Source organism: Haemaphysalis longicornis, unplaced genomic scaffold (assembly GCF_048455015.1).
Source record: "Haemaphysalis longicornis isolate Haplotype H1 unplaced genomic scaffold, Haemaphysalis longicornis Haplotype H1 scaffold_9, whole genome shotgun sequence".
NCBI classification, from domain to species: domain Eukaryota; kingdom Metazoa; phylum Arthropoda; class Arachnida; order Ixodida; family Ixodidae; genus Haemaphysalis; species Haemaphysalis longicornis.
The window spans coordinates 80,511,281-80,583,369 of NW_027526460.1; the positions used below are offsets into that span (position 1 = coordinate 80,511,281).

General features: G+C 43.5%; 1 protein-coding gene across 1 annotated transcript; it reads left to right on the plus strand.

Moving 5' to 3' along the window:
* The first annotated feature begins 6,282 nt into the window (after nt 1-6,282).
* LOC144151523 (sodium-coupled monocarboxylate transporter 2-like) lies at nt 6,283-44,282 on the plus strand. The gene is made up of 16 exons (XM_077682605.1): nt 6,283-6,446; nt 7,258-7,668; nt 10,378-10,443; nt 11,752-11,803; nt 12,406-12,473; nt 13,816-13,973; nt 19,236-19,376; nt 22,638-22,767; nt 28,647-28,735; nt 32,377-32,486; nt 33,192-33,259; nt 36,488-36,574; nt 37,723-37,895; nt 38,589-38,692; nt 43,783-43,883; nt 43,951-44,282. The coding sequence occupies exons 2-16, from the start codon at nt 7,327-7,329 to the stop codon at nt 44,041-44,043; spliced, it is 1,782 nt and encodes a 593-aa protein (XP_077538731.1). The 5' UTR covers nt 6,283-6,446; nt 7,258-7,326; the 3' UTR covers nt 44,044-44,282.
* The last annotated feature ends 27,807 nt before the right edge of the window (nt 44,283-72,089 follow it).

Consider the following 72,089-nt stretch of genomic DNA (forward strand, 5'->3'; position numbering starts at 1 on the left):
CGAGTACTAACCAGCAAGGGATTTTTGCACATACTTTGGCTGACCACAAAGAAATGCGTTGTACGGAACTATAGGCAGTATTTATTGAAAAGTTTAGCTGTCAATTTTTTTGCTTGGCAACACTGGAAACGGCCACGGACATGGCCGATGCGCCAGTGACATGGCGCCGTTTGTGCCACTGCGCCCGCATGCCGAAGAAGAAAAAACGCCGGCGTGCGTCGTCTGCTCCGTTTAAATCCGATTCTCAACGGTGGTGTCAACAGAGATGATATGAAACCGGCAACGGCGAGCGAGGATCCTCGCAGAGCACCCGCCATGACGACGATGTAGGCCACGTCCAAAGCGCGCGTGCGCGCTTTACTTCAGGCACAATAACGTTTTTTCAATCCAATATCATTCGCAGTCACATTAGACTTGAGGCATTACTTTGCGTTCGGTGGGGTAGAGTTTGGAACGTCCTACACAAATCATGTGCTTAGCAAGTACCGCCATCCCGCGGAGGCCGACGTGACCGGTGACGGCGCACGCACATGGTTGCCCGCATGCGAGCCTCGCCAATGAATGCAAGGCGCAACCGCTTGCGAGATTTAAAAATGGTATCCCTCACTCTACACTATGATATATATTTTAGCCCCCCTCACTACTTCAGGAAGACCCGTTGAGCGAATGCGTTGAGGGCCTGTTGAGTTCACCAATAAAGGAAAACGTTTTCTTTCCTTCATGCCTCCAGCCTTGCGAAAATTGATGGCACTCATCAGTTGTCTTAGTGTCCCGTCTCTCTTTGGAATATTTTTGGGGACGTTGCGCTGCTCTACGGTGTTCCGTCGCGAATTTTTTCGAGCTTGCTGTGTGAAAGTTTTGAATCCTAGAATACCGGTACGATGCCCCTACCGGCTGTGTTGCCTAAAAGGCTGGAAGTGGATGCTTTGTTTAGTGTGAACGTTTTTTTATGGCAGTTTACGACTGTGAGGGCAAACAAAAAGTCACGTGGTGCACGGATTTCCGGCGGTTATGGTCCATGTCGCAGGTTCTGAAGAAGGAGAAACAAAATCGCATGTGTTCGGGTTTGGAAAGTCCTACTAACGCCCGAACGCCTGGTCGAGTCGTTTGCTTTTTACGCGATATTTTGCCAACATTTTTGGTGGTCTTTGTCAACTCATTATCTTTGTGACTTATCTTCTTTAGATTGCTAGTGAAGGTAGGCGCTTTTGAGCCGAATGGCGACTAACTCTCCAGACCGGGGGGTCTTCCCCTGGTCGACCAGTCTTTCACTTAGTGGACTTTGGAAGAATAACGGCTGATGATGATGATGGTTGGTGTTTATTGGCGCAAGGCCAACGAGGGAAAAGAGCGCCAGAGAAGTTATTTAATGGTTGAAGAGAAGCGATTACCACAACAAGGCAGGTATAAAAACGTGATAACTGGACACACTAAAATCAATTGAAGATAATCGCGATGGCTGGTGTATAGAGCCAGATTTGATTACACGTGATAGGAAATGAGGCTTTAAAACTTTATATCTGACAAATACTTAAAAACGCCTTTGATAGGAACCATGGCATTGTCACCGAAAAACAACGATGGGTGGAGCGGAACGTGTTCTCCGTGAAGTTGGGGAAGGTGTTTGCGTCGTGTTGTGTCAAGTGCCTTGCATTGAATGAGTACGTGGACTACGGAGAGGGCCTCTCCGCACCTGCTGCACGGGGGTCTTGAAGATCCCGTGAGCAGATACGAGTGCGTTGCATGGGTGTGCCTTATCCGTAGCCTAGCCCAGGCGACTTCCATGTGTCTGTTGTGGGAGTCAGCTATATACTGTCCAAAGTGAGGCTTTATTACATGTAGTTTGTCTGTCTGTTCATTCTAGTGTGTTTGCCATGTTCTGCGCAAGTGTTGTCTTACCGTTGTAGGTCTCAAGTTCCCGAGTGAAGCTGCAGCAGCCCTCTCGTCTGCCAACTCATTGCCAGTGATCCCAGAGTGTCCTGGGACCCAGAAGAGGAGCACTTCATGCTTTTGCACATGACTGACATAATGATGTTGAACACGAGATTAAATATGTGGTTTTTGATGGGCTTGTGCGATGATAGTGCACGAACAATACTCAAGGAATCTGTATAGATGACAGAATTGGGAGTCATATTTTCAAGAGTATGTCGTACAATGAGTAAAATTTCTTACGCTTCTGCTGGAAAGATGGATTTGTGTACGCTCAGGGTTCTTGCTGCATTGAAATTTGGACCATGAGTAGCGGAGGACACCAAAGTAGAAGTAGTAGAAGTGTCACTGTAAAATTCTGCACATGGGTATTTAAACTGCACAGACAGAAAGTGCTGCAGTATTGCAGCTCGTGGTACCAGATTTTCGTCAAGTTTCATAAAAGAAAGGTCACAGGACAAAGGGCGAACTTCCCAAGGCGGTAAACTGCCTGAAAAGGATGATCTGGACACATCTAAAACAGAGCTGCTTAGATCTAAAGCTCGCTCTGTCACTCTAATTGAAAAGGGCAGAGGAACAGATGGGCGATTTACAAACAGCCGAGATGTGGATGTATCGTTAAAGACAGGATAAAAAGGATGGTTACTCAGCGATGAAATTTTAAAAGCATAAAGCAAGTCCATGTACGTCCGTTGGTTCTCAAGGCACCACTTGCTATACCTGACATACAGACTTGGGACCGGGCTAGTGCGGAAAGCACCCGATGCAAGGCGAAGCCCCAAGTATAGCACTAGGTCAAGCATTCGCAATGCAGTTTTTGTCGCCGACCCATACGTCGCAGTGCCATAGTCCAAAGGAGACCCAACCAAATCAGTATACAGGCGTAGCAGGAGTTCTTTGTCGGCACCATACGATTGGTGTGAAAGGACCTTAAAGATATTCATTGTTTTGAGACATTTATGCTTCAGTCTTGATTTGAGGAATGAATGGGAGTTTGTGGTCAAACATAATACCTGAAAACTTGTGCTCGTTGTTAACAGGAAGCGACACGCCATTAAGGGTAATGTCTGGGTCCGGATAGACCCCACGCTTCCTGGAGAACACAGCGCAAGAGCTTTTTTCAGGATTCAATTTAAAACCATTCTTGTCCGCCCACGCAGGAAGGTTCTTGACCACAAGCTTACTTGACGTTCGCAGATTACATGTTACATGATTTAAAAGATATCTGGACGTCGTCTACATACACGAAATAAGAAATTGTAGTTGGGAATGCCTTCCCAAGAGAGTTCATCTTTACTCTGAAGAGAGTGCAGCTCGACACTCCACCTTGAGGGACGCCGTTTTCATGCACGTGAACCCTTGAGAGTGCACTATTTACTTTCACACGAAACGTCCTCTCCGACAAGTAACTAACAAGGGTGTTTAAAATGTTACCCGAGACAGCAAATGACTTCAGGTCACTAAGAATGCGTAACGCCAAGCGGTGTCATAGGCCTTCTCGATGTCGAAAAACACTGTAAGACAGAACTGTTTATGAACGAAGGCATCCTTTATATATGATTCAAGTGCCACGAGTTGGTCGTTCATGGATCGCCCTGCCCTGAAGCCTGCCTGGCAGCTCATGCGAAGATCATTGTACTCAAGAAAGTACGTCAGTCTCCTGTTTACCATCTTCTCGAAGAGCTTGCACAGGCAGCATGTTAGGGCGTTGGGACGGTAACTTGGGGGGGACGAAGGGTCCTTCCCTTCTTTAAGGAGAGCCACTAGAATGGCCTCCCTCCAATTCTTTGGAAGCTGCCCCGAAAGCCAGACTTTGTTGTATAAATGAAAGAGTGCTTCAAATGTGTGTGCGTGTGCGTGTTGTATCTCGGCTTCAGAAAGATCTTTGTCAATAAATCATCTTGCACTGTATACACATTTACGTGTGCCCACACACACAGTTTAAAACTTCGCAAAACAAGCTTTAGCTCTGAAATTACGCCAAGATGCATTTAAGTGTTTCCCTTAAATGAGGATTTTGGTAAAGTAGTTCTGACTTTACTGCAAGTACGTAGTAAATAAAGTTCAGGTGTTACTAATTAACCTTGCTCATTGTTTACTCAGGTGTTTAATGTTAGAGACAAAATTCGAATTAAAAGTCAGGAATTATTTCCGGGGTTCATCCCTGCCAAAAATTTATTGGTGTATAGCCACGCGGCCCTTTACAAAGTTTTAGCCGTAATCACAGGAAATTCTTGCCCGCTTCGCTTTTACCAAAGTGGCATCATATTAAGTTGTAGCTAAAGAACACAACAGGAGCACACGCGTTTCATTGTAGGTGCTGCGGGCGTAAAACTCAGCTATAGATTTTGTGGGAGAACGCTTGCTCTGCCGATTTCCCCCATGACTAGTTATCAGTCGAACTACTTTCTGGTCTTGTGGTGGCTTTCTCTGTTGGAATGAAATTATCCACTTCTGGCTGCAAGTGAGATCCCAAAATGTCACGTGCTTAACCGCGACGTTTCAAAATAAAGATTTTTTTTTGGGGTGGGATTTCAAATATTTTTTTCGGGAATTTAGGGCGCCCAAGAACATATTCCCTGCCGCTAGTTTTTGAATCGATTACCATAGAGATCAATGGGAGCATTTATCCGCGTAAGGTGTTCGTACAGCTACTGTGGCTAGAATAGGAAAGTGTGATTAGCGGCATGCAGCGCCTATGAGGCGCTTTGAAGCCGCCGATAGGGATCCGCGAGGGGGCGCGCGCGATCGTTTACACGTCCCCTGCTGAGGCGCGCGCGGATCGTCTGCAATGCGATTGCTGCTTTGCCCAGAGAGAAGCAGCGCTTGTTTCGTGTACCGTAGCAAGTTTAAGGGTGCATTAGTGTCGCAAAAGTAGATCCACAGTTTGTGCCGGGACGCTCTACGGTGTACAGGTCCTGCAAAAAGAAACTGTCGTTGTTTGGCGTTCCGAAGGACGTGCGTCTGTATTGGCGCAGTGGCGACGAGAAATACCACGTACTGAGAAGCGGCTCAAGGAAAACACCGCTATGTGCGAGCTACACTTCGACGTAAGATACATCTCCCGGCACATTGAACATACCGTGAACGGAAAAGTTGTCTCAATCTACAGGGGCAGGCCTCGGAATTGCCCCCGCAAAATCTGCCCACGCAATTTCCAAGTCATCCGAAGTGCCAGCCGAAACAACTTCCCCGAGCAGGAAGTGTCAAGCGAGAAGTGCACCCGCGGCCCAACCCAGCAATAAAAAAAGCTAAGGATGGTGACTCCCCTGTGCGTGCAGAGTTTGAAGAACCCCATGCTTCTTTTCTGTCAAGAACTTGACCCTACCTTCGGAAACATGGGGGAAACGACACGCATGAGTGTTTCGCCCTTCACAATGGTTTACAGCGTGTGTCGCACTGCGCAGGATAAAGCCAAAGCCCGTAGACGTACCCTTGCAGACATTGGAAGCATTTACGAAACATCTGACATACTGTAGAAGCCTGCCACTCTCCCCGTCCATGACTATCAAATTCGTTTTGGTCCTCTATAGCTGCTTTACACGAAGGCATTGAAAAAGGAGAAGGCATGCCTTTTCGTGAAAGGAAAAAGCATTTAAAGCTCTATTGCCTCACGTTACAGTAGAATCGAACGTCGAAATTGCTTTTCCGAAGACAATTCGAGAAAAAATGCTTGAACTCCTTCACACACACATACACACAAAGAAATAGCAGCAAAAGGCAAGGCCCATTGAGCAAAGAAAGTTGATGGCTTCGAGCCTTTGCAATTATGAACGAATCATGAGAAATTCACCAAAAGTGAGTAGTTTTTTGTCTGTTTGTAACGAGCACGTCGAAAATAAAATGCGTGTTTACCAGTTACCAGTCCACAATTCTCTGATTCGCTTCACAAGTGTCCGAGCCAGCCGGCTATAATCGGCTGTCAAAGTGCGTCCAGTCGGTTGCAAACTTCGATTGTAGTACTTTAAAATACGACATTCATTGCATCTCGGTTTGCGCCACCACGTAGAATAGCTATGAAAGAAAATATATTCGTACTCCATATTCCGCCGCCGTCGCAGCGAACGTGTAATCGTGCGACAGCGCCACCTGGATTTTCCTCCTACAGCGTCACGCGGGAGAGGGCCCGGTCATCACACTTTCCTATTCTAGCCACTGTAGTACAGCCGTGATTGTCCACGCGTGCTTTGATTCATGGGAAAAAGCAGGTGCAGCTGCCATTGCACCGGATTTCCCTGCGTGCGAGGTTTTCGGGTTGGTTGTTCAATGCACGTGTGCAGTTGAAGCTGCATATGGATTGGTTTTTTTTTACTTTTGAGAATTCTGATCCTGACATGACACGTTGCAATAGCAACGTACGCTAAAAATGAATTGAGGCCACAGTTTAGAGAATAGAGTAAGAGCGAAAAGTAAAGCTGAACGCGGTACCGACAACTCCAAGCTGTGTGTCCTTTTATTTCGTCCGGACGCCATTCCGCTCTGCTGGTGGATTACAAGAGCACATAATATTTCATGTGAGAGCTTACTTTTTTCTTTTGTTGCTATAACAGATAGAATATGATGGCGTTTTTTTGAAGAGGCGACTTAATTACTTGCCACTCAGATGGTGTTGTAAGCAATCGGACCCTCTTAAAACGCGTGATGGATTCGCCTCACTACGCAGACTTCACTTATAAGCCGCTTTTTGCAGTCATGGTCGGTACAAAGTAAAAGTGATCATGAATGCGATGTAACTAAAAGATTGGAGTTACTATAAATCTGGCAGGATTTCCAGAGTAATGTTCATTTTTAAATATCGGCTTATCTTTCGAGTCATTTTTGTAGCCTAGGTTATTGAGAAGCTTACCATCGTAAAAAAAGTTTTTTGTAGCAGCAGTAAATACCTACTAACCCAGTGTTCCTCTGACGCATAGTATGGAATGTTTGAAACTTGTTTCTATACACAGGCTTTGAACAAGTTTTGTCGCTCTGTTTTCTACATTTTGTGGATGGCCTTGGGTGGCAATGGTAAAATTTTGGTATTTCATTCTTTGGGCATCTAACCAGGAGGTGCGCAAAAATCCTCGGTTCCTTTTGCGGGGAAGTGATGTTTTAATACACACTGCAGATATAAATTCTAGTACAAAGCGTTTTGATTTACTGACAAGTTTCATAGTTTGCACAACTTCATGTAGGACAGAGCTTTATCCCCTGACCTGCGTTAGCCTAATGAGAAATGAGCGAGATTGAGAGTGCCTTAAAGTTAAAGTCGAGAGCAACGGGTTTAAAGCCATTTAATTATGTGCTTTGGTGACACCGGGATTTCTCTACATATATTTCTTTCAGGAGGAAGGAGTTATTTCCGCGTGAAAATAGAATTGGAGGAGCCCGTGTGGTTAAGGCCTGCCGTTCAGGATGGTGCACATGGTGGAGTACGTGCTCTTTGGAATCGTGGTTGCTGCAAATCTCGCTCTGGGTCTGTACTTCTCCTTCCGTAAAGCTCGTCGAGGCATTGCAAACAAGGCAACGACAACAGAAGTGTTTCTAGGCAACCGAGCACTGCATGTGATCCGGTTAGCCGCTTCGGCGGTGGCCTCAGTGTTGTCTTCGACGGGACTGGTTGCTTTTCCGGCCCACTTCTATGCTTACGGAGTGCACATATATTGGTGCAGTATATCGTCTGTGTTTTACCTACCCTTGGCTACACAAGTTGTGGTGCCAGTCATATACAAGCTGGGCGTAACGTCAGTATTTGAGGTGAGTGCATGAGACCGTCTTAGATATATTTTAACACCGGGGGACTTACCCTTGTCACAAAAATTGTACGATTTCTAAACTTCTTTCCGTAAAAAACGGAGCCCACTACAACGTTATTCAGGGACTTCGGGGAGATTTTGAAAAAAGGACTTTTTCACAGCGAAATTTATTTTGAATAGAACTCAAGGGATTTCTGGCTGTCTGAATTCACTCTGACAGCTAATGCTTTGCTACATTACAATAAGCGCCGCTTTACATTGTGTACTACACTCCAAAAACAAGATCGAATCTAGAAGGTGGAGCAGTATGTAAGGGAGACGCACGACTTAAATTTATTGAGACCCCAAAAATATTTAACGAGCTTTAACCGTGAAAAAAAAACTAAAATAAAACAATGCACGTAAAATAAAATATCAAAGAATGAAAAGGAAAACCTGAGAAATGGTACTGTTTTTGTAAGTCATCCTTGAGTTCACCATGTTTCAAAGACAAAGCCCTTATATGGAAGTACCGCCCTTCTAGGTTGCTTTCAAGCAAAAAAATATGACTAGGTAAACAGTATAAATACCAATAACAAAAACTGTGCAGCTTAAATCGATTTTACGTTGTTTTTCTTGCGTAGCTCAAGTGACGAGGGAAGCTACCATTATTTGTAAATATTGACAGGGTTGAATGAAAATGCATAGTTTTAGCATTCTTTGTTCAATGCTGTTATATACGAAAATATTTGAGGAAGCATTTCTGCTTTTTACTTTAAGCTGTGTTGCGTCGTAGAACTTGGCCTGTTTGAGCCCATATCTCTATGTAGTGCTCAAGGGACCCTGCAACGCTTTTCTAAACTTTTTAACGAAATCTTGAATGCTTGCAGAAAGTAGTCAAGCAACACATCTAGTACCTAGATTAAGACGCCGTGAAGTACCCCGCCAAAAAATATTGCTCTATGCCCATGAGAAGACTTAGAAACTTGCTCAAAAAATGTTTCCTTCTTTCCCGGTCTTGAGGCTATTCGACCGCTGGGATTACGTCATTACAGCGGTGTAACGGCTATTGGTCGGCTTTTCTTTAGTTGCAGCAATGAACGCATTCGATAGCCAGTGAATAAAAAAAACCACAAAAGACAGCAGAAACAGAAGGCGGGTAGTTCTGCTGTGACGAGAAAATCGCGCAGTGCGGTTCCGGCCTGGCGATAACTGCGGCGTTCGCAGTGCTTCCAGACGCAAAGTAAAGAGTGAAAGCGTGTATCGGAATTGTAGCAGAGGCCCTCTAACCACGAATGGATGACCCCAAGAAATAAACAATCCTTGCCGCGGATTCAAGTACTCAAGCATCTGTTAAAGACTTCACAGTTTGTAATGGTGAGCCTTTGGTAGAATTGATACAGGAAATGGCTACAAGTATGCGATCTTCCGCAGTTGGTTGAGGTGCCAGTAAACGGATGTGTCCTTACTAGAGGGTACACCCGTGAAATGCCACAACACTGTAGGGTTAAATACCTGTCAGTTATAAGCTCCAATTAAAAATGTCTACATTGTTTTGCTGTTTCAACTTACCAATATATTTCTCGTCTGGTGTACTTGCCTTTCTAGTAAAATGAGTTTCTTTCAGCCAGGACAAATTCCCAAAATATCTGCATGCCTGCGACATTTGTACTTCAATATTTTTATTTAATCGCAGGAGACTTGTTTTAGTAAACAAGTACTTGGAGTGTCAGAGGGAAAAGAAATTGATGGGCTGTGAAGCTTAGCACTAGGTCCCATTCCCACATCATTCGTCTACCGTACACCTAGTTGAAAATAACTCCGTTCAGCACTTTCTTGTTTTTCTTTATTTGAAACTGTCTTGGTGAATTTCACTGGGCTGCGCTATTGTTTTCTTTTGACGCGAACGCTTACGGCAAGCAACCGTCACAGTCTTTTCATCGACTGTGAGTTCCTTCAGAGTTTCTATGCAATTTTTCTTGCGAACCTTAAGCCTCCTTTTAGATATGATCTTTGATCTGATACGAAAATGCTGTTCAAGCTTTTGCGTTATTTAGAAGATTTGGTTCCAGTTATTGATAAGAAAAAAATTTAAAAATTAATTTGACAGCGCCGCTTTTATGTTACTGAAGGAAATTCGACAACCATATGGCCTCTTCAGCCCAATTCAAAACCATTCGGGACGCGTGCTTTCATACGTTTATATGTTAGGACCTTAATATTTGATCAGTCTTCTCCTGATAGATGTAGGTTTCAGTAGAGGCGCATCGTACAGTCATTCTGCATTAACTATACCAAAGAGACGCATGAACGGAAATGTTTATCTGTAAGATGTTCGGCAAGCAGACGTTTAGTGAATATGTAGGCACGCATGGATAGGTAAGCCTGCGGGGCAGGGTCTAAAGATAGTGTGTAAAATCAGCATGTAGTGGCAAAAAATGTTTTGCATTCTTTTACGAAAAGAAGCTTGGTATGCTATCAAACCAGCTCCACGTGCAACTCCCATTCCATAGGAAATACGAAGGAATAGCATGCAAGAAAGTCCACATACCGTACGAGACTTTCGCGAAGAAGGTTGCGCGGAGGGAGACAGGCGGGCACAGTTTATCACACAATATATTTACTTTGTAATGCGCTTCTTGCCGGCTTCCTAATTCGGGCTAGCTAGCGCTATCTAAGTTAGAGGTTGATATGTCGGCGTAAAATTATCTTTGCTTGTTTTTGTTTGCAGTACCTTCGACTGCGCTTCAACACCACTATCTCCTTAACGGCTTGTGTTATCTACATTTTTTTAACTGTAAGTAAACATATCGATGGATTTTTTTGCTACTTTGTTTTTTGTGTTAGTAGCAGTAGTAGTAGTAAGTATTGCCTAATGAGGCGGACTTAGCCTTGCATAGCTGCCGGCGATTGTATTTCATAATACAAAAAGTAGCTTAGTGTGCGTTCTCAGGCTTTTTTTCCTCGAGGGCGAACATGTTCAGTATGACGACAATAAGTACCACTTCATGAAGGAAAGAGAACTCTGAATAACTGTGATTTTTACAAAGGGCTAACTTATTCTGTGTGTTACGAATCGTAGCTTTTATTCAGGCTTTGTGATCATGTCAAGTGACGTTTGTTTTTTTAAAGGCAATGGTCTCTGGTCTTTTTTGGGCTCCTTAAACCTGAATATTTTAGTCTGTCTGTCTGTCTGTCTGTCTGTCTGTCTGTCTGTCTGTCTGTCTGTCTGTCTGTCTGTCTCCTCAGCCACGCGGCCAAAAGATAAGGGAATTCTGAAGCGCGAGAATTCTGAAGCAAAACTCTTCCAGTCCACTAAATCTAAAGCAATACTCGTCAACATTGCCGAGCAAAAAGAAAACATTCGGCAGATTTGAAGCAAAATACCAATACATAACGTTCAATAAGCAGTGCTCTTTTATTAAAAATAGATGTGCACCAGATGTTCAAGATAGAAAACCAAAAAATGAGCAGTGTAAATAACTATTTAACCCAAAAATGCAAAGGGGCGTGTTCCTGATCCTAGACCTCTTGACGGCATCCCAGTAACGAAAGGTTCCAATTGATGGCGCGCGAACAGTGAAACGTGGGAAAATTGAATTGGCTTCAGCGAAGCTCCACCGTGTTAATCGTGAGATGAGCGAAACATGAGGGGAAGGACGTGGAAGGTGAGCGGAAAAAAGCAGAGAGGCATTTGCGTGGCAGGAACGGCAGACGACCATCGTTTTTCGACTACATTTGAAGCGAAGCCAGCAGGTACGCGGGCAATGTTTTTCTAGAGCTTTTTGCAGAGCAAGATAAATATTTTCAAACGTCTTTTAAAGGTTCAAGCCTGTTTAAGGTTGTGTTCTTTGACGCCGGCGTCAGTCTAGGCACCAAAGAAAAAGCGAAACGGGCACTATACATGCATTCCTATCGTGCGCCGTGCTCGCAAGTTGGTCATCTTTTATGCTTACATAAAGCAATGTGTTTTTATAACATCCGGCGGAAACTGATGCTCTATTTGGCAAAAATACAAAAGCGCAACGCCGCAGTAGGCCTGTGTACGAACATTTTATCTCTTCTGGTGTTTGTAACGCTTCTTAATTTTCATATTCTTTTACAGCAAAGTATTGGGGCCATCGCGATCTTTGCAGCGTCGCTGACACTCGTCACAGGTAGGGAAATCAGCGGTGTGACCACGTCACTGTGAAGAACAATCGTAGCGAAATATATGTAATCAAGCAAACTTGCCGCTTATTGCACAGGCCAACCATAGTGATCATGGGCTACGGGTAAAGACTTTCCAAATTAATAATGGTTTCTAACCAACTAAACTCCGTGGGTGATTGTGGCCCAACATTTTTAGATGGTAGACCTAATGAAACAATTAAATTTGACCGTAATCTTTTCAAGTCTGCCAGTGTGATAGCATTAGTAAGCATGGTATACCGCGGTAATAAATTGTGTTGACCGGAAAGTGCTAGGTGAAAGCAAAACGACTTTACAAGAAGGATGCCTGCCTTTTCGTCCCCCGTTCGCCCATTACTCCTTTAAATAAAGAAGCAATCAACGTGATTATGGAAACATTGAAAGCTTGATTAACACAGAGAGCTTCATTACCTGGCTATAAAAATGTCTCATTAAACAGTTGGAGCCAATGTTGTAGTCTCCGTGCAATACGACTTGTCATTTGAACATATTCACAAACACTCCGTTTTTTCTGGAACGTGTTAGGTAATCTGCAAAATTCATGTTCTTTTGTGTGCATTTATTACAGTTTTTAAAGCGCCCTTGCTTTGGTGTAACATCGGCATTGGATTATGCGGGACCTTTTACACCGCACTGGTGCGTATTTCTGGGGCGACGCTCTGGCCAAAATGACCAAATTGAAAGCACATTTTTTGAATGAATAGTTTTGTTTTCCCGCGGTTCTGTTAAAAAAGATGTCTGCCATTCATGTGAGCTTTCTTAAATAAAAATTGATAATTTTATTTTTAAGGCTGATACTAGGAACTCCACATTAGCCGTTAGCATGTCTGTTGGCCATAAAATGTAGCAGAGCACTGAAAAAAAAGCAACAATTCAGAGGGCATCATTCTTGTATCAAGTTGCTCGTTGCCGTGGTATGATAAGAAAGGCGCTATGCATACGAACCCGCAGTGGAGAATTACCATATACTAACCACGTCTAGTTGTTTTACGATGAAAGCGAGGAACAACAATGCTTGTGGCACAAGAATTCGGAGCACGTTAAGCAACTTCACCATGTATAAAAAGTGCGTTGTTTCTCAGTATGGCGTGTCTCCTTGGCTCGGCATTCTACATACATAACAAACCAGAATGATAACCTTTAAATTGCCAGTTAGGTACGGCGTTCTACCTTTGCGATTTTGTACAAAGCACTTGTGACCGGGCAAAAGCATTTTGGTGCGAGGTTATAGCTTTGTGAATATCACTTCACGTTCGCGCTTCCTGCATTGTCGGAGCTTTCTTTTATAACTTCACTATTTGGCAAATTCTGGATGAGCTTGATCACATAAAACTTGAAGAACTATTGTTTTCACTTGCTTGTTTTTGAAAAAAAAGGTGTGTATTACAAAGAAAAGGGTATTACTGGGTATGAACATGTGTATGTGTGCAGTGATGGTCGCTGTGAGCCTTTAACGATTCTGAAACAAAAACAACGCGTGAATTGCAATGCTTTTTAGAAAGTGAACAGTTAGTACTGTCTCTATGCCAAAAGAATGCAGTTAATTTGCTTGTTCGTACTCGTGTGCTCTTGCCCAAAAATGTGTGGTACCACTGTGGTCAGGGAGGGGGGGGGGTGATTGATCTGTGTGAAAATGTCTCACACACCATGAACCTTCTGACTTTGCGTATGTTGCCTCGACATTTTGCAAGTATTCTCTATACTGAGAACGACGGATCCCTCATCTTATGGCTATGCCCAAGCAGCCTTGTTTGCAAGATGGCTGCAGTCAACAGGGTGATTTTTTGCAATGTTGGAGGACTTCGTACTTTTCATACGAAAAATTAGTGTCTCTCTTAGCGGTAACATTGCCAGATTTAAAATGAAATATTTCCAGGTAGTAGAAAATTTTTAGCCCACTGAGAATAGCCATGTTCTATTGTGTAAGAACGAATGCTTTTTTGTATTGATACCATTAAGTTAATTTGTTTCTTTCAAGGGTGGACTGCGAGGTGTTGTCTGGACGGACTGCATGCAGCTTGTCGTTATGTTAATTGCACCACTTACAATTATTATAAGAATTGCCATCGAGTCTTCATCGAGTACCTCGACAATTCAGCCATTAACAGACTTCAATTTCAAGCAGTATTTTGCAAAGTAAGTGTTCCCAGTGTGTCACCCCAGTTTATTTGTTCTGGGGCTTTTTGTGAAGAGTTCAGTCGCGCGAAGTCAACGTTTTTACGAATACGACTGTGTGCTTTACGCACTTCTACAACTGTCCTATTTGTAAATGAGTTAAAAATACGAAAAATACATAACGTGCTCCCTATGCTAAAGCTGCCCTAATGACATGCAGAAGCTTGGGAGGGTCATGCAGGCGACCATGCGAGAAATTGAAAAAAAAATTACATGGGCACATTAAAATATACACAGCTGCGAAAAAGGCGAGTGAGAAGTTTCCGTGTTGCCGAGAATTTTAGCATGAGTCGGCTTTCATAACGAACACTAACTGCGTGTTAAGGCGCTAAGGTTGGTCGGTTGGTTGCTCCCGACATGAAAAGCCGTAAGCAGGGTGTTAAAGGGAGGTATACACGGAAAAGCACATTGTACCAGGACTTTGCCTGTGTACTTTTTTTCTGCCTCCAATCTTTTGACGGGCTGGTCGTGGTTTTGGTAATTGCGTGTTTTGTAGTCAGCTCTACGAAATAAAAAGTAAAAATTTACCTTGCCAGCAGCTAGATTTAAATGAAACTGGAAGTAGGAACAGAAGAACGCGTGGCGTTGTCGACGCAGACTCTTTCCCTCGCATACATGACGTTCACCCAAACAGGGTAGGGACAAAAATAACAGCGCCAATGCCTTACCCGTATTTTACCTGCGCCATCGGCTTTACGACAATACCCAGATGTTCCCACATGGCATGCTCACACAGATATTTTTTATTGTTTCAAAGCGCCAATGTTCTATTTTCTGCATGTAATATTATAATCGGAAAATATTACATTAACCTACTGCGCGTCAACTGCTACAGCTGTTGGTCGTATCGCGTTGGGGATGGTCGTGTTTAAATTTTCTGTTTAGCGCTTTTGTTGAATGCTTTGAGTACAGCAGATGTTGGAGGTACTTATCAAAAAGGGGGAACGGCCAAATAGGCTTGTCTGTTAAGCTCGTGTTAGTGTTTTCTGGTGAAAGTGAAAAAGGTAAAGCACCTCACGTCGAGTTTTATGCAGACATTGAAGGTATCCTTTAGTTTTAATTTTTCTGCACCGCTTCGCTGTGGCGCGCCTCATTGATTCAGCATTGCTTGGGCGTGTAAACTCCTGTTTCTAAGTTGTTTAAAATAATTCAATGACTGTGATTACAGGAGGCAACACTATCCCTTGAGGTAGTAGAGTGCTAAAATGTAAAATTTAGTAAATTCTACCAGAACGACAATTCTCGAGCAGTTTTCAGCTGCGGTAACCCGAAAGGTCAGAAAGAAGTGGTGTAGGAAAGAAACTTGACTAGTTGAAAATAATTCGTGCGTAAAAATCAAACATGTTGGATCAGGACTGCCAATTGAGGTGACGGCTGTTTGCGCACTTTGCTCTTGCGAAATACTCTTGAGATTTTGAGAATTGTAGCAATTGAAATAAATAGCTGGTAAGCGCAGCCTGTTTGCACAGTGCTGTCCGTTTTCTTCTAGATACTTATCACTCGCTTTTCGACAGGAAGGCCCAGAGATGGCAAGCAGTAACGTACAGAAAATGCGCTTAAAGTTAGCTCATCACGAGAGAAAAAAGTTACACTTGATTCAATAGGCATGGTGCAGAAAGTACTGCGCGGTTCTGAAAATATTGCGAAATAATCGTTTCACAATACCGAAACGAAGCCGAAGAGCAAAAAAGAATCCACTACTGACACTGGGTTTGAATAGTCTTACAAAGGGGCCACACATGCCGAGCGTCACAAAAAAATTGAACGTGACACACACGGAAGACCGTAATGAATAACTAGAAATTTTAATTACAAATATACATTAGCAGTAATTATGTTTATTTTAAGAAATGACACACGACAAATCATGGCCCCGCATGTGTCAATTGGCCCTTTAAGTGGTCGATTGATTTTTGTGATTTATTTATTTTTATGGATCACGAGAAGACCTCAGAAAATTGCCCTTTTAGCATTTGGGGCCAAACTGCATAGACCGCATGTGTCGCGGATTACGGGGGTATGCATAGGCCTCGGCGGAAATTGTGAGACAAACGGGACGCACCAACTTCAATTCTGACTGACCCGTCTGCCCTACACGTATATCGTCTCCCACGAGCCATGGTTTTCCATTAGGACACATGATTGAGTCGATGACTCATGTGCTGCTGCAAGACTTGTTCTTTTTCTCTTCGTCACTATAAATCTAGCGCAGCTGTCATGGAGGCCGGATGCCACATAAGCAGGTTCGCTTTACGCGCATTTTTTTCGTAGCAGCACAGCGCAGTCTGCGTTTGCTTGACATGCGCGTTTCGCAGAGCTCAGGTATCATATCGCTGCAGTTGTTAGAATTTAAAGAAAAATAAACCCCGGGAATAACTATTATCACGCTACATCCGGCCTCCACAACTCATGTTTCATCTCGCTTTTGATTGAGGTGTCGAAAAAAAAAACAACAACGACTAAGCATATATTTTAGCTAACATCAGCTACCTTTGTAAAAAGGGTATACTATAACATCTGCACACGTTGCCTCATGTTTGGAATAAATAGTTGTAGGCATAGGACACTGCGGCATATGTCGCAGTCTTTTTTTATTTTGAATTTTTGCCAAGGGAGTCTTCGCAGTTCTGATACGGTGAAAATCAACGATGCAGCGTGCTACAGGCCATTAGTCAAACGTTTTAACCTGAGAAACAACGTTTATAATAGGATTACCATGCACGTCGCAAAAACATTTCGAGGAAGCAAGAGAGCACAAATTAATAAGCCGAAATCAATGCATAGCTGCTGCCAGGAGAAGCGTTGCTTTGTTTATACTCTTTTATGAGTTCTTCCTTACATTTTGTAAATACTTACAAGGGTGTAGAAGTACCTACAAGTTGATTTATCACATATACCGTGTGTCACCGCTCATTGGAGTTTTTACTGCTAAATACACTTTTTTTTTCAACACGCTATCTTTGTACACTATAATAAGGCATAAATATCTAGGGTGCCGCACCAGTGTTTCATTTAAGAAATTTTGAATTTGAATGTGCTCTTTTTAATTCACAGGATACATTCAGCGTTTCCTAATCAACAATCCTTTAATCAAACATGCCTGAATATAAGAGTTGAGGCGGAGCTATGAGATAGTCTTATTAGCTTTCCTGAAGGCACCGACAAATTTCTTTCTCCCTTTCATTCCATCTTGAAGAACACTGCAATCCGAGGTGTATGAAACTTGAACCTCAGAATAAATATAATGTTGTCAGCTCGCCTTTAGGCCGCTTACTGCCTGGATAACGGCTGACTTTTCAAGCTTTCAAAGTTCTAATACGAATCAGCTCCGGAACCTTCCGAGCTTCGTTCATATTTTGCCATTAGATAAGTATCTACAACTGTATGCCTGTTAAGGGTCCAAATAGAGAGAGAGAAACAACTTTCGCTGAGCCCATTTCAGGTGAAAATAGCTGTCAACTATTTTTAGCCGAACGTTTTCTTTCGGCTACTTTTGTGGATGTGATGGAATAAGGAAGACATAGCAGAGCGAGTGTATTTATGAGTCCTACACTCAAATAAACAAAACCTCCTTGTATTGATACCAAACACAGGATAAGATTATGAGCCCAATGCCCAAATAAAGAAACCCTCCTCCTATTGATACCAAACACAGTATAAGGTCGAACCTTCATTTCTTCCCTGCAACATAGATAACCACTTCAATGAGTGCGTTTAAGCAGCATATTTAATCAGAGTCTGGACATGACAAGGATATCCTTGCTGTAACAAGGGTGTATATACTGTGTACTTTTACAAATTAATGAAAGATAAGTTGTACCATTCGGGAGTAAACGATGGCATGGTCAAGCTACAACACGTGCGACGAACTTACAATTGCGGGTAGAAAGGATGGGTCAACCTTGATCCTAGGGTCATTCTCCTGTCAATTGCTTCTTTTATCCATGTCCAAAAAAGCCAACAGTAAAAGTCGTTGGGCTTGAATTTACAGGAAAGTTACAACTGTAATCGGTATAATAACGTAAATGGAGGCAATCGATCAGATGAAATTTTGAAAAAAACTAAAATATAGGAAAAATATTAAAAAATTGGGGAAATGGCCAAATGTATAACGCATGGCATTTCTGTAATAGAGTATGGCAGATTTCGGGAAAGTCCCAAATGTAATCATTGTAATAACGTAATTAGAGATAATTGGTCGAACAATGTTTTGAAGTATAAAAATTATAAAAATATAAAATAGTTACGGAAAAGGGCGAACCGTGTAACGCCCGGTATTTCCACAATAATGCATATTTCGCAAAAAGTCCCACTCCTAATCATTCTAATAGCGTAAATGGAGACAATTTGTCGGACAGGACTTAAAAAAAACAGAAAAATTTGGCTAGAAAATCTCGCACTCAAAACAAGCGGCATAAGAATTATACGCATTAGTAGATAATTCTCTGAATTTCTGGAGAATTTTTTTTCTTGTGTTGCCGTTTAATAAAAGGTTTTTTGACTACTAACCCGAAATGAGTGTTATGGACAAGTGAATGTGCATTGCGTCGCTGTGTACGTTTATTACACAGCTGTGTATTTCCTCGAAGTGTGTGCAGCGCAGTGTAGGTCCTTATTATCCGTCCAGTTGGTTTGTAGTGCTGTTTGCTTCGCAATTCACAATTGATACGTCGTTTTAAGCTCGGTCAATCTGTAGCTTCCTTGGTTGAGTCACCTACCTGTCCATATCTGGCCTACCTGCCAGAGGCCAGTTTGGTCATTGCGCTTATTGAGGTGACACAGTGTGTGAAGTCTGACCTGTGTAAATACTATGAGACAGGTTATTACGAAACTGCCGAGCTTAGTAATGCCTCCGTTTTTATCAAATGATATAATGAAGACGCGCTCAGAGAACTTAGCCGTGCACGAAAACTTCCCTGAACCGTTGCACCTAGCGGAATGCTGTGGCCTGCGTACGAACTACCGAGACCTCGCAACAAGCAGAGTTGCACCTGTACGAAGTACGGAGATTCATTTCGCCTGACCATATAACTTTGCACTCATAACATGCCATGCTCCAGTGCCAACCTGGTTGGTGTACATATGTAAAAGGTGTAATGTCAAGCAACATTGTGTTTTACGGGGGCGTTCTTGTGTTTTTTGTAAATTTTCTGATCACGTACTTGCAAATATGATTACAGCAATATGATTATTGACGAAATTGTATTTCTTATCTCCAAACAGCTTCAAATTAGATTTAACCAGCGATGAAGATGTTTGGTCCTGCTTGTTCGGCGGTTCAGCAATAGCAATATACCGACTGTGCTTCGACCAAGTGGTGGTTCAGAGGCAGCTGGCATGCCGAACACTGAAGGAAGCAAAGAGGTATGGTGAATAGTTTTACTCTTCAAAGGGGTGCCCAGGAGTTTTGATGAGGAGGCTTAGTTTTATGAAAGCAGCTGTCCCGTCAGGACTAAACACTTTCGTGGCTAAGAATTTTAGCTGCGGCGTAAGAAATGTCCAAATCACGCACAAAATGGGGATGCCTGCGCCACTCCATAGGCAACAAAGCTGGGCAATGCAGGTATATTACACAAGGTTTTTGGCACGAAATTAAAGAAGTGTTTTAGGGCTAACGACCATGACGCCGCACTCATACGGGGTGAGGGGGCACACGGGTTCAAATGAGCGTTTCACTGAAATAGTAAGTGGATTGCTTTGGAGCAGTGAGAACGACGAATATAGAAGGGGTACTTGGCGTTCAGCCCAGTTTTGGGCCTTTTCAATTTTAGTTTGCGTGCTGAATGAGGCTACACCATTCTTTTTATTAGCATTTGTAAAGAGGCCCAGGATGACGCCATATAACTGCACTCTTATCAGAAGTTGGCATCGTCGGAATATTTCCAACATGAGCGGCAAAGAAATGCGGTACATATTCCGAAAATTATAAGAAAGGGTCGGGACAAAGCCGGCGTTTCTTTTTGACAAAATGTATCTCTCTTATTCTATTTTCTTAGTGCGGCCAAATGCACTGCCTAAAGAAAATTTTTTAATATTATTTAGGCTCGACCTGATTCAAACCCAAAATGCAGCTATTTTTGAAATCTATGTGGCTATAACATATGGTACAGACAAATTACGTAAGGGAGAGCAAAATGAATAGCCACCGCACTCTACCAACAGCTATACGAGCTTAAAGCATGGACACAGAGTCATTGGTGACGCTTTACGGAGAGAAAAATGTAGCCTCAGACGCGAGGACCGGTACGTATTGGCAAAGTTGCGGTTCCGTAAGGATGGTCAACCTGGCCCGTTGTCTTAGAAAGCCTGCTACGGACTGCATACGCGCACAGCACACGGAGGGCGAAGTGCCATTAGGAGCGTTCGTTTCCATCTAGCATTGACACAGGATAACGCGGAGTAAGATGTACTAGCACCTATAGCCGTAACTTCCGAAAATGGGCATAGCACAACGGAGGTGAGTTGCTGTGATGTATTCTGTGCTATTTGAGAGCTTGCTTCGCTTCCAGCAAATTCAGTGTTCTGAAGGCATTACATCGTGTAGTTGGCTGCTGCAGGTGTTGTGATTAGGCCAAGGTGCTAAGACGGGCAGTTGGTTACTGGTATGAAATACCGCACGCGGCGCGTTTAGGAAACGGACACGAAAGAAGAGTGCGCAGAACAAGCGCTGTGAATCAACGGCTATTTAAGCTAAAAGGATACCCAGAACATGCGCAACTAAGGAGGAAACGAAGGCATAGTACAAAGGAAGAATTTCTAAGCAGACACCTCACAAACGCATGTTTGCACAAGGCAGGCGCATAATCAGACACGCGGTGAGCTTCGTGCAAAATGCAGCTCCGGAGAACATAAGGCCCTCCCCTCACCCGGCGGGTACCCCAACGTCTGCGCTTGCTCTATATAAAAATTCAATCTCTCTCTCTCTCTCTCTCTTTACATGTACTTATTCAGATATGTTTGGGTTACTGAATAAGTGCATGTTTCGCGGGAAGACACAATTGTGAGGCTGGTTCGCAGGAATTTGATCTCCATAATATTTTTCTTTGCCTCTCTCTGTGGCGTCGCTACCACGCCTGTTCTTCGTGGTAGTTTGTTTGATCTCCGTAATAGTTTTCTTTGATTCCACCTACGGCGCCGTTACCATGCCTGCGCATTGTGCTAGTTTGTGATTACGTCATTGGAAGGAACAGTAGAGAAATGTGTCGAAGCTCTTTCAGCGCCGACACTAAGCAGACATCTACGGGCTTTGAACCTAGCTCACTACGCCACAAGAGGTTATGATATTCATCGAAGAACTCTGGAATTGAAAGTGCCCTGACCGGAACTCAAGGATTAATTCTGTATCCTCGACTTTCCATTTTAGAATTGCAACACCTGGAAAAAATTTCCACTTTGTGCTCGTGGTGGGATAAGTGTATACCTAAAGAAAGAAGAAAACGTGGCGCAAACTAGACGTGGACGAAGAAAGCAAGGTAAAAGAGATACAGGCGCCAACTTGCAACAGTTTATTCAAAGGAAACCACACGAATTCATACATGACTTATCTAAACAAAAACAAAAAAAAAACACAACAAAAATATAAACCAAGGTATAATCATGCTAACAAGTGTAGAAGGTGGTGAAAATGGCTAGAATGAAGAAGTACAACACTGCTGAAAGTATGATAACATATCTACTCCAGCCTCAAGAGCAATCAAGAGGTCCTAAAGCGCGTGAGTGAATTTCAGGCACAGACCAAACCGAAAAGAGGCAAGGACAACTGCGCGTGCTAAACTACACGCTGTGATTTAAGAATGGCACTTCTTTGTCAGTTAACGGTAGTGACGGCGTGCTGACGCACTTGTCGCCTGCTGTTTTGGTAAAAACCACCTCAATCACCTCCCTTTCCGTTTTTTTTCTTGCTACCAGAGCACCTCCATTTCCGTTTTGTTTCTTGCTACTAGAGCAAGAAAAAAACGGAAAGGGAGGTGATTGAGGCGGTTTTTATCAAAAGAGCAGGTGACAAGTGCGTCAGCACTCCGCCACTAGCGTTAAGTGACAATGAAGTGTCATTCTTAAATCACAGCGTGTAGTTTAGAATGCGCAGTTGTCCTTCCCTCTTTTCGGTTTGTTCTGCGCCCGTGCTTTAGGACCATCTTGATTGCTCTTGAGGCTGGAGTAGATATGTTCTCCTACTTTCAGCGCTGTTGTACTTATTCATTCTAGCCATTGCCACCACCTTTTGCACTTCTTGGCATAATTATACCTTGGTTGATATTTTTTGTTGTGTTTTTTTGTTGTCGTTTCTGCTTAGATAAGTAAAGTATAAATTCGTGTGGTTTCCTTTGAACAAACAGTTGCAAGTTGGCGCCTGTATCTGTCTTATCTTGTTTTCTTCCTCCACGTCTAGGTTGCGCTTTTTCTTCCTTTTCTAAGTATGTACCAACTAACTCAGCAATAAGTTTGTTAAAGGTTATCTAGCCCGCGAATTCTACTCGTATGTCTGATGTCTTGCGGTAGGAGCGGTGAATATATTTTTTTATGCGTCCGAAATTGTAATACAGATGTTTGTGCGCTCTGACAACACTTAACAGGTGTATAATAACGCTGCTGCTCATGGCCGTTTGTTTCAACATTTTCGTGCAGGACCACCCTGACAGGAACGCTCGGCATTTGTGGCATGCAAGTGCTGACAGCTCTCATGGGGTTTGCCCTCATTGTATGGTTTCGTGGCTGTGACCCTGGGCTACTTGGGGACATAAAGAGCATCGACCAAGTAAGGCATGAACTATTGTTCGGGATCAAATTCTGGTTTGATGTAGACGTTGCGAAGGTGGAAAAAAAAGTTTCGCAACCAAAACAGCGTTTTTGCAGCATATTGAACATATGCAACCGCGACAAGCAACGTCTCCAATTCTAACGGGACATATAAGAACAGATTCAATATAAAAACATGCGCGCAACGTATCTGTCTTCGTTTTTCCTCTGCCTGCCAGAACATCCCAGGTATGGAGTGCTGCCTGGTCCGGAAGTAACCACCATCCCGGGTACCTACGAGGCTAAACTAGATAGGCGTAACCATGCTAGGAAGGTTCTTATGGACACAAACAGCCCTCTCTCATCAGATAAGGATGTGGCCACCCTGGTGCAGTAGTGGGCACCCGTCTCCCATGATTGACCAACGCAACTCCTTGGTACCCAGTCTCCAGCAGCTGTGGAACGCCTGAGCACTGCGGCGGTCATGCCAGCGACACAGCCGAGGTTGCTAGGAATATCGGTCCTGACATGCAGTATATAAAACTAGAACTTGGCAACATCCAACGCGTGAACTCTGTCTCGTGAGAGAAGCTTAGCTGTACTACTAGAGGAGCTCTCGGACATTAGGTGAGCTATCATAAAGCTAAGTGAGGTTAAAAGAGCAGGAGGAGGCCTCATAGAGTTTAGTAGCGGGCCTATTCTATGCTACCGAGGACGTCACGAAACGAAAGCGCACGGGTTGCATTTTTAATCAACAGAGTAATAGCAGGAAACGCTGAGGAATTCTTCAGTATTAACAAGGAGGTTAGTGGTTTTGATCAAGTTGAACAAGCGATAGAGGATAAAGATAGCAGAACATTGTGCACCGATAGTTATCTACGATGGCTAGGCGGTAGACAGTCTCTACGAAGACGTCGAATCAACAATAACATGACACTAACACAATTCACATTTCGCAATTCACATGGGAGACTGACGCAAAAGTAGCTGAAAGAGAGTAGGACAAAGGTCAGTGGAAAACTTTGTAATCGGCATTCATGAGAGTCGAGGGGATACCCTTTTGGATTAGCGGAAATAAATAACCTGAGGCTAACGAATGCAGCCTTACTCGAACCAAAGAATAGAAAATGGACATAGAAAACTCCTAGCGGAAGAGCAAAAGACGAAATCGAGTTCATTTTAAGTGACTACCCAGGTATTGTGCTGGACGTCGATGTGCAAAGCAAGATTCGGAGCAGCGGCCATAAAACGGTTAGATGCCAAATGAGGCTAAATTTCAAAAGAGAAAAAGGGAAACTAGCGGAACGTAGGAATCCCACCGTGAAGTCAGTCGTAGCCAAAATGCAGGAGTTAAATTACCACTACTGAATAAACTCGCGCTTTTAACCGATGGGAAAGAGGACAGCGTTGCCACGCTAAATTAGAACCTAACAACGGCAATCACAGACTCGGCAGCACCTGTGGGAGCAGCAGAATGTGGGAAACATAATTACAAGCTTACTCACGAAGAGAGAAACATCTTTAATGTGCAGCCAGGCTAGGCGCCTGACTTGCTACACCAAATGAGGGTGATGGTGTGTTGAGATTATGTAAAAAAAAACTGTCACTTACTCATGAATACTTAAACACACAGATGCACACGAAAAGCACACACGCAATCAGGCGATATACCTGTTCAGTTCTCCAATAGTTCATAGCTCACTGTCAAGTCCAGTGCTCCGGAGGAACGTTAAGAGCGACTTTGTTGCGCGAGTTGCCATGCCTGTTGTAAGCCAGTACCCAAGGAGATGCTTCGAAGAGAAAACAATGAACGTTATTGCGAAATGTAGGAATAGGAAATGGTGGAGTACGATGGATCAAATTGAATTAGCGGAGGTGCCACAATTGATAAATAAGAGTTAAACGAACGACATTTGTGCGTACAACATACCAGTGATCGAGATAATGCTGGAGACAGGAGGACGCCCGAAGGCAACAGACACCAAGCCGGCTGTTGGCAGAGGGAGAATGTTCGCACTCAGTGATGAACATGACAGCATTGCGCAGCACATGGAAGAAATAAAAGTAGCATAACGATTCTGCACAAGACTCTACGCCAGCGACGTTGGCCCAAGGGAAAATACTGAAACCATAAGCATTTTCTGCGTTGTACCGTTAGTAACTAAAGGAAGAACAGAAAGCGCTCTAGGGTATGAAAAGAGGAAAAGCTGCAGGCAAGGAAGGCTAGACCCTGGACCTTCTAATAGAGGTTGGAGATATTATGTGTTGTAAAAGCTTGCTAAACTATTCTTATAGTGCTTAATGACTTTAAAAGTAGCAATAGCCTGGAAAAACGGCCACATAATTCTGCTGTACAAGAATGGACATATAACAAAGATCTTCAGAATTACAGACCCATCAGCCTATTTACAAGCTGTTTACCGAGGTAATAGCCGCATCAGCGACAGCCTAGACTTATAACAACCAAGGGAGCCGGCATGATTTAGAAAAGGAAACTCTTCAATGGATCACATCCATGTCATCAATCAAGTAATACAAAAACCTGGAGAGTATAATAAACCTCTATACATGACATCTCGTCATCATCACCAACGGCCTATTTAAGGTCCACTACAGGGCGAATGTCTCGCCCGTTTATTTACAACAGCTCTAGTCCTGCGTCACTCGAGTCCACTGTTGTCCATCGAATATCCGTAGTTCATCCCTCTATCGTGTTGTTGGGCTTCCCCTTCTTCTAAACTCATCTCTTGGTATCCACCATGTGACCTAATTGTCTACCGGTTGTCGGTTCGTCTCACTACATGGCCAGCCCAAGTCCATCTCCTTTTGTTCACTTGAAATATGATATTATCTAATCGAGTTGGTTCCCTTGCCCAGAAAGCTTGTTTTCCGCCGTCAGTCTTACTCCTATCATTATTTATACCATGGCCAGTTGAGCCTATGTAAGTTTGCTTTCCAGTCGTTTAGTAAGGAGCCAAGTCTCAGCTCCGTATGTCATCCCCAGTAGTATGCACTGGTGATGCATTTTTCTTTTGAGTGATAGAAGTAGCTTACATTTTTTTATTTGGGAGTGCTTGCCGAATGCTCCTCAGCGCATACTTATTCTTCGCTGGATTTCTCTCTCGTGGTTGGGGTCAGCACGAACGATCGGTCCGAGGTAGTTATATTCTTTTACTTTTTATAGCTCTTCGGTTTATGAGCTGAAGAAGGCGCTTTGGCGTGCTTATTCCTCATTACTTTAGATCTATTCATGTTTTGTCTTAGCCGCACGGCCATGTTTTCTGATTGTAGTTCCTCAAGCATTTTTTGCTGATGTTCTGCAGTCTCACGCACCAATACTATGTCGTCTGCAAACCTCAAATGACCCAAGTATTCTCCGTTTATCCTTAATCCTGAGTTTTACTAGTCAAGCTTTCTGAATGCCCCCTCCAGACATGCTGTGAACAGTTTTGGCGAGATGCTGTCCCCCTGTTTTTCTCCCTTTTCGGATCGGGAATATATCGCTTTGCTTACACAGTGTTATCCTTCTGGTACGTCCCTTGTATAGGTCGTTTGGAGGCCTTATTCAGGTCCCTTCTATTTCCTGGTCCTTCATTCGTTTTAGCATGGCTGGGTTTGTACTCAGCCATACGTTTTCTTATAGTCTATAAATGCCATGAAAATGGGTTTATAGTATTCTGCAGTTTTTTCTATCACTTGATCGACAACATGGATGATATCCATTGTTAAGTACCCTTTCCTAATCCCAACCTGCTCTCTGGGTTGTTGGGACTCCAGGCTGTCACCAAAGTGATTAATTATAACTTTGGTAAATAGCTTGTAAGCAACGGAGAGTAGGCTGATGAGTCTATAATGTTTAAGGTATTTGGTATCTGCCTTTTTATGAATCAAAAATATGCCAGCGTTTTTTCAGGCTATGGGCACTTTTTGATACCTTAAAGGGGCCATGCAGATAATCCACAAGTTTGTATTATTCGAAACATTTCGTGTTTTATAGTGCCCCAGCGCTTGTCCGCCAGCAAACGATGCTTTAGACACTGAGAAATTAATCGATTTAAGTTAAGATTTTGATTCTCCCGCTAAATATTGTTTTGATTACGTCTGCAATTAAATCGCAACAACAGGTCTTCAAGTTTTACCTTGTGGGCTGTTGTGCGTTGTTTACCGTTAGCCAGCATAGATGGCGCCACCATACCGCGGCGGGCCGTTTTGTTCCTTTGCTTTGTTTTTGACTGTATTTGTACCTGGCTTGGTTGTGTTCAGGTAGAAAATATTCGTTTTGTAAAACATTGTGTTCGCTAAACAAATATGGTGACGTAAGACCCCGTCACGTGGCTAATCCGCTAGTGTCGTTTGAGATAACCCGAAAGCGCCGCAGTGCTGTGTAGCTGGAACAAGAGTAGTGCGCGCAGTACCAACAACAGGACGCATCGGTACTTGTATGTTTACGTATATTTTCGTAACTTCCACTGCTTACATCACAATTCTTATTGGTATCAAAAGAATGCGCCCTAAATTTAAGTGCAAATAGCCCGTTCGGCAAGCCGATAAGCACTGCCTAGTTGCGTTTGCTTTTGTAGGCCTTAGCTAATCGCAGAGCTGGCACATGTGACATCATAGGTTCCGTTGCAGCAAATGAGCTAGTAGGTCACATTGCCATTCCATTTTCCCCTAATTATAAAGCTGATGTGAGCGAAGTTTGCAGTAAACGTTTTGTGAGTACGATTCTAGAGGCAATATTTCGAATGAACCAAACTTGTGTTTTGTCTGCAGGGCCCCTTTAAGCATTCCGAAAGTAATGCAGAAAGTGTTTCCAGTACCATATCTCCTCCCTCCTTCAAAAGATCCACGGTTACGCCGTCTTCGCCAGCAGATTTTCTTCTTTTCATGTACTTGAGAGCCTTTCCTAGTTCCTCTTTAGTAACCAGTGGGACATCGCTCGTTAAACTTGTACTTTCATTAGTTTCTTCTGATGTAACGTCGGTGGCATACAGTCCGGTGTGGAATCGTACTGCTACCTTTATTATCTCGTCCATGTTGTATGTATGTTACCCTGCTCATCTCTGAGTGTGTACATTCTGTGTTTGCCGATGGCGAGCTTCCTCTTAGTTGCTTTCAAACTTCCTCCTATTTCCAGCGTTTCCTCGATCACTGCCATGTTATACGCACCAATGTCGTCTGTTTTACTACTCTTAATCAATTTAAACAGCTCTGCTAACTGAATTAGATCCACCGTACTTGACACCTTCATGTTCTTGCGTTTGGAAATTAGTTTATTCGGTTTCTTAGTCAATTTCTCATTTTCTTTCTTAGATGCTGCTTCTCCCACAGCTGCTGCGGATTATGTGATTTCCGTTAGCATAGGCGCCGACATACGGGGAAGCGGGGTGGCTCGGGGTAGCGAGCCCCCTCCTGGTTTTCCAGGTGCTAACCACCCCGGGTTATTCTGCTGCCCCCCCCCCCCCCCCCCACCCTTATGCCCGAAGTTCCATTGCCAATTTGTGCCAGTTCAATCTGTAGTCTTCAATCCTACTGCGGCAAGTCCCTGTGCGGGTATCAATTTTGTTATCTGGGCCACTGGTGTGTTATAATAAGCAGAACGTGTGTTATTTTAAACATTTACAGTTCTTGAACTCTGCTTAGAATATGCTTCCTAAGTATATAACCAAACCCATTCACTTTGCTGCCTGTCTATTAGTATAGCGCTGTCATCGTTTTTTTGATAAGCGGTTGAGCTAATTATTTGCGTACCTCACTGAAATTGAAATCCAGTCACCACAGGATGGTTAAACACTATAGGTCCTTAACATTAGGTACAGATTTTTAAAAAAGCTAAATGCACTAGTAAATTTGCTTCCATTACGAAGATCATATGGGACAAAATCTTTTACCTCACAGATTTTGCCTTACTATATAAATAAGTACTTGGTAGACCTACCGGGTCTTTCTGGGCTGTTTCTTGCTGGTGTGGTCTGCGCAGGAACCAGGTAACATATCACATTTTTCATTTCTAAGATATGATTCCTATTACTGCAACTCTTTTTTGAGTGAGCAAAAGAGTGTCGTATCCTAGTTGATGTCTTTGAACAAAAGTAAGATACATTGCAGGTCCCGTAAAGAGTAATTATAATAATTGTGCAAGGATTGGGGATGACGTACACCCGTTGTCAAAATATTTTAGTCCAATCTTGAGCCTTCTAGACCACAGTGAATTCCAAGAATTAGCTTTAGTTTTAAATGAGACAAAATATTTTACGACAGTGAGAAAGAAAGGTGTTTTCTCTAGCTTTCCAGCATAAAACCTTTCACCCTCACTCGGGACGTAAGCTTGTACATTAACGTTTTCTCGGCCTGCGCATTTCCGACTTGGCCTAGAAAATTTTGACATTGACTTACGCTATTGCCGTCATAACGACTGTCATTGATAAATGGGGTGAGGATTTCCGGATGAAGTTCGGATAGGTAGAGGGGAAAAGTTTTGCAAATAAATGCTCATTTGAGACACGTTTGGCTGTGCCGGCAATAGTGCGACATTTATTTCCTTGTATAGGTTCGAAAGCTCCGCTGTCACTTCTTGTTCAGCGGGGTCATAACTCGGCAACACCGGTGTGACATGCGATGTATATCTTCAGTTTGAGCATAAATCATCATCATTATCATTTATTAAACTCTTAAGGGCCGCTTGCGGGGTATTACAAAAGAGGGGAGCAAGTACAAAAATTCCACAGCAGGTGATGGTCGATGGTACAGGCGTAGAAGTGAGGCAGATTCATAATAAATTGGCAGCAACACAGCAAATATATATGCATATATACATAAAGGAAGTCTACAAATAAAAATAAAAATTAACAACTGAAATGATTTGTGATAAACTACTTGAACACTGAGTGGTCACGTTCGTTGACTATGGTTTCGGGTAGGTTATTCCAATCTTCTATGGCTGCAGGTAAAAAAGATTTGTTAAAAGCGTTAGTTGACCCTGTAGGCGCTTCAAACTTAACGAGTTAGACAGGTGACGCGATGAAAGGGAGGGAGAAGGACTGTACTGCGTTGTGAAGGGAATATATATTATATTTCGTGTAAAAGGCATAGCCGAGTAACTTTTCCGCATATTTTGGGGGTGGGAAGGTTAAGAGATTGTTTAATATTGGTAATACTTAAGCGCGGGTTGTACCGTGAGGAAATAAATCAAGCGCCATGATTCTGAATTGATTCAAGTGAATCGATCAAGTAATTTTGGTGGGGGCTCCAAATAACCAACGCATGTTCAAGTTTAGTACGCGTAAAAGTTTCACAAGCCAGTTTTCGGATTTGGGGGGGGGGGGGCAGAAGGTTAGAGATCTTTTGATATAGCCAAGTTATTTAGCCGGGGCGGCGGTTAGTTGCTGTATAGGATCGCACCATATTAGATTGCTTGATGTCACTACTCCGAGGTATCGATACGAATCAGCCTGGGTTAGGAAATTGGAGTTTACCGAATACTGGAAAGAAAAGTTACTGCGCTTGCGCGAAACGTGCTTGGCTTTACCATTATTTATATTTAATGGCATCAGCCATCGTGAACACAAATTTTGTATGTTAGATAAGTCACTTTGAAGAATATTTTGGTCAGTGCTGCTTGAAATGCGGCGGTAATATACGCAGTCATCTGTGAACAGGCGAAGTATTGATGCATTTTGTCTGGAATGTCATTAATAAACATCAGAAATAAAAGGGACGCAAGTACTGACCCTTGCGGAACACCGGATATTACCTTCACGTGAGTTGATTGGTGATTCCCCACAACAGTAAATTGAACCCTATCGGTGAGGAAAATTTTAATCCAAGCTGTAAAAATGGGTCAATTCTGATAGAGGAAAGTTTACTTATAAGACGCCGATGGGGGACACGATCTAATGCTTTTGAAAAGTCAAGGTATATTACATCGGTTTGGAAGAAGGAGTCAAGGGTAAAATGAAGTTCAGTAGTAAATTTATACAGCTGCGTCTCGCACGAGAGTCCTCGCCGGAACCCGTGCTGGTTACGAAAAAATAAGGAATTTAGGTTCAAATGCGTTGCGATGTGAGATTAGATTACGTGTCCTAGAAGCTTACAGGCGATGCATGTTAGAGATACTGGACGATAGTTTGAGGGGTCTGAATGGTTTGCGGATTTGTGTACGGGGGTGACCTTGCTTATTTTGCAATCTTTTGGAATGACACCAGTGTCCAGAAATTGATTAAAAATGATTTGAAAGATACCACTGGATATTAGTTTCGTGCTTTTCAAAATTTTCGCGGGAATGTTGTCTGGACCTTGGCCACTCGAGAACTTAAGGTTGCCAATTATCTTCATGATTCATTCGCTCGTCACATTCTAAGCATCGTTCTAAGCATCGAAACCGACATAAACAGATACAGTTGAACCTCGTTGTAGCGAACACCGATATAGCGAATTATCGGCTACAACGAACTAAATACGAGATTTGGTTGGCCATGGTTCATTTCACTGACACTTATTCTTTTATAACGAAAATGGAACTGTGATATCCGCGCGCACTATCGGATATAACAAAAAAATATTTGACCAGTAGGCTGTGAAGGCACTTGGAAAACCTTCCGGCTCCCGGAACTGCAACAGTAGAAAGGCCCCTTTGTTCGTGGACACTGTGGAAAACTTCATAGACACCAGACAAAAATCACATTTGTCCTGGAAAAATAGGAACGCAGGCCTGTTTTGTCAAATGAGCTTTGTTGTCTTGTAATTTCTCCTTTCATGTTCTGGTTCACTAAGCTTGAAATGACACAAATTGAAAGATGTTTACCTTTTTTATAGTAGGTTCGGAGATTAAAATATAGCAGTTTTGTACTAAGGACTTTTGCAACGGCCAGATTGCCGATTGGTTTGAACCAATTTTTATATTTACCGTTACAACGCGTATCGGATATAACGAACTAAAATACCGTTCCGAAACTACTTCATTATAACGAGGTTTGACTGTAATCCCAAAATGTACGTCACGAAATTCTGCAATGATGTTTGAAAGTAAACTGCGTCGGAGAGAACAGACACCAGCGTGGGAGTGCGAAGGAAAGACGAAAAATTGCTCTCAGGGGAATTTTGAGGTTCTTCGCGTCAGTTGATGGGTTATCTAGATCGGGGAAGATGTGCAGATGAACACTGCGTGGGCGTTAGTGGGGAACTTGACTAAACAATTTTTAAACGTGCGTCAGCATGTGCAGGATTAAAACAAGATACACACAAGAGTGGCGCATACAATTACGGGTGGTCACACCGATAGATGCGATGGGGTCTGCGTAGGAAATGTGATTGACATTGTAGGACAGATCTGCGTTGAAGCACTAAATTATTTGAAACCGCTTTCCGCCCTCTCATCGTCAAAATGCGGTGATCGGGGCTGGCCAGCCTACAGTTTTTGTAGGAATAGTAATGGGAATGAATATAGCCTAGATGCAATGCAAGAAATGCTTTTATGATCTTTGGGCCAATAACCTCAGTTTTCGCAATTTAGTACTCGTGGTGGCAGCGATTTTCGCTTCGAACCTTCTTACTTAAAGTAAACTGCTGAATTTAATAAAATGTGTGACGTGTCTTAACGGAAGTGCATAATTTGTTTTTCTTTGCACAGCACGGTGTCTTCCACAATAAATTCTCAAACTGCTATTTTGTACGTGGATTTTATAGCTCCTCGATTTAAAAACGCTGAAAAGCATGTAATGTGGATTACACGAGGCACAGGTGAGATGATAGACCATTTTACAGCTCTTGTTTCTCGAATATGCATTGGTTTACGTCCTATCGTTCACAGGTACGCGAGAGATTCGAAGCAGAAAATGTATTCTACCAAAACAAAAAGAACTAAATTAACTGGAATAAAAGCAGTACATTGGTTGTAGCATTATGACTATCGAATAAACTTGTTCATCTGAATAGTAAACTGGAGTAGGTCTTGAACATAAAAATAGGCTGATAATAAATTTATAAAACCCGAATGTCCGGATGCTCAATACATATATTCAAAATAAAGCAAACGCGTTGAAGCTAAACCTGGCTAGCGGGTGTGCCGTAGCGGAGGGCAGCGGATCAATCTAGACTAGTTGTGAATATTTACATTAACCGAAAGATCGACACGCGGAAAACTTGATCTTCATCTCCGCAAAAAAAAAAAAAAGGCCGCCGTGGCGGCTAATTCATACCCGCACCTCACGTATAGTGTCGCGTTGGCCACAAAGACAACTATATGTAGGATATTTATATCAAAGAATAATGCCTGATTTTGCGTTGAGATTTAAATTAGAACGTCAAATATTTTGTTATCATATGTAAATTAGGGCTTTATATTTTATCAGATATTTCTATTATATTTCTTCTAGAGGAGTGTTTTGTTACGAGAATAGATATACTTTGTAGAGAAAAATTTAAACTTGTGTTTATTTGTTACAGCTATTGCCGTAGGCTTGGTCATGACTGTTTACAGCACCATTTGCGTGTACTTGGGCTCATTGACGAAGGTAATTATGAATGTTTTGTGGTTCACGAAGAACCTTTTGATTATGAATGAGGGTCGTTTTTCTGGGCTGCCTAGCGCCCAAAACGTGGTCGGCCTGCCTGTCGGGTGTCACTTGAGTCAGTCACTAAAGCACAGACGGATCACGGTACCTGAGTTAGAAGAGAGCTGGGTAGAAAGTGAGATGAGGATGGGGCGACAAAAGAAGACATGAGGGGCGGGAATAGGGGAACAGCGAGGAGGCGCCGAGGTGAGTAGAGAGAAGGAAGTGGTGAGGTAAAGGGGAAGGGCGAAAGGAAGGAAAAAATATGTGGGGTGGGTGTGTCAGGGAGAAAGAGGAAAGTAAATGTGTAATGGGAAAAGGCATCGGAGGATACAGTGAAAAACAAAAGGTTAGAGAGAAGGGAAAACGAAGATGGGAATACACGCCGGGAGGAAAAGGGAAGCGGAGGCAGAAGGGGATGGAAGCAGGATTAGTAGTAGGGCGTATGGGAGGATAGACGTGGGAAGAGGACATGGGAGGTGGACGGGGACGTGAGGACGAAGTAGGAACGGGTAAATAGAAATTATCAGGGAGAGGGTGAGTGAAGAAAGGCAGGGGAAGAGAAGTGATTCATGGTGAGCGAATTAAGAAGTTAGAGATGATGTAGAAGGTGTGAGAGGTAGGGGAAAGATGGATTAGCGAAATAAAGTAGAGAGAGCTAGAATGAATGTGCGTGAAAGAAGGACGTCGATTGGGAGAAGGTGTGCGAAATTCGAGAATAGAGAGTAAAAAGCGGCGGAAAACGATGTCAATAGAACTAGACGAACAAAATAAGGGGAAGGAAAGGAGAGGGAAGATAACAGTGGAGAAAATACTAAAGGGAGAAAGGTATGATAGGTAGCATTGTACAATCGTGAAGGGCACAGAGGAGAACAGCAGCATGTGAGAACAGAGGGGGAAATACAACTTGAAAGTAAGGTGAAAGGTTCTGGAGGAGTATTAGGGAACGTGAGGGAGGGGCATAGAGAACATCTTGAATGCCGATGATACAAGTGTATTTTTCATTTGAAGCGGTAGAGCAGTATCAATACGGCTGTTAACAACTGGTTAGGTGATCTGACAACATGATTACAGGTGAATCAATTGTAGCTAAACGTTGGAAAAACTAAGAAAAGTAAATACGTATTGTTAAAGCCTAGAAATAAACCGGTGGATAATAAAATCCAATATACATTAAAAAAAATTGTGTTTCAGAACGTGTCTATTCATAAAAATTCCTTGAAGTTGTTTGCGAAGAACGTGTGAGCTGGACGCCACATATAGATAAGGTACAGGCTAACGTGTCAAGATCTATACGATTGTTATATAAAACCAGACAACTTGTTCAAAAAACTTTATTGCATCAATTGTATTACACATTGGTGCAATCTCACTTGCACTACTGCGTGTCTGTATGGGGTACCACGAGTATAACGAACATGAAACGAATCACAGCACTACAAAAACGAGCTGTTCGTTGTATTGAAAATATTGATTACTAGGAACATACCTCACCTGCGTTCTCTGAACAGAAATTGCTAAACATTACGCACCTGTTAAAAATTTTAGCTTTCAGTAAGCATTTGTAACGAAATCAAACTCGATGAATCCGCCTTTTCTAGGCAGTATCAACCACCCAACATGCAATATACATTTAGACACGAAATATACAAAACCCCGATGATTAGGACAAATTATGGGACCCAAACATTTGGTTATTTAATACCCTGTTTCCTGAACAAACACCCTGGTATGCCGAAAACGGCACACGAGTCCCGTTGGATACATGCCTTCAAACACAAAGTTAAGCAGTACCTTCTTACTCGTCCTTTAGAATGAACTCTGGTGATTGTTGTACACGCGGTATGATTGTTATTTTGCACTTCTGTGTATTTGTTTGGCCGAATTGTTCTTCCTGTGAAGTTCTTTGGTATTGATCTTGTTTTCTTCCACTCTGTACTTAGTTTATGTATGCCGCTACCGGTGTTAGCAATACTCATGTACGGGTGAATGGGCCTTATTTAGGCAGAGTCCATCTGCGTTTAGCCCACTCACCCGAGAAATTTTTGTCTGAATGAATCGTTTTCGAAATCTGAAAAAGCGAAGGACGAAAAGAGAACAATTAGGGAAGATGTTTGAACGAGCTGGTGGTACATACGTTTCACGGAACAGTGCCAGCACAGAAAGGACAAAAGACAAAACTAGGACAAGAAAAGCCCTTGCCCGGTGTTCCTTGTTTTGGCATTGCTGCATTGTGCTCAGCACAATTGGTTGCGTAGCTTGTGGCTTCCTTCCTGTCAGGAGCAAACGTAAGGCTGGCGCTCTAAACTGGTGCAAAGATAGCGCGCAGTCTAGTATTTAAAGACGTCCCTTCTAAGCTAAGTAAGAAGGGTGCAAAAGGAATCTTTTCTACATGACGTTAGAACGTGGGGCTGCTGATATGTTAACACATTGTTACGGGAAGCACAAGTGGACACTGGCGCACAGCTCTGGTGGACCCATCACAGACAACGACTAAAGAGTCGATGGCACGGGCTCGTTGCTGCCATGGCTGCTTATATAGCTTGTATTCACTGGCGGGGCATGCATGCAGGCACCCTGCTGAGTGCGCCGTCATTGGTTACGTCGGGCTCCGCGGGATGGCGGTATTTGCCTGTTTATAAGCACATGATTTGTATTGGACATTCCAAACTCTACCCCACGGACACAAAGTAATGCCTCGAGTCCAATGCGAGTGCGATTAATAACATCTCTCTTGACACCATCGATGAGAATCGGGTTGAAACGGAGCAGACGACGCACGCCGGTGTTTTTTTTCTTCGGCGTGCGGGCGCAGTGGCAGAAGCCGCGGCATGTCCGAGCGGCCATGTCCGTGGCCGTTTCCAGTGTTGGCAATCGAAGAAATTGACAGCTAAAGTTTTCGATGAATACCACCTATAGATCGCATCGCTCTGTGTGGCAACATCATGTAAATGCAACGGTGCACCATCAACCATCGCTTTACTTCACTTGTCCTGCCGTCACGTAACAATATTTCTGATAATGTCCGAGGGGTAACGCTAGTGTTGTATACGAATGATACATCACAGGTATAGGGCAATGTTGGAAAACTCTGTATTGTGTCTGCCGGTATGAATAATGATGACTCCATGCACTTCTGAGAAAATGCATACGTTCTTGCATCAAGTTATTGTCTTTCTTCTTTTGTAGGCTCTTGTTATGGCTCATACTGCGTCGGCGGCGCCTTTCGTTGGGTTGTGTCTACTGGCTGTCTTGTTCCCATTTGTCCATTCTAAAGTACGTGCTCTCGGCCACCTTTCCGTGTTTCAGCCTACCCGTACATACTTATGCAGTATCTAAAAATAAGAAAAAAATATCTGTAACCAGCTCTACCCTTCCTGTGGTAATCTAGTGAACCAAACACTGACGTGCCCTGGTCTTTATTGTATGTATTCGAAGCTGTTGACGCAACCGTGTTTTTGGTACAGGGTAAAAGGGCAACTTTACGGGTTTTTTCAGTCATTCCACTACTCCGGCAAAGCTAGTCGGGGAATTTTAGTGTTTCGCGTATACTGAAGTATTGCACTTTTTTTGTGAAAAACTGAGAAAACAGCTTCGTTGCGGCAGCCTCTGATTGAAGAGTTTTTTGGTGTTGCGAAATACGTGTGATCAATTACGAGAGAAAGTCGTACCAGTGCGTGAAAGGACACCCTCAAATCGAAGAGGGCATCAACGCCAAATATTCAAAGGCCGGGGTGGTTAGCGAATACGACTAAGTGCGGAGAACTCTTACGGAGCACGAAATACCATAAGAAAGTAGTTAACATAAAAGAATAAGAAGAGTGCCTACAAACAGAGACACAGAACTCCACTCTGAAAGAGTTGTTAAGCCGAAGTACTCTGACTGGAAAAAGGGTTGTTTTCGATAGGGCCAGACAAAAAATCTGTAGAACTTTGCGGTATGTTTAACTAATTCATCTAAAATCGCTTCGAAAGTGTGTTTGCAAGTGAAAATGGGCCTTATGTTTAAATATGAAAGTTAAAACGTGTTTTTGTGGACGTTTTACATAACGAATACTTTAATTTATGAGTGCGTTTCAATTATTAACTCAGCAACTGCGAAACCGATTGTAAAACTACCTTATGAGCAGACTGGTCAACCAAATTGCTCTGAAATGTGCAAAACTGTCAAGTCGTCTGTTGAATAATGCAGCGTCTCTCGGCCCTTTACATGGTTTTAGTTAAAAGTTGGGGAAAGAAACGTGTTTTAGATTGCCTCTCTCACATTATCACAGAACGTGTCAGGACCTGCATGAATGCTCAATTACGGTGGGATTGTGAACACCAATTTGGAATCACTTACTTTTATGGAAGAATGTGTACAATTCCGAAGTACTGCTTTAACCCACCGAACATTTTCTATGTTTCGGCCTTACTTTTTGTAGGGAGCAGGCATAGCGACCTTGCTCGTTACGGCATATCAGATTTTTCACACGGCCCAAACCATCGCAAGGGGAAGAAGTCCGGTGAGGATGCCGGTATCCCTAGACTATTGCCCCGGAAACTTCAGCCGTAGTGTTTCAGCAACAAATGGCACCTACCATCAAACTGTTGCAGGGTAAGAATGCTGATAATATATGTACATACTTTGATTGTAATGCATAACAAGTAGCTCGCGACGTCTTATACAACTTAGTGTTGGGTTTGAAAAGGAAATTTTATCTTCTGAAGCTCGTCTGAAGGAGTCTGAGAAATTTGAATCGATTAAAAACTTTCTTGCAAGACGTATAATGCTCATCACCAGCCTATCTACGCCCACAGGAGAACAAAGGCCTCTCCCATTAATCTCCAATTATCCCGGTCCTGTGCTTCCTGCGGCCAATTTATCTCCGCAAAGTTCTTGATGTCATCTGCCCATCTAACTTCCTCCCACCCCCTGCCACGCTTGTCCTCTCTAGGGATCCACTCTGTTACCCTTAATGACCAATGGTTATCTTGCCTTCGCATTACATGCCCTGCCCATGCCCATTTCGTCTTCTTAATTTTTGCTAATACGTCCTTAACACGAGTTTGCTCCCTCACCCACTCCGCTATCTGCTTGTCCCTTGATGTTAATGTTAATATTGCTAGTCGGAATCAAATGAATGGCCTAAAATATATCTATCAATTGCAAAAATGTACACCTAAATTGTTGAGGTTTCCGGAGATTTTTTCAAAATTATTATTGCTACACTTATGTTGGCTAGATCTGCGAAATATATAACTTCAAGCGGTACTAATACAATTGCGTATTTTGTTTTCTATTTTGCAGGTCTTCAGAGGTATTCTTCCTCTTGCGAATGTCATTTTTCTGGACCAGCTTTTTCGCAATTTTCGCAACCATTTTGGCCGGAATCTTTCTCAGTGCTCTTACGGGTAAATGTTGATGTTCTCAGAAATGCTGCTTGACAGATTATTGCTATAGTTTGGTTTTTAGCGCGCATTGGAGTTTTTGAGGATAAATAAGGGCTACATATTCCGCTGTCTCAGCGCTCTGTGCGTAAAGAAACATCAGAAATTCAGAGAATTGTCAACTAGTGCGAGCATTCTTATGCCGCTTGTCGAGAGTGTGAGTTCTTTGCAGCCAAATATGGCTATGACAAGCTCAAGCCATTAGATTGTTTTTTATCTCGAAGTTTTCTTTTGTTTGTTCTCGCGAATGATGCAAATGTATACCATCATTGCGATCAAGTGCCTTTACTTCGCTAGTTATGTTTTTTGCTCGAAGATTGAAGGCTTTCGGCAGAATTGGTCCGTTTGCGCTGTTTCTTACAGTGAAGATATTGAAAAAAAGAAAACCGCTTGTGTTTAAAAAAAAACCGCAGTTTAAAAAAAAAGCATAAAAACGCCGAACGCTCGGCACGTGTGCCTCGACTGCACGTTCGTCAAACTAAGAATGCCCACTTATGGAAATTGGCCAACATTGTCCACAAAAACTCCAGCGTTCGCCCCATCGTGGCAACACTTGCTCGGAACGAGAAAGACGCTTGATAGCGTACGCCCCTTGTTCATTCGTTCTCGTGTCGTCGTGCGCATGCGCTCTGTGCATTAGGAGAGCCGCGACTTTAATGTCAAAGCTGCTCTAGGTGATCGTTGACTCCATATGGCCCGGACGCGGATAGTTTGCACGGCCGAAGAGGAGGCCGGGCTTCTAGATTCTCGGCGTGCGAAACATCCGCTAGATACGATAAGTCGCGCTTGCAGAGTGGCGTACGAAAACGTCGATCAAATCTACGAGCTCATTATGGCCTTGCTCGACATCAGGTCATTGAAATGCCATGCCGCCGACGTCAGCCACGACACCACAACTATACTAAAGCTAAATTTTGTGTCCATCAATGATCACCTATGACAGATTCGCCATTCGTGCGCGTCAGTGCCAGCTACCATGAATTTTTTCAGTATTTCCAAAGTTCTTGTGTGAACTTTCCTTACTTATTATTCAATTTTAGGGCGATGTATAAGACGCATAATTTTGATTTTCTGAGATCCTTTCCGTGAAAATTTCATGTTGTATTTTTCTTAGTTCTTGATTTTTCTAAATTCTATCCGACCAATTATCTCCTGTTAGGTATTATTGCGATTAAAGGTAATAAGGCTGTCAAATCTGCGACTTTGTGGAAATGCATAGCGTTACATAATTGGCTAATTTGGACTGTTTTTCGTTCGTATTACGAACGCTCATTTGCGGCCTTTTCTCGTTAAAGACCAACTGCAGTCAAAATTTTTTTGTCCAAATTTGATCCAAATAAATAGGCTATGCTCTTAGAATCACCATGGCGAAACCCCAAGCATCCTAATCTCAGAGCATGCTAGGTACCATTGCTAAAAGTACCTCCGAGCAGACGATGTTTGCACCTGGCGGAGAGTCACCGAAACAAGTTCCGAGCGGACTGGGACGGAGGTATACGGGAACCCGTCCCGTGAAGCTTGCGCTTTTCCGGCAACTTGCACGGCACTCCGCCGGGCGCAGGGATGCGTTCGCCCGGGGTTTCTCTGCTACACCAGCGCGCTGTACCGCCGTCGCCATCACTTGTTTAAAACTAACCTCACAGGTAGCAATATTCGAAAATTTTTTTCAATGCAATAAAAAGAGATTAGAAGCCTACAAACTATTCACGTGACTGCGAACGTCCTGGAGTTGGCAAAACATTTTTTACTGGAAAGTAATATTTTTACTCAAAGAAAAAAATAGCCGGAAACGCGTACTTGCCTTACATTTGTCATTCCTATTTTATCTCCCACAGAAAAAAAAGACACTTTATAAATTATGGACCACTTGCACTTCCGCATCCAATATTTGCCATATTTGAGCTGGCCCAACGCCACCTTCATACTTTAGACCATTCCAAAAGTTTGACGACCTAACTAGAGTTGTTTGTTCACGTGGGTATAAACAGTTGTGTGACATTTGCCTCACTTGCTAAGGGAACCAAAATGAACCTTTCTCGTAGTAACTAATACATCCGCACAGATATCGGCCGTCGTCTTCGCGAAGTGTGAAGGCTAATCGAAACTGCTCCTCTCCTAAACAACAAAGTAGCTTTTTTTTCAATTCCCGAGGGAAGTATTTGCTTTGGTAGAGCGTTATATTGAGTTTACCTGAAAGGAAAACGTTTTCAACCGCACATGTCTTCGGCGAAAGTAGAAAACAGCGGTATATAGGTAACTTTTTCATGTTTTAGTGCATCATTCAGCTGTGGAAGCTGGCTTATAGTTTCAGACCACTTTTACAATTAGATGCTCGATGTGCAGCAAGACGAGAAATAGTGGGACAATATTCGCCAAGCTGTTTGTACGTAATGTATAGTAGAAATAGTGATTGATCACCGCCAGGGTGTGGTTTGTTCCCTCCAAAGGGAGCGATGTGATAGCTGAGGCGCCGGCGCGCTCTTTTACTCGCAAGGCTAGGGATTGTTAGTCCGGCAGTTATGCAAAAAAAAAAAATTACGGATGGTCTACTTCATCGCGATTGATAGCAACTCGATGCCGGAATTGCGCCTAACTCCATTATCCTGGGCAAACGTTAGTGGAAGTTCTTCTGTGGAAACAACAATGCGAAACGCGACGCTACCACGCGCATTTGAAGGCGACTGTGAGCGGCCGCTGGTTCTGGCGCGACCGCTTCCGTTCCCGTACGTCACGTGCGTCACGTCCGGCTGCCGGTAATGGCCGCCTTTTCTGTTCAGTTTCGGTTCTGAAAACGCCAATGTCGCAAGCCGTTTGCGTCGCGCGCTTTGATGGTTGAAACGCAGTATTTTGCATTTCGCACCCTTTTTATTTGTAGTATTAGGTGGCATAATTTTTACGTTGTCCAAAATATGAGTGCAGTTGGCCTTTAAGTATTCGGTTTTTAAAAGAAATGCATAAGATGAATTTTTTCAATTTTATCGGATCATTTTTATGAAAAATTGTTTTTTCTACTTCCCTTGCTTGGTTTTCCAAGTTTCTGTCCGACCAATTATCTTGAATTCCCCTATTATAACAACTAAAAGTGTTACTTCGGCCAAATATGCATTTTTGGGGAAGTGCGGGGCGGTAAACAGCCCTAGCTGTGGGCGCACTGGACAAAGAACGCTACGCATAAAACGGGGAAATCATGCCCTATATGCAAACAAAAACATATTTCTTGCGCACTTTTGTAGAAAAAAATTCTGGTATTCATAGCTTTGAAAATCGATCGAGTTGGCTTATGTCGGCGTGAACAACGAACCGAGGAACAGAAATAAACAGGAACAGACGAAACCAAACAAAACACGGAAGCCTGTGAGGATGTATTGCGATCAACTGGAAGAGTTCTAGCAAGATACAAAAATATCGGCAAACTTCAATTTCGAACTATCAATTTTCGTTAACTTCATATTAGGACGTTCGTGTGATGCTGTATGGCAATCACTGAACTTGAACATTTAGTGCTTCAGCGCTTGCCTGTCTCCTCCAACTTCTCTCCACTCTCTGCCTTCTCATTTTTGCCCATTTTCCCGTTCTCGCATGTAGGATAGCAAAACTAGGCTTTCGCCAGGTTAACTTTCCTGCCTTCCGTTTTCCTCCTTCATTCCTTCCTATAGGGAATTTTTTGAGAATATTGTCGCTCACTTGTTTGCTCTGATAACTGACTTTTAAGGTTGGAGGTTTGAAATCTTTTTCAAGGCTGTCATCCCTAACACTGGGAGCTCGGTATACATGACTAGTTTTCACCTATAAGATGTGCCAGCAAAACAATACCGCTTGTTGATTCAAATTCAAATTCAAATTCATTTTATTTTGTACGGAAACATACAAGCAAATTATTATACAGGCGAGGGTCCCAGAGTCTGACGACTGTAACGGGACCCTCGATGAGAAATGCACAACGCCAATATATAAGGCAGCAAAACAAAACAAATATAACTGACCATACCTAGTCAAGAAAAAGAAATCCAAATATCGAGAGACACAAGTTTGAGAATCAGCAAACACTGAAACAAAGAGACAAATAAACAACAGGGAACGAACGTGAACTACAACATTATAAAATAAAGGCATACAAGAGCAAACACTTGCAGACAACCATGAAATATAGGTGGATTTCCTATGTTAATGACAACAAAAAATCTTTGAGGCGTTTTTTAAAGATGGTTATGGATGATGAATACTTTATGTTGAGAGGGAGGCCATTCCACAATGAAATTGCTGCAAAGCAAGAAGTTTTCTTGCCGTAATTAGTATGAACAGTAGGTAATAAAAAGTTGTTATTGGCTGCAAACCTGGTGAAATTTCTTGTCCTTAAGTGAACAAGATCTATGGCATCAAAAATTCGGTAGCAAAAATCTAACGCCGGTGCGCCTTTTGAATTGACATTGTTTAATTGATGAGGAAGAAATTAAAAAGGGATAGATAACGGGGGATCTTGTTGTAATCTAGGTTTACTTATTTTAATTGAGAACATTGCCCCAACAAAAGCAAGGTTGCATTTAGATTTTTTTGACAGGATTGTTATAATGACCGAATAGGCTTCTCTGATAACTGCAAACATTCTAGTTTTTTATCAAAATGTGAGCAAAGTGAAGCCCAATTTTGCGTTTCCTTTTTAGACCTGTTGGCTGCTCTTGCGAGTAATGTTTCATTAGGAGTCTCTTTTTATGTGGCATGTTTGATGATGACCATGACTAGGCCTTCACATACATGTTTGTTTAAAAAGCCCGTTCTGTGGATGATGCACACACAAAAGTGTTAGCGTGTAGGTAGAAATGAGGTCTGTTTGCTAGCATAAAACCGCAAACAATAAACTTACCCTCTACAATTTTGTGCTAAATTCTTCAGGTGAATTTTTGTTACTTTCAAACAATTGTAATAAATACATACAGATCCGTGCCTACAAACAGTGTTCTCGGAATATGAACTGAATCAGGGTTATAATTATGATTTAGACCCAGAGGCAGAAAAAAATTTATCGAGGCACAATGTGTTGGCAACATGCATTTCAGGTGAGCTGAGAAGTAAGTTGGAGCAGCCCCACTTGACCAGTGACTTCATTGTGCGGTTGTGGCGAAAGCGTCGACCACTATTGGATGCATGCACCGAGGAGGTAAGCAGTTCCGAAGAAAGACCTCAGCTGTAACATGAAACGACTGTCTTTCATTTGATAATTTCAGGAAATAAAAGAAACGAGGCCTACGGGAGGAGAACCGGCGTGCCGACCCGAAGATAAGAATCTATTGGCACCGGAATTGGAGACGTGCGCTTGACGCACTTGTGGAGCGAAATAGATGTGCGAGGACTTGATTGCATTGGAAAATGTTTTTATTCTTGCATTGAGTGATGCCGTGGGCGGTGGGTGGACGTCCAAGTCCGGTAGTCCACGCTGTGCCTGGGGGTCCCGGGCTCGAGTCACCAGAAACTACTAATTCATGACCTTGGCCCTGTGGAGCAAGCTCTCCCACAGATGAAGTGTGGGGTGTAGGGGTAGTACGGAGATATTATGAAAAATAAAGCATCGTTACGCCAATTAAAAGTCACAAAAGTGTAAAGTTGGCTTTCCTGCCGTGCGTTTTGGTCACCATGCCGCCATAGGTGAGACTAAAAAAACTTGAAATGTCGCTTTTACTCAAGCGACATTTTGAGGAGGGCTTTAATGCATTTGTGTATAATAAATTGCTGAATAATCGATATTCTTAAATACGCTTTGGAGCACCCCCAAAAAATATAAGAACGCGAGAAGCGGAAAATGTCTGCAAGGTTGTTGCGCTGTTGACCTCAAGAAGGTGGGTTCGACGCCGCTCGCGTTGGCTGCTTTTATGATGGAGGGGACAGTAAAAACGTCCGTAAGTACAGGTTTTGGGGTTCGGTAAAGATTCCCAGGTGATTTAAATTAATCCGGAGCCCTTTATTACGGTGCACGTGATAGCTCCGCGTACGTTCGGCGCGTTAAACCCTCAAGTTTTAACGTAGGTTGCTAATTTTTTTATTCCAACTATTTGTTCATGTTTCGAAGTACGTTGCAACCATGATTATTTTCTCTGCTTGCACTCGTGGCTTGCGGATGTTCTTTTCCAGATTTTTAAAGATAGGGGTTTTGTTGAAGCCCCAGGAAAGAAAGAAGTAATAGTATACTTATGTGGTCTAAACAATAATTCCACGTCGAATAAGGTCCGAAAGCAAGTCTTTGTTATGGACTTAAACATGTGTATAAAAGACAAAACGTACTGTTTTAAGACAATTCTATGCTCAACAAGTAGATTTATAACTGCGCGAGATTCCGATTATGTAGCCGGTGGGCAAGTTTCGGGTGTCATATGTACGTTGGTTATGTTGTGTTTTATAGAGTATTTTGATGTGAGTAAAATGACAAGATAGGTGCAAAACTTCCGGGAGTACAGGAAGGTATTGAGAACAGAAGAGAAAAAATTACTTCCAGAACTTGCCTTGCATGGTGAAGCCTCAGCTTTTTGTAATTGCAGTGCCCCTATCAGCAAGATTTTGTGACTCTGTGCGGTTTTTTTCTTCAAATACCATTGGGACAAGGACACTCAACACGACTTGAACCCGTCGTGGTGCTCGTAAACCGCAAGTCTATTTATTACAAGAAACCCTCTGCGACGTGCCCGTCTTATCGGGCTTTCGTACAGTAGCAACGCACAAGCAAGATAAACGCGGCACTACAACGCTTGTCACTCGGCACTGTTCCTTCCAAGAACACAAGCTTAACCTGGGCTACTCCCGTATCGAGGCAGTCATGGTTGAAATTATACCCAACAGCCAGATATGGGACCGGCTATTCATACTAAACATCCATAGCGCACCTTCTGATTACCACCAATATTTCAAGGCTCTCATGACCAAAGTGAGCTCCCTGGCAAAACACAAGCCGCTCATTATCGCTGGAGACTTCAATGCACCTCACGCAGCATGGAGGTATCCAGGACACAAATCTCACAAGAAAGGAGAAAGTCTCCTACAGGACCCACACACTGCTCTTTGCAGCTACTCACAGATCCACAGTACCCCACGAGGATTCGTACGCCAGTCGCAATAGACACCACCCCGGACCTTGCCTTCGCCAAGAACACTACGGGCGAAACCAGGGCCAACCTCCAGGAGAACTTCGGTAGCGACCAATACATAATCTCAGTCACGATCCCTATTAAAACCTGCCCGAAACGGACCTTCAAAATCACAGATTGGGACACTTTGAGGCAGCTCCGCAGCAGCGATCACACAACCTATGAGGATACAGCAAGTCTGTTCGCACGACTCAAAGAGGATGTACAAGCCGCGTCGAGATGTGTCGAGACGTGCCTAGAGGTTAAGCGTTTGGACACCCGCCTAGCACACTCACTCGAGGCAAAGGAATCCATCCTCGCTAGGTGGAAAACGCAGCGTTAAAGCAGACGTCTCCGCAGAAAGGTAGCCGAACTCAACAGAGAAATCAACCGGCACTCGTAGGAGCTTGCAGGACAACAGTGGACGAAAGTGTGCGCGTTAATGGACGAGAGAATGAGGGTAGGTTGACGATGGGACCTCCTAAAGCATCTTATCGACGACTGGGAGAACGAAAGGAACCAACGGCTCGTAATCGACCGCATCATTCACAAGCAAAAGGTGGCGGGTATCGACGATACAGATCTGGTACAGGATCTGGCTAATCGATATCTCTCCGTGGGCCCAACAGATAAGAAAGATTACCCGGAATATCGGGGTACTGACATCACAGAACTCGACTCCCCTTTCACGGAACAGGAGGTATGGGCAGTCTTACAAGAACTAAACGGGGGGTCGGCCCCGGGGCCCGACGGCATCTCCAACAAACTACTACGCAACATTGACAGTGCTTCGGTCAAACTACTCACCAAAATAAGCCAACCGCATATGGGACACAGGAGAGGTGCCTGATGACTGGAAGCTGGCGTGGGTCATCCTCATTCCCAAGCCCGGAAACCCACTCACACCCGAGAACCTCCTGCCTATCTCACTTACCTCGTGTGTGGGCAAGGTCATCGAGCATGTTATACACAAACCGCATATCTCAATATATTAAGAGAAACGGCCTTTTAGCCTTTAGCATGCTGAGTTTTCGCCCAGGCCTCTCTACCCAGGATGCGATGGTAATGATCAAGCAGAAAATCATCGACCGCCACACGAAGGATGTAGGAGCTATCCTTGCCCTCGACCTTACTAAGGCGTTCGATACCGTCTCACACAAGTATCTCCTGCAGGCCATATCACAGATGAACCCGGGGAGGAATTTTCACATGTATGTTCGATCTTTTGCCGGAACAGGAAGGCCACGCTAAAAATCGGGCACATCAATTCTACCGAGTACACGCTGGCAGCACAAGCACACCACATGGGGCGGCCATCTCGCCTCTGTTATTTAACATTGCAATGGGGAAGCTGTCCGGACAACTCGCACAGATTCCAGGGGTACATTATGTGCTCTACGCCGATGACATCACAGTGTGGAGCAAAGGCGGGTCCGATGCCGACATCGAACGGAGGTTACAACAAGCGCTTGAGGTCACAGAGAGCTTCCTGGTAGGAACGGGACTTAACCTTTCACCCTTCAAATCTGAGCTTCTACTCTACCAGTCTTCACGAAAAGGCCGACGCGGCATGCCCCTACCGGAGCAAAGGGACATCAACCTACATACAAAGAATGGCCGACCCATCCCTAAAGTGGAATGTATTCGTTTCCTTGGAGTCGTTATACAAGCACAGGGCAGCAATATGAAAACCATCGAGAAGCAAACCACTAAAACAGCGAACATGATTACCCTCATCATTCACGTATTCAATTGACGTGGAGGCCCAACGGAATGCAACATGCTTAGATTATACCATGCTTTCCTCATGAGCCACATAAACTTCGTGGCAGCGGCACTCGACTGGTCCAAAGTGGAGGAAACAAAGATCAATGCACTCATGCACGAGAGCATCAAGAGTGTCCTGGGTATCCCCATCACGGCAAGCACTGAAATGTTGGAACTTCTTGGGGTACACAATACCCTGGATGAAGTTGTAGAAGCGCAGAGCACGGCCCAGACGCAGCGTTTTCTCACAACGAGAGCGGGTCGCCAGATCTTACACACCCTGGCCTATAGAGCGGAAGACCTGAACAAACGCACCGTCCAGCTCCCCCAAAATACGGGAAACCATACACGTTGAGCCTATCCCACGGAATGTGCATCCGCATCCCAATGAGGGAAGACGTGCAGCTAGAGCTCGAGCCGTCCTACAACACGCGGCGAAGAACCCCACAGAAACGGAGTTTGTAGACGTTGCCCAGCATGCGAGCCCCGGACTTTTCACGAGGGTAGCGGTGGACTTCGCAGGGAACGTTCTAACCGCGGCGACCATCAAAGCACCGACTGCAGTCATAGCTGAGCCGGTGGCGATAGCTAAAGCAATTCAAGACTTGTCACGACCCAACGTATATACAGACTCCCGCTCCACGACGAGGGCCTTACTGTTAGGGAGGATTGCAACAGACGCAGATAAAATTCCCACCACACGCAGTGAAGAAGCCTGCTACAAAATTAAATGGTTCCCAGCTCACATGGGACACGCAGTACAGCCAGAAATCTCCAACATCAGCGAATTGGCTAACGACCGTGCGCGAGGTTTTACGAGCCGCGCCGCTCTCAACGCTACCTCGAGTGACAAGCTGTGCGAGTACAGAGACCCTTTACTCACTTTCCGTGAAATCATTTCCCATTATCAGCTGTCACGCAGGACACTCCCACCACCTCACCCCAATCTCACGCGATCACAATCCATGGCTTTCCAAATGCTACCGACGAATACGTTTCCAACTAGGAGCAGGTTCAGCCTTATCCAGACTTCCATCAAACCTCATTGCCTTAACTTCTCAGATGACACTGCAATCTTAAACACATGCTCTGGAAATGTGCGGCGTTACGTACGGCAATGGACTTGAGCACTAGCACGAATGGACGAGGGCTCTCTCGAGCAACGATCCTCACAAGCAACTCCTGGCTATCCAAAGGGCCTGCGAAGGACAGAAGACCAAGGACTGTCACCCCCTACGCGGGTGTGGCCAGCGACTACCTGAAGATAACCCTTAGCGGCCATCCAGGATAGTCCCTCAGAACCTATAATAAAGTTCCTTGTCTGTCTGTTTGTCTGGTGACAAATACCATGAAGATGGCACGCAAAGAATATAAGAGAAGTCGGGTATGTTGAATTTGTGTTTAAAGGAAGTATTCGTCAGAGAAACCTTTCTCAGAAATAACCATGCAACAGAATGTGTTGGCGACTCCTTCGCTGTGTCATAACCTCTTGAGAGACTTGATGGCCTTGTTTCGTGTCGCAGGTATGAAGCTCATCCAAGAAGTCTGTGCGACGCACTACTTGTCGCTTGGTGACCGCTCCTGAGAAATCTGCAGATTGTTCATTTCGAACAATGAAGGCTGCAGTGTGATAACCGAACCAGGGTTGCTTAAACATCAAAGTTGCGGTCTCTTGCGCATGAAGATGCCGAATGAGAACAGCTGCTTCCTTCGCCTGCTCAAGCAATGGCGGTAATAACTAGCTTATGATACTCGTTTTATTTCATTTGATGCTTTCAGTGCCCATACACACATAATTATTAGCACATAAAAACAAGCCGTTACATTTGCCTTGCGAAGAAGTCCGGTCGACTTTGCGGTCAAATGCGGGTCTCTACTGACGCTGCTCTAATTTGGTCCGAAAGTGCAATTTCTTTGATGTAGCTTCGACGTTGTGTGAAACGTTTGTTGACAATTCACATATCGGCAAGGGCAATTCGAACTATTCTGGCCTCAGCGCGGACATTCTCATTACTTGAAGTGGTGCATATGGCTTTTCCGATGTCGCTATGTTCTTAGGCGGGAGATGTTTATAGCGATTCGGTGCGTGCGAGCACAGAATTGCGTGCAAAAGTATGTGTGGCCATGAATTCGTGCCGCTCCGCAGTTGTACTTCGAGGATTTCTTCGTGTTGGGAGAAAATCGTCCATTTGTTTGTTGCTCATAATGCTAAGCGAAAAGTATATCACACACGTTGCGAACTCAATGCCTTGCTAAAGGTTTCGTAAAAAGCTTCAGCGGCCATAAGCGCTGTGACCGCCACAAGCGATGTTTTGAAAAACTTCAACATATCCGGTAAATAATGAATATGTTGTATCGAATCATTTCAATTTCAAATCAGGTGGCAATAAAGGGCATACAAATAACATTTGGTGCCAGTATTAAAACATATCTCCCGTTAGTCATCTAAAGTAACTTAGTAGTCATTCGGAGTATGGAGCCGATCCGAGTCATATTTGTCACACAAACATGTTAATAATGGACCTTCTGTTCTCTCATTATTATCCTCACATCCTTTTATCAAATTATAGTGCCTGAAAACGGCCTGACTTCTTTGTTTATTCATTCATTCAAAAGTGCTGCAGGCCGCGATGTTGCTCAAGCTTGAGGGGGTTACAAAAGGTAGTTTGACAATGCATTTTCAAAGGCACCAGCACTTGTACTTTTCATAGTCGAGGCGAGTAAATGATTCCATTATTCCATAGGGACCATAAAAAAGGACTTCAGGAATATTTTAGTTTGGGCGTATTACAGTTAAACCTGGATATAACGAACCTCTATGTAAGGAATTCCCGGATTTACCGAAGTTTTTCAATTCCCTATTGCCATCCCCATTGAAATCCATGTTTTCGCGACCTCTGTGTAACGGAGGCATTGGGACGGTTAACCTTGACGTAACAAACTCTCTACTGGGATTAGCCATTGTTTTTTGCACTTTTTCTGAAAAATCGGCTGGAGAAGCCCCCTAATTTAGCTAATTTCGTCCGCACCGCAAACTACCGGGGATTTTCACGTGTGAGTGTGGGCCGGTTAGGTACAAGGCCTGCCTGTCGGTGGGTAGTCGCGTTTCTCTACTGCTGCCAGTGGTGTCGGTTCGTCGATGATAAGTTCTGCTTCAAGAAAGCGAAACGTTTAGTCTTTCCAAGACAAGCTCGCAATTTTAAATGCAATCTCCGCCAGCGAAAAAGGAGAACGTCGCCACCTGGTACAGTATTCTAGTCAGCACCCTCTTGCCAACCGTGAGGGCATAAAAGAACACCAAGTTCACGAAAAGGCTTCCTTTCAGCAGAACTTTGGTGTTTGAAACGCGTAAAGGAACCGAAATGTGTTAAACGGCAAATGTGATACGTCATTTACGTTTGTGAATACGAGAGTGAGTGACATTGCTTTTATGGAGTGCCGTGTAGGGACTAAGCTCGTGAAAAGCAGCAGGTGCAAAGTACGCCGTTTTTTACTGTGAAATAAATTCTTGAAGGGCGAGTTTACCGCCACTGGTGAATAGCATTCTGGTTGAGTTTCTTCTTCATTCGCACGAGTCTTAACTTGAAACCTGCATGAAACGAAAATCTGCACGTAACAAAAAATTTCGAATTTTTGTCAGCTTCGTCAATATCTAGGTTCAACTGTACTAATTTGCTGCTGCGCATCACTTATTGTGTACAATGTGACCACCCTTGGGCAGCCAAAGGTCTGGTAATACAGTAGTCATTGGTTGTGAACCGTAAATCGGGCTGTCTTTTTTCGTTTTGGGGTTTCTCGACGCGGAGGGCTGCTTTCATGTATATCTGGGTCTCCTACAATCTATTTTGTGGCTTGTTGAGGACATACCTATGTCCATAAATGACCACAAGGGAGGAAATACTGGCTCTTTGTGAGTCCTCAAGGAATTTAGGAATTAGGAGAGGGTTTGTTGGCGGAGTATGGTGTACAGTTGTCTTTGTGTTTGACCAACCATGTTTCTGTGCTAACTATTCAATTTAGGGAAACTCCTTAAGCTCAAAACAATTTCTTATAAAAAAATTGAATGTCGACAGAAGTAACTGACGGCATGGTGTGTCTGAGTCACAAAGCGCAAAAATCTTTCCACTTATAAAACTAGGCACTGCCGTTGTAGTTGCCTCTGCCAATACGATACGAGAAGGAAAATCTTCGTTTTAATTATAATCACACAACGGAAGCTGCATATTTTAGACGACTGCAAAAAACTCTAGCCCCTCCGAAACCCTATTCCACACAAGGTATCCTACCCTCTACCCACGTCTGGCAAATACTGCCCCCACCTTGGCACAATCTACCATCTAGCAATGCATTGTCAACTAACTCTATCCCTTAGTCCCAATCTCACGTCCACATACGAGTTGTGGGCGGTCAGCTCACCCGTTCCGGTTTATTATCACAGCGTAGCCTGGTAGTAAGGGGCGGGTTAGATAGCGGAGGCCAGCGTATCCGGGGCTATATGAAGCCCCCACCAAGCAGAGGCCTACAGCGCAGCACCGAAGGCTCGCCTGAATATTGGTTACGCCAACTTTTTTTTCAAACACTACCTACTTGAATAGTGCAATGAAACATTTGTCAAAGTTTTCATTTCAACTACTCTACCACTGGCCTCAAGGCCAGTTAGGAAATCAGCATCGCTTAACCTAATTGTTGCCGTTAGGTCTAGCGCTGAATTCGAATGGGACCAGTTTTCTCCTACTTGCATACCCTCCTGCTGCAATTTTAGCCTTGTTTTTTTTTAAAGTTGTCTCTCTTTTTATCGTCGTTGTTATCGCCATCGCCATCATCGTCATGTCTACGTCGTGTCGTCATCATGCTGTGTCAGCTGCAGGGAAAATGCCTTGTTTAAATATTCACAATTTTTTTGGTTTGTTACTTCTGAGTCCTTTTTTACACCAAATTATTTTAGTTGATCTTTCCACGGGATTTTATGTCTTTACATACCTTGTGTACCATCTACTTGTAGACATAATGTTGCACCTATGGATCTCCTGTTGTTTACGTTCTTGCATAGGTCGGCAAACTCACCCATGAGTGCACTCACACACCCCCCAATCACCGTCGTTTTGGCCTGGTGAGTGCGAGTGCCACTCACGGTGAGCCCCGTTCACCACTCTCGAGTGCGAGTTCCACGCGCGGCGAGCCACGCTCTGCACTCTCGAGCGCGAGCGCCACTCGCGGAGAGTGGAACTCGACACTCGTGAGTGCGAGTTCCACTCGCGGTGAGCCCCGCTCAGCACTCGCGAGTGCGAAAGCCACTCGCTGTGAACCCCACTCACCAGTCGCGGGTGCGAGTTGCACTCGCGGTGAGCCCCACTCACCACTCGCGAGTGAGAGTTCCACTCGCGGTGAGCCCCGCTCACCACTCGCGAGTGCGAAAGCCACTCGCTGTGAACCCCACTCACCAGTCGCGGGTGCGAGTTGCACTCGCGGTGAGCCCCACTCACCACTCGCGAGTGAGAGTTCCACTCGCGGTGAGCCCCGCTCACCACTCGCGAGTGCGAGTTCCACTGGCAGTGAGTCGTGCATTCGCGAGTGCGAGTCCCACTCACTGCGAGCCCCGCTCGCCACTGATGAGTGGCGAGTGAACGCGCGCTTCTTGCGCGATGTGCGGGGCTTAACGCGATGTGCGGAGCATCACTCGCTGTTGGCATTCGTCGCAGGAGCCGCTTGCTGTGGTAATAGCTGCTGGCAATATCTACTCGAACGCACAGCCACTAGTTAATGGAACGACTGCCTTTAGTTTCGGGAATATGTGGCACCTTTCCTTTGTAATTAAGGCACCGTGGAATCAACTCTCCAGTGACCTGTTTATTTAGGAATACGATTTGGATGGTCGTCTGACGCCATAATGCGCTGATACTATCACTGTCATGACTCATTGAGGGGCTGTTGCGCGCACTCTCGCCGAATGATGTTTCTGGCTCGCGGTGTTTTGTGTTGGAATTGGTGTCGGTAACGTCGTCGCAATAAAGCAATTGCACTTCCCTACCGCTGAGCGCTGCGATGGAGGCCTTAGGAAGCACCGCTGTCTAGTGTCGTAGTACTTGGTGTACGTAATTAGCCGGCTTGTTGCAGCTGTCAAATGGCCGGCTGTTCTGAAGCGCAAATTGTCAGTGTCCGTAATCGTTTGAAAAGGTATCGCAGATTTTCACAGATTAGCGCATTATGATTGCGAAACGGTTCGGATGGGCGAGTTGCGTGTTGTGGAAGGAGCAGCTCATTTTGGAGGCCTTGGCGTATTAAACGTATCAGTATTTGTCATTACTTGTTACGGCGGCGCTCTGTTATGATACTCGCTTCACGGGGACTTCGTCGTCGTCCGCGTGCCGATGGCGTAGGGGTACTGTGATCCCTGAGTGGTGTGACGAATAGTAAGCGTTCTCGGCAGTCGGATAGCGTAATTTGTGAGTGGGTGAGTGAGTGAATGAGTGCGTGCGTGCGCGTGCGTGTTCACGTGAGTGCGTCTGCATGCGTGTGCGCGTGCGTGTGAGTTCGTATGTGTGTGCGTGCGAGCGCGTGTTGAAGTGCGTTGGTGTGTGTGTTCGTGCATGTGCGTTTGTGTGCGTGTGCGCGTGTATGTGTTCGTGTGTGTTGCGTGCGTGTTCGTGCTTGCGTGCGTGCGTGTGCATGCGTGCGCTTGTGTGCGTGCGAGCGTGCGTGCGTGTGCGTACGTGTGCGTGTGTGTCCGATGACTTACTCTCCCCGTTATTTCGTATAAAGTTTCGACGTGAACTTGTCTCAGTGCCCGGTGCTGGCGTATGACGGTGTAGTTAAGGATCAAGCTGCTGCTTTGCTCTGCTGCAGGCTTGCGGAAGGGAGGCGGGCGCCAGGCAACTCGTCTCCATGAGGAAGCCCGGGCTAAAGTCAGGCGGTGCCGATTTGGCGCGACCACGCGGCGCCACCTCTCTCCCTCGCCTTGCCTCTGCCAAGCGCTCAAGTCCAAGCGCTCCAGTAGCCTTCCTCCACCTTGCTTGCCGTTTTCAATCTTTTCGTGGCGGTGTTTTGCTGAACACTCTCACTATGTGCCCTTTTCATATAAACGCGGAAGGGGTCGAGGTAGCTGAACCGGCCAGTCGACTCGATCCTTTCTCGTCGAGTCCGTGTATCTGGGGCTTGAGGCAGCCAAAAATAAATTGTGCTTCGTAAACTTGCTTATTCAGCTCCTGCAGTAAATAACACTCCAGCGGGGAACATTGAAGCTGTTTGAGATTTAAAGTGTCTTGTACTTCATATTTCTACGTCTGACGGGCTAATTGCAGTAGTAGAAAAATGTTTAACAGCTGACCAAGGTGTGTCTTTCAGGAATTAGTGTGCTGGAATTAATTCACGTGGTCTTGACCGATTTTTTATTAGATTGAGTTGGATTTTTCGAGAACCTCGTGTATAAGGGAATGCCGCTGGCCGATTTAAAGCCTGTTTCGGTTTTGAGCCCGATAATAACGCGCACAAAAATTTTAAGGCTACCTTTTAGCAAAGTAAGGTGCGCGCTAGAATCGTACTAATACGGTAGGTTCTTTTCAGAGAATTCCCCACATCTCCTCGCCTCGACGCTTTGAACGGAGCTCGTATATACGCGGGAGTGGTGGAGGTAGCTGAACGCGCCAGTCGACTCGACCCTCTCTTGACGGGTTCATGTATCCGGGGCTACAGTAACGACTTCTGGATTTTTGTACTCGAGCCTTGGCATAAAACACAGCCCATTCTTAGCGATGTAACGTTAGCAGAAGGGAGGCCGTTCCTGCCGTTCCTTCAAAAACCTAACGAGATACCGTTACAGTTCCACGGACCCTTAAAAGAACGGTGGCGTTCCTCCGTTCCCCCCAAAAGGAACTAGTTACAGGAAAGCCGTTTCTTCGAACTCCGTTCTGTACAACACTGGCATCAACCATCCTAAGCAGCAAGTGTTAATAGCAACTAGGTCACACTGCAGACTGCAACGGTCGGTAAAAGAAGAAATTGTACGGTAAATTTCAATGTCATCAGCAAAAAGGCGAACACCCATCCAACATTGATCTACTATCAACATGATCAAAAAAGATCGGTTTCTTTACCAATTTATAGACACCCGTAAAGCCAGTTTTCGGCGCCGTAGTCTTCGATAAGATATTTAGAGTCTTTTAGGAAAAAAAGCCATAGAAAACCTCAAATGATAATAGTACTTATACCTTTTTTCATTACTCCCAGGCTTCACATCTTCATGAAAAACACACGTTTACGCTGGTTTTATTGATGTCTCATAAATCATTAGCCGCTGTGTTAAGGCTTTGCGGGACATGAGCGTTTATTACGCCAGAGTGGCTGCGAATGAGAAATAAATGAGTTCAGTAGCGTCACCGCCTTTGTTTTGTGATGTCTAGCAGAACAGGTCATTGTTACACGCAATTTCTATATATCTTGCCCAAGCCAAATGTACCAAATAAAAAGAGCCACAGTAAAATACAAAATGTGCTTCTTAGTACTTCGAAACATTACTGCAGATACTTGCAATGTTGTGAAAAAGAAACGGTCTCTCTGATATGAAAACAAACGACGCAGAACAACAAGTCCTGATTTGAACTTGCGACTCACGGCAACAACATCCGAGTTTAAGTGCGTAATACGCGAGATGCATTTTGTGCATATTTTCATTTTCTAGCACGATGCCAAACTCGGCGAAACGACTGGTATGGAATACAAGCGCTGCTACTCTTAGGAGCCGCACCCTTTGCTTTGCGTGCAACTGTTTCTAATTAGCTGAGTGTGAATCGATGGGACCTGTATGGAGCAATTCAGGCGTGGTCTCTAAGGACCAAAGTACTGAACTTCAAAAAAATGTTCAATCGTCTTACCAGGTGTCTCCAAGACGTACTTATCCCCAGGTGATAGAAGGCAGTGTATTAAGTGGGAAGCCCCCTTTAGATGTTATAATAGCCATATATTTGCGCACAAGCTTCCTGTGTAACATTTATAAATTTCAAAATCATAAAAAGTAAGATTAGCATAGGTTTTCCGGTTGGTCTTATTTTGTGCAAGTTGCAAAACCAATGACTCTAAAGAAACAAAAAATGCTTCGCTTCTTATTACTATTACACTGCTTAAACTATGCTCCTCGAAGCTCAACACGAAGCTTACCATCCGTTATTGAAAAACTGTCTGAAAGTGCAGCCGAAGTAATGGTGGTGTGTACGGATCAAAACTGGACTGACAGAGAGGTGTTTCTTTCCCGGCAGATTCACCTGCCTAGGACCACGTGGCACTTGGATTCAAGGGACTTTCTGCATCGAGTCAGGGAAAATACCATCTTAGGACGGCAAAGTATTGTAGTGATGTCATACTCTGAGATTGCGTTGGATAAATTGAAAGTGCTAAGTGATATGAGTGATGCAAATTTTGCGTACCTCCCACCCGTTATACTAGTGAACCATGGAGACGGATACGAGTTTACCTGTCAAAACGCGTCATTGTTCCAAAAGCTGAAAGTTCTTGTCATGACGGGCCACTCCGTGGATGCCATAGAATGGTGTGACAGAACCGCCGGGTGGGTGGCGACAATATTTAGTGCCGATGGCGGGAGTTACACAATGTTTTCTTCGGCTCGAGACATGCGCATCCCTCACGTAGATTTAGGAGTGGCTTGCTGGAATCCACCTGGCAGCAACACCTGTCAGAAGCGCGGCATAGAAAGTTTTCTCTACGTACTATTCTCAAGGAATGTATCCGTCAGGCTTAACAATTTTCAAAACTTCCGTGACATGTTTCACGCGTTGCACACTGGAAGCGTTGATTTTACTGCAGCTGCAACAACGGTTTCAAATGATGCCTTAGCGGCAGTTGATTTCCCTGATGTTGAAATTGCTTACGAAAATATCTATGCCAGAAAAGGCGATCCTCAAAGTGTTTCTCTCGCCACTGCAATTGCTAGTTCCGGGGAAATCGTGAGTTCCATACTTAGTTCCCTTCTACTTGTCGCCTGCTTCCTTGTTCTAACGAGACGGTCGAAGTTGCGGTGTAAGAATTTTGCCGATGAGCTCAGCTGCCTTGTGGCTGTGTTCTTATCAACTTCTGTGAACCTTCCAAAACGACGTCGATTTCTGTGTGTTCGAAGGGTGCTTTACGCATCGTGGCTACTGGGCATCCTCCCGCTGTCTGTCTACTTTCGTGGAGAACTCAGCGCTAGGGTGACGATAAGACGTCCTGTGGATTCTTTAGACACAGTAGAAAAGCTGGAACTTGAGTTACAAGCTCAGAGAATCGCACCCTGTGTAATCAAGAACACGAATTTTATGGATGTTTTTGAGAAGATACCACACGAACAAAGCTCTTTAATGGTAAATCTACAAGCTGCCTACCATCGGCACAAAAGCGAAGGACTTGTCCAGGTTTCCAGTGATGACTGTGTTGCGTGTGCAAGAAGACGAGACCGCGTCTGCTTGGCTGTAAGAATGCACCCCACGCACATGTTTGCACGACCCCGTGATGTTCTGGAATTCAAAGAGCACATGAATTTGCAGCTTTGGGGACTCGCTGCGCGGAAGTTTTGGCCTCACGTAAAGACTCTGAGAAAAATATGGCGCGACATTCGCGAAAATGGGTTGTATGCAAGCTCTGTGGCCGAAACCGACGATGAAAAAAAAGAAGCGCCAGAAGAAGATGAACTTGAGGTATTTAGCTTTTGTGTTCAGTACGCGACACTGCTTGCCTCGACTACTTTAGTTCTGATCGGAGAAGTAGTGGTTTTTCGCTATGCCACCAGAAATCAGAGCAGACTTTCCCAGGAGCATAGAGTAGTCAGAATAATATTTTGAAAACTCTAATGGTGAATGACGTACGGAGTTCCTATAAATGCGCACAGAGCACTGTGTCATAGACTTTGCCTTAGAGATCACTGTGTTTATTCAGAAAAGATCCTGAAAAGTGTTGCCGTCGTGGTTTAACATGACCTCCTTTCTGCTACTGTTTCTGTTCTGTGATTAGTGAACGTTTTGAAAGCAGAAAATAAAGGCTGTATAAGTTTGGGCTTGTTGGTTTATAACATCCAAACTGTAGCGCAGATGACCGGGAACAAAGAACGAGACGACACACACAAGAGTGTGCTTCTACTGCGAATTCTTCCCTGGTTTTCGGCGCTAGTTTAAAAAATGAATAGAGTTTTTCACTGTAAGTAGAAGCTTCCACTTGCCGTATACGTGCTTTGATTATGCCGCGTGCAATAGTAAGTGTGCGGGAATAATTTAGGCTCCTTGGGATCTCTTTTTACTTCATCAAAAATGCCGTGCCATCACCAGTAACGTGAAACCTGGGCAGGGGCCAAGCATGTAGTGTATAAGCGTATTCGAAGATATTTTCTCCCTTGCCACACGGGGCATGCGGAATGTGCGTAAGTGGGAGGAGAAATCGCACAATTGCGAAGGCGGAGGCGTTCTCTTTTTCGTTGAATCTTGCATGCCCCATTGCACGCCTCATTTGCGCAGTTTGGGGTAGTGGCAGGGATCAACGCCACAAGAGTGAAATGTCCGCGCGTTGCCCATGGGACTCCTCCTCAGTGAGCAACGAGGCTGCGGCTACCGGAAAGTATGCCTTTTCTTCTTTGACCGACCACCCGACATGATCAGGGTTAGGGGCGAGAGCCGTTAGGTACCTGAGCAAAACACAAACTATACACCGTCTACAAAGAGGCTCTGCTTGTTCTAGAGGACTGTGGGGTGGACAGGTAGCGTTCCGGAAATATTTAAATCATGTGACTTATTTTGAGCGGGTTTTGTTCATTAACACTTTTCTTTTAGTACGCGTTACGTTCTAGGGTGAGGCAAACAAGTGTCCTGATGTTTGAGTACCGTGACTACATTAGAAAACGACGAATGGAGACGGGCACACCTAAAGCTCCTAAGTGGGTGGCCTCAAAAATCGGTGTCCGGAGACAACGAACGGCAGCCGCGTTCATGTGCTCAGCTGGAAACCTATGGATCTACAGAAGAATATTATATCTCTTCCAAGTGCCACACATCACAACGTTTGTTTAACGTACTTTTAGGGGTCCTAAATGCTTTTCTTTGATTTTTTTCACACAAACTCTAAAGTTTTTCCTGTATCTGTGGCAGTAGAATAAAATACTGCACTAACACCTGCAGTGACTGACTTTGCAGAGAGAACGCAAGAGGAGTGTGTTTACACAGTACCCACGTGTGAGCGTCAAATTTTGTAAAAGAGGGTCTGAAATGAAGCATGATTGACACCAAGAAATTGGGAACGTTTTGTTCCAGGTTCAGTGTGTTCGTGGCAGACGAAAATTGGCCCCGTTTGCTCTAAGTCTGGCTTAGATTTGTTATCTTTTAGTGGATTGCTGAACAAATGAACTATAAAAGACCCAGGGTCCAAATAAGCAGTGGGCACCTCTGGGGAGAGCGAGTGTACCATGAAAGTCCGTGGTGTGACTTCGTGAATAACATCGGAGCCACGCAGCACGAAGCAGTAACAGCAAGAGCAGTGCAAAACAAAATTGCTTGACCTGAGAACTACGTCCACCTTACATCCGGAGAGGAATGTGAAGCCGAGTATGAACACGTCATTTGGTTTTCGGGATGAAACTGAAATTTTTGTTGATTGGATACTTACAGGATGACGATAAAGTAGAAGAATCAACCAGTACAGGATATAACGACGTGTGCGTACAGAAAGTGTCGAACGCTACCTGCGGAGTACCCATATTAATTTTTACACCGATTTTCTTCTCCGACACGAGCACCCCCTTCGCCGAAAGTATGGAGTGCTGGTTAACGGGGCAAAAAGATAGAATGGGTACACGTGCACTATTTAGGTTCCGTGGCCACTAAATCTGTACTTTGGTAGTGGCGGCTTCATTTAGAGGCGCCCCTCTTCCCCACGACAGTGTGCCGACCTCTCACGCTGCAAGGGCTTCGTGGTGATGCTTTTTTTAGTTTTGCGATTTAAATCATCGGTAAGAAACAAACACATTTACTATGCTTTTCCTGGTCCTAGAACCCGCAGAGGAGCCGTGTACTTGCCTGGAGAGCCGGAGGCGATGATCATGCAGAAACTGTTATCAGAAGCAACAACTTCTCCAATATAACTCCCGTTATATATCTCTGCGTCAAATTGTGGCTATTTTTATTTAATGGGTGCTTATCGTTTTCCCAGGAAACAGAAAGGTCATATCTGGTTGTAATGAAGGAAGTGGAACAGCCTCCCTCTTTCAGTACTTGTCACTTTCCACCGGAACAACTCTCCCCGACGCTTCAAGGTGGACTTGAACATCTTGAAGTATTGCAGACTCGACACGGATACAAGAAGAAACGGGACAGATGACTGCGCTTTCGTCTGCATTTTTTATCTTGTGTCCATGTCAAGCCAGCAGACATTCAAGAACCACTCCCAAACAAAAACACCGAGAATAGCAATAATTGATGCATCCAGAAAATCTGAGTGCGGTAGCTTGAGAAATACACTTGCAAAGCATTTCTACTTCGTGTAAACAAGCTGCGTACATTATTTGCCGACAAATTCAAGAACACATGGTCACCTCTATTTCAGTTTCATATTTTTTTAGCCGTATCACACAATTCCCGCCTTACGCTGCCGTAAGATACATGCTACTGTCGACTCAATTATATAACCCGTATTCAGCTACAAGGGAATATTTACTACCCTATAACTTCAACCGCACAAAAGTGGCGCAACATATTTTTAGGCTGTTATAGAGGGCAACTTTCGCTGGAGTTTGCAAAGGCTTGATAAAAATCGGAGAGGTTCTTTTTTATATTACTTATGAAAGTACACTGAATTGCCTAACTGACCTGTAATGGAGCGAATGTTTCGTAATGAACCAGTTTTTCTACATGAGCTTAAATTGGCACAAAGAATGAAAAATTTTATGGAGAAACAATACCACAAAAATTGAACTCTCAAGCTTGTCTAGATGAAGAGAAACAAGGCATGACATTGCAGCAGTTTTTAAAAAGCATCAAGTTTGTAACCTTTATTAAAATTATAACCAGGAAGTAAGAAATAACTATACCAGCTAATTTGACAGTAGGCCAAGTCGGCACAGAAAAATCCTGCAAATACAGTTCACAGGCAGAGGGGTTACGAATTTCGCGCGACTACTCCAATGCACTTGCCACCAAAGACGGCGTTGGAAAATTTTTGTAGGTAGACATTAATTATTCATAAAACAAACTTCAGATGACTTTTTCTCTGCGAAAGACGGGCTATGTATAAGAATATGGTAAAAATTAAAATATCGACTGAACACGCCTGTCCCAATGTTTAGGTGTCGAAGTCTATGCTTAAAGGCACCTCCTTATTTATGCCCAACGGCATATCCTTGTCATGGCTGTACAACATATCATTCAGGGTAAGGTACAAAGTTTAGTTATATTCACTGGCTCTCATGGCACAGTACAAACTTTTGCTGCAGTAAGATTGCAGGTAAATCCATCTCTAATGAGAACTGATTTCCTTAGCATACCAGCCAAAACTCAAAATTGCGGTATCCTGTGTCACAGGTAACCACGGCGTAGAAGCTAATGACGATGTAGGCTGGAATGCTTTGACTACTACTCTTGCGATTGACTTAGATATTCCATGCGTCCCCTACTACGATCCTAAATCATACGTTCGGAAGACTACGTCACGATTGGCATAGAGGCGGAATAGGCAGACGGCAAATAAATTTCAGATGATAAAACTCAAGGCAGGGAACTGGATCGCCATGGAACAAGAACTAATCAGAGAGTTTACTTACTGTAGCCTGCGAATACGGCATACACATGGCACGTGTTGACACCTATTAAAAGGTGTAAAACAGCCACGTTCCTCGCAATGTGGTGGATTGATCTGAGTCCACTGTGTGAACGAAAAATAAAATAAAATGAGAACAGCAATGAAAATACGTTTCCGCGATATGGCTGGTTATCATGCTAAAACAGAAACGTGTGACAGTTTACGTATTGGGTGATTATATGATACATCCAGGTACGACAATGAAAACCGCAAGGACAAAAAAAGAAAAACAATACAGTAAAAAACAGGGACAAATATAGTATGATTATCTCAGGGTGCCACAAAAACACGCTACGAAGTTCATTGAAAGAGTGAGAAAGCAGGTCGATGCCGTGTTCCCAATGAAATTTGTTTAAAACATCACTCTGCCAAAATTTCACAATTTGCGGTTCCCAATTTTTGCCAAGCGTGTCACGATTTTACTAGCGGTTTGCAGATTTGACTCTGCAGCCGAGCGTAGTTCAAGACCGAAAAAAAAAATCATGATGTCAAACGTGGTAAAACCATTCTTCTACAATGCGATTGTTTTCAACTTTTTGCAAAGTCTGTGTTACTGTTACTTACAGTCGCTTTTTGGCAGATTGCAGTTCATCGAACCTGAAGCGAGAAGAATAGGTGATTACCCCAATCCTAAATAATACGCCAGTCATGAGTGAATATGAGCGAGGTGTATTTTGCTTTTAAGATTAGCTTTGTATCCCGATTACCCTGCTCGGCACTTCCTCACAATATCTTATCTGCGGTTTTACCCTCCCCCTCGTTGTACTGAAGCGCTTTCTTTTTAATTTTCACTTTGGACTGTTCTGTGTACTTTAGAAGCCACCTTCGGGATGAGTATATCAAATAATTGAACACTTAGGGTCGAATACCAGGTAATATTTGTTGCTAGTAAAATTTCAGTATGCAAGGTATGATCCTTTTCGTTTTCTTACAGTAATGTGAAGCATTGTTTCCATTGGAATAGACAATACAGAATGCAGACGAACTGTGTTTCTGATGTATGGTCTTGGCTGTTCTAGTGGCTACAACATTGCGCCTAATTAGCACGCAACCTGTAAATGCAACTCGAATTTCTTCTATTGAATAAAACATTGTTTAGGTCTTGCACTCTTCCCTGTACCAGGCACCTTTTAGGGGTTCTCTACTTTTACCTTACTCATTTGTGCAATTTAAAAAACGCCCTTTATGCCACGCCTTTCTGTATCTTTGATGCCTGTTATTTAAGTCGGGCATTGGTATTTCTCGAGCAAGACAAATCTCTTGGGGTGTTCTGGCTCTGTTACACATAACCTAGTAGAGGCAGGATCAGCGCTCTAATGAAAGTAAAATCAGACTTTGGCAAATAAAATGGACGAGGCAAATATGTTTCGTCAGGAATTTTTAAAGCCGAGAGGTTTCACTTCGGCCACACAAAAATTTTGGCCTTACAATCTGTCTGTCTGTCTGTCTGTCTGTCTGTCTGTCTGTCTGTCTGTCTGTCTGTCTGTCTGTCTGTCTGTCTGTCTGTCTGTCTGTCTGTCTGCCTGTTCTTTGATTCAACCACCCGGTCAAAACAAGGCAATTCCTAAACAAAACGATTATATAAGAAAAACATTTCCGAAATAATGCATCTGGTCGCAATAGTCATACTTGTTGACACGGTACCGCAAAAATAAAAGACTGCGGATAGTTTAGGCAAATACAAATGCAATAATGACACTAACATTGTTCTTGTAAATATATATAGCGTTACGCGTAATTTATGAAACTACAAACAAAACCCCCACGCCCAGAACAAAATTTTTGCCACAAAATACAAAGAGGGTTCCCCCTCAATCAGCGTAACAAAAGATCCAACCGAGGGCGCGTCAGAAGTGAGAACGCCGGAAAACTGGAATGAGTTCACAAACATTCATCGCCTTTAACGAGGGAGGACAAGGCAGCAGGGGAACCGCGAGAAAGGTGACGGAAGAGAGAAGACTGGCAGCTACGTAGCAGGGGTTGCACGCGTCCCATTTTTTATTAAGTAGCCTTCTTTGCCGAGCACCTCAGCAGCCAGGATGGTATACCGGCCTACATTTCCACAAAAATGAATAACAGGTTTAACTAACCCATTCATTCATTCTAGCATCAGAAATGAAGATAAAAAACCAACTGACCAAAAAAGCGAAAAGTAAAAACAGCCAGCAGAAAATGACGAATTTTAATAGCATCCTATACATTGCTTCCAAAAACGAAGAAGAAGCACTAAAATCAGGTAAAGGCAGTGGAAAGTAGGAATAAAGAATCGAAAAAATCAGCCAACCGGTACGCCCAGCAAGTACAGAAAAAATCATCACTGATGAAATTGTCTCTTTTAGTCGGAAATAAAGAAAAAAAATTAACATGCGAAAACTCCCAAAAACGATCTGACGAAAACGCAAATATGCATTTCATACATCTCGTCCAAAAAACCTTGGTGTCGAACCGAAACTGAAGCAAACCGGCATTTTTGCCGGAACTGAAAGAGGCACGAGTATATTAGAAATGTTTCAAATTCAATCGTGGCGCGATGTACAACCTATCAGCACAAGGACCACAAAATATTGTAATTACAGAGCTAAAACAAAAATGTTCAGGGAACGCTTTGGCAAGTTCAGTTAAGAGAAGCGTGCCAGACTGCACGTTCTGTTGGCCGAATGTGATATGCGCCCTAGTACAAAAGCTAAATGGGAAATGTCGGGATACTTGAGGGACCTACTGAAATCAACGACAAAATTTTATCGTTGATTTCAATAGGTCCCTCAAGTATCACGACACTTCCTCATCAGTGAAAAGAGCGTTAGCGGGATGCCGAAGCAAACTAAAGGTGGCACCAACTATTCATCTCTGACATCTCTACAAATGTGAGCTCAAAATAACCAAAATGCTGACAGAAAAAATAATCAGCGACCCTTCGTCTAATTACAACGATGATAAATGCGAAGCTTTGTCGTGATGAATCAGCGTCATCTGTACACGACGCTGATTTTTCGCAGGATTTTTTGGTCTAATGTTTCACGTCTATGCGGCCCTGTCCAAATGCAAACCGATTCCACCACGTCGAAATTGAGCAATCGGACGGACGCTGGCTGCATTTCATGAGGGTCCGAAATTTCTTTGCAGCCACGGGAAGCATTTATTTTCGCAGAATGCCTTTTCAAGTTACAGACGCCATCAGTGAGGGCACTTAAGATTCGCTTTATTATTAAAGAACGGTCTTGTGACAGTTGAAATATTGCTGTTCCTTCTTTTTGTGTGTTCAAGGAAGCCCTCGATGGGCTTTAGGAAACACCACGAATGTATTTTTTGCTGACGTGTCGATACAAGTCTAAAACCTAAACTTCAAGATCTAAAACCCCTTATTCTCCAGAGAGATGCCATTAATTTCCGAACGTGGGGCCTAGTAGGTTTCACCTGCTCAGTTTCTCGTGATTTCTTTCGTGCCGTGAAAATGACGCTTTAGCTCCGGATCCGTTCTGCAGAAATATCTGAAAAAAGTCATCCAACAGCAAAGCATTCCAGGTGTCTGCGAACTCTGCCCGTAAGAATATATATATATATATATATATCTATATATATATATATATATATATATATATATATATATATAAATCTAGAGAAAGATAAACTCACAAAGCGCGCAGAAATAGTGTAAGTAAAGAGTCGGATACACAGCAAGAACAATAACAAACAATGTTTACTTACATAGCGGCAACGGGACTTGCCTTCATCAGAGTAAAGTTACATGATTTTGCTGGGAAATCATGTAACTTTACTCTGATGAAGGCAAGTCCCGTTGCCGCTACGTAAGTAAACATTGTTTGTTATTGTTCTTTCTGTGTATCCGACTCTTTACTTATACTATATATATATATATATATATATATATATATATATATATATATATATATATATATATATATATATATACTCTGAAGAAAGGGAGTCCTCTCCCTGAAACGGCAGTAAACTTATTTTTATTTTCTAAGTCTTTCTCGTTTGTCTCTGTCTCTACTAACCTTATTTTTTTCGCGCTCTGTGTGAGTTTTTATCTTTTCAGTCTATATATATATATATATATATATATATATATATATATATATATATATATATATATATATATATATAAACATGTATATTTATATACGAACTTCCTTCTAGTGTTTCTTATGATATTCACTTATTCGCGGACGACTCTGTAAAATTTCGAGAGATTAATGACATAAACGACGTTCATATTCTGCTGACTGGCGAACGCAATTTCAAAGTGGTCCATTTCAATGGACCTTACCACTACCGAGTCTAAAGCCATGCGAAATTCCCTCTCCTGATATAGTCCTGTTATGTACTATCTTAATACTTCCCGTCTCGAGTCAGTCCGTCCTTACCGCTATCTTGGTGTTCACATTGCTTCCTGCCTCACCAGGTCACTTAATCAATGTTATCAACAGTTTAGCACTGTTATCAACAGTGCTAACAGAACGTTACGTTCTCTTTACTCTAGTTTCTCTTCGGCACCTATGTCAATAAAACTAATCTTATATAAAACAATAGTCAGTGCTAAATAAGAATAGGCATCTTCTATACGGGATCCCGGTACTGATAACCTAATTAGCTCCTCAGAAGTAGTACAGAAAAGCTCCGCTCGTTTCATACTGCGTAACTACAACCTGCCGCTAGCATAACGTCCATGAAAAAGACATTGCACCTTCCTTCCCTTCCATCCCGTCGTCAATTTTCTCGCCAGTGTCAATTTCATAGATATTCCATCACATTTCTCATTTGCTCACCTAATTCATACTTCCACCAATGTACATTTCCCGACGAGTTGATCATTCAGCCCTGCCGAACAAGAGCTTGCCTTCAGTACTTCACACCACGCACGTCAAAAGACTGGAACCACCTTCCCAGACCAACAGCCACCATTGTCGACCTCGAGATTTTTCGTACTGCACTAGCTAGCATTGTATGCCCAGGAATATAATAAGGCTGTACTCATCCAAACAATTTTGTATTTGACATGTATCTTTATATCCACTCCACTCTTTAATGCCTCTGACACTGAGGGTAAATGGAAATAAATAAATAGGAGACACGCAATCCAATCCCTGTCATATGTCCAAGAAGGGAACGCCACGGGGCTCAGTAACCTCCTTCCTTCTTTTAACATTAGCATGATCAAAATCGAAAAAAAGCTGCAAAGTATTCCTGACATGGGCTTTACTCTTTATCCCGACTATATGACAATGTGGGCTACCAATAGATCCGTGGCTGAAAAGAAGGGACACTTCAAGAGGCTAAAAACGGGGTGGGAAAACAGGCTGAACGAAAGTGGTTGTGATGCGGACCTGAAAAATTCGAAGTTATGTGAATCCACGTCACCCCCTATGCGGGCCCGCGTCAAATGGACATTAAGCTTTGAATTCACACCATACCCGAAAAACATAAAATAACAGTCCTAGGGATGCTTATACAAAGTAGTTTCGAGGCGCACTGCATCATACAAAAGATAAAGAAGTGAAGTCTGGAAATTGCAAGAATAGTGAGAAGCATAACTAAAACAGAGCCGCCTCTACGAGAAAGAAGCTGTGCGCAATATGAAGGCCTTGGTAGCCAGCCGCCTAGCATATAGCTTGACTCTCCACTGCTTTAGCAGACAGGAGAAAAATCAAGCCAACGTAATAGTATGAACGAATTACAAAGCGAACCTCGGTCTCCGAAATATTTCAGCAATTGAAAAGCTTATAGACTTCAGTGTATCCAACCCCTTCGAAAAAATCAGACACTCGTCATATAGCAAAAACAACGCCTGCAAAAAACAAAAGCTCGGAAGGGCTTCCTGCAAAGGGTGGGTTCCCCCTCGGACGTACACTCAATTATTGACAAACTGAGCACAATCAACTATTACGAACAAGACTGAAAGTGCACCCCCCACCTCGAAACATGCACCTTTACCATCAATAAGAGGGAAGAGCATGATGAGCCTTCCTACGGGAACAACTTGAACTCAACAAAAATGTCATGGACATCGACGCTGCTTTCTCCAGCGGTCACAATGCCTCCTTTGTGATACTCGATCACGAAGCAGCCATGAAAGATTGCCTCACGCTAACACACACCACTGCCGACCATTGCCCAGCGATTCTGGTGGACCGTATCATCGGTATATAGGGGAATACGGTAATGCTTCGGCCTTCTTTTCTGTGCTTCTCCTTTTTTCTATCTTTTATCTCATTCCTGATGCTGTCCTCTTTTTTTTATATCCTCACCATGGCATTTATTAGGCCCCGAGTTTTATCCGTAGCGAAAAAAACACCTTGCCTAATAAACAAGTTTTTTAAAGCCACATTAAATCGAGGTTGTTAAAGCAACGTCTTGTTTCTTACCGTGTTGGGCTGGATAATGTGAGGCTGGTGCGGTGGCTGAACCGAACTCAATTCTTATGGCAACAACACAGTTCTCTTTCTCTTCTATTCTATTATTCGCGAGCCACCATAAAATCTACCAAATATCAAGTATCCAACTGACCAAAAAACAAAAAGTAAAAACTGCAAAAAGAAAATGACGAATTATATGAGCATCTTATACATTTCCTCCAAAAACGAAGATGAAGCACTGAAATCAGGTCAAGACAGTTGTATGTAGTAATGAAGAATCCAAAAAATGAGCCAACCGTGCACCGCCCAGAAAATCAACAAAAAATCATAACTGATAAAATTGTCACTTTAGTCCGTATCACTTTCCTGCCCAAGAAAAATATTTTAGAAAGAATGGCCACAAGTAATAAATTTTGTGTATTTACCCCTTCCTAATCATCTTTCCACAACTGAAAATGGAAGTCTCAGAGTATTTCACACAGAAAACAGACCCACACATATGTGTGGCCTGGGCTTCCATTCGTATGATCTGCGCATAGTAACAATACCTTAAAAACGGCATCAGGCGCAGAAAAATTACATTTTTGTGTATTATTTATAAGATTTGTATTGTTTTCATGAGAACTTATATTATAAATAGGATTTTGTGGAAATCAACAATAATAAAGTTTGAAATATTATAATTAATAATTATAATAATATTATCACAAGTAATTACGGAGCTAGTTCAAGTTGAAGGCGCAAGAAAACATTACCAACGAGCCAGCACAAAACCGCGAATATATGCGACAACAAAAAAGCAAGAAAAAATTATTTCTCGCTAGCGCTGCAGTGCACGAGCCCGCCATCCTATAACGCCAAGCAAAATTTTCGTAACGTCGAAACCCCAGCCCACACATGAGTGGCTCCATTTTTCAAGCGTGATGACGGAACGCACACGAAGGGAACGGGGATATTTTTTATCCGATCGGGTTTTTCAAAGTCCTGCAAGTCGTGTCTTACGCTTGTTATTAGAAAATACCAGAATAGCAAGAAGAAATGTCAGTTTCCATCTTGACGGCCGATAGCGTTATCCCGCAGGCTAGGGCGCCGTTTTTAATGTGCCATTTTTCGCCCCCTGCTGGCGAAATGAGTGAACTACCGCCACCAAAAAGTCTCGGAAGCGTTCGCAGCGGCTACCAAGGGCTGTGAAACCGAAACCGAAACAGGCGCCGATAAGTAAACGAATTTGTTGACCCACACGTTTTTTTGGGCTGGGCCGTAGAGGGGTATAATATCAATATAACTGGCAAAACTGAAATGAAGAAAAAACATTTTTAAATTGCTAAAACTCCCAAAAACGATCTGACGAAAACGCAAATATGCAGTTCATTCATCTCCTTCAGGGTGCCGAAGCGGAACTGAAGCAAACCGGATTTTTGCCAGAACTGAAACAGGCAGGAATATAATACAAACGTGTCAAATAAAAGCGTGGCACGATGTACAACCTATCAGCACAACCACAACAAAACTGTAAATACAGAGCAAGAACAAAAATGTTCACTGCACGTTTTGTCGAGTTCATTTAAGGGAAGCGTGCCACACTGCACGTTCTCTTGGTCGCATGTCATTTACGCGTTAGTATAAAAACTTAATGGGAAGTATCTGGATACTTGAGCGACCTACTGAAATTAACGACAAAATTGTGTTCATGAATTCTCCTTTCATGACGGCAATTTATCGTCGATTTCAGTTGGTCCCTCAAGAATCCCGACAAATCATCAGCAGTGAAAAGAGCGCTAGCGGGATACCGCAGCAAACTCAAGGTGGCACAAACTATTCATCTACCCGCCGCGGTGGCTCAGTGGCTAAGGCGTTGCGCTGCTGAGCACGAGGTCGCGGGTTCGATTCCCGGCCGCGGCGGCCGCTTTTCTGATGGAGGCGAAAAGCAAAAACGCCCGTGTGTACGAGATTTCGGCGCACGATAAAGATCCCCAGGTGGTCAAAATTAATCCGGAGCCCTCCACTACGGCGCGCCTCATCGCCTGCGTTGCGTTGGCGCGTTAAACCCCACAATCAATCAATCAAACTATTCATCTCTCACATCTATACATCTGTGACCTCAAAATAAACAAAATGCACGAAGAAAAAAATAATCAGCGACCCTTCGTCTAATGACAGCAGCGATGGATGAATGTGAAGCTTTGTCGTGATGGATCAGCGTCGTCTATACACGGTGGAGTGCAGGATTTTTGGGTCTGATTTTTCACGTCCATGGGGCCCTGTCCAAATCCAAACCGCTTCGACCATGTCGAAATGAAGCAATCAGACGGACGCAGGCGTCATTTCGTGAGGGACCCAAATTCATTTCCAGCCACGGGAAACATTTTGTTCTTTTGCTGAACTCGTTTTCACGTTACAGATGCCATCAGTGAGGACACTAAAGCCTCGCTTTAATAATAGCCACCGGTCTTGTGATAGGTGAAATATTGCTGTCCCTTCTTTTTGTGTCTTCAATGAAGCCCTGAATGGGCTTTAGAAAACATCCCAAACGTATGTTTTGTTGATGTGTCGCTACAACGCTAAAACCCCTTATTCTCGAGAAAGATGCAATTAATTTGCAAACCTTGGGCCTAGTATGTTTCACGTGTTCAGTTTCTCGTAATTTTTTTCTTCCATTTAAACTTATTCTGTACCTTGAGCTCCGCTCTGCGGAAATATCAGAAAAAAATTATGGAAGAGCAAAGTTGAATTTTCCAGGTGTCTGCTAAGTCTGAACGAGGAATTTAGATATATATCAAGGCGGAAACTTTGTGGTTTCGAGAGAACTGATCATAAACCTGTCTGCCTCTTTCTTCGTCCCTGGTGTTAAAAGTTCCAAGGAAATGTACTACAAATAATAGCGGAAACTTTGTGGTGTCGACAAAACTGGTCATGAACTTGTCTGCTTCTTAGTCACCCTTGTTTATGAGCACTATTTTCATAAAAATGAATCGTTAGCCTCCCATTCTTTGTTCTGGTGCAAATCATAAAAGGTCGTTTTGAAATCCGATATTTTTGCTTCTTTGGTTCGTTTTTTGTACTGTAATGTATGCAGAGGTAATAGTAGGACACCGGGCGGCTACTAGACCTTATGGAAATAAATCGATGACCCGCTGCAATAATATTCCACTTGATCTTTTTAGAGCGGGCGCATTGGATATTTTGCGGATAAGGTATGCAAAACGTGAAACGTAAAATTGAAAATGCCAAGATGATAGGACATTTTTATTAATTTATTCCTTGCAAGGCCAATTATTTGTACTGCTGCTC

Bases quoted from the DNA above. Each gene is read 5' to 3' on its own strand.
- LOC144151523 (XM_077682605.1), top strand. From the start codon at position 7,327: ATGGTGCACATGGTGGAGTACGTGCTCTTTGGAATCGTGGTTGCTGCA. The intron at 13,974-19,235 runs GTAAGTGTTCCC...ATCTCCAAACAG, and splicing joins TTCAAGCAGTATTTTGCAAA to CTTCAAATTAGATTTAACCA. The intron at 38,693-43,782 runs GTAAATGTTGAT...CATGCATTTCAG, and splicing joins CTTTCTCAGTGCTCTTACGG to GTGAGCTGAGAAGTAAGTTG.